This window comes from Anser brachyrhynchus (assembly GCF_964034855.1).
Source record: "Anser brachyrhynchus genome assembly, chromosome: 1".
NCBI lineage: Eukaryota > Metazoa > Chordata > Aves > Anseriformes > Anatidae > Anser > Anser brachyrhynchus.
Window position 1 is genome coordinate 140,971,679 of NC_137694.1, and position 72,089 is coordinate 141,043,767.

Genomic DNA, 72,089 nt, shown 5'->3' on the forward strand with positions numbered 1-72,089 from the left:
CCTACTGTCAGTTGCATGCTGAAATGCAAATATTCATTATGCTTGATTTGGAGTTCTGTATGTGGGAGATGCTATGAATTTGTGAAATGATGGGACAATAGAAGTATATTTTGGGGATTTAATTTGTCCATAAATGTTAAATAGGCTGAGTTACAAGGTATTTTTAATAAAATACTAATAAAAGCAAGGCATACAGAGATGTGTTTCTTCTCGGAGTTGCAATGGGTAATGTACCACTGAATATTTTGTATTACACCATTGCAAAGAAATGAAATACAGTCTTATTCAGAGCTTTCTGTTCATTTGTTTACTGGAATTACAGTAAAAATGGATTTAAGAAGTTTTACAAGCATTTGGAAACTATTCAGATTTTGTAGATGAATAAGCCAAATGACATCTTCTAGTAGCCACATGGATAGGCCCACCTGGAGCTTTGCACATCTGAGCCAAGACATGTCATATGATTCTTCCTGCACAGGGAACATCACATCACATGAGCAATGGAGACAGATTTGTTGCATATGGGGTTCCTGCAATGTCTAGCTGCTCAGTGCAGGCCGGCACTGAGTCTGGATCTACCAAAAAGGAGGTGTGGTAACTCATATGTTGGAAGCTGTCTGGAGTTCACCAGGAGCTACCTGACCCTGATCCCCTTTGCATGCATCCTCCTGCCTTTGTGTGTGCCATTCCCTGTATGACAAGAAGCTAAGGAGTTTGCGGAGCATGGTGATGTGCCTCAACCTTGGCACAAGGTATGTGTGGGTGCATTGGAAGAAGTGGAAATGTGGTAGGATCAGGTTATTAATGTCTCAGTGTGGAGTGAATGAGTCTGACTCAGCATCTTGCTAGTGCAGCAGGCATTACAAGTCCTCAGTAGTTTCTTGTTTTGTAGTCAAACCAGTCTGTTTTGAAGGAAACTGATATGGGAAGGCAAATCTGATTGCTTCCAAGATCCGTTTCTGGTGGCTTCCAAGACCCAAAATTTCCTCCCAATTTAAACTAGACATTAGGAAGAAACTCTTCACTGTAAGGGTAGTGAGGCACAGGAACAGGTTGCCCAGAGAAGCTGTGGAAGCCCCATCCCTGCAGGTGTTCAAGGACAGGCTGGATGGGACCTTGGCCAACCTGATCTATTGGGTGGCATCCTTGCCCATGGCAGGTGGGTTGGAGTTAGATGATCTTTAAGGTGCCTTAAAACCCAAACCTTTCAATGATTCTATAATCCAGCAGACTTCTCATCCTATTTCCTGTTTGCTGTTGTTGAGCGGGTTCTTCAAAGACACTAATACACACACACACACACACACACACACACTGCCAACAAAGGCCAGTCAAAAAGACCAATAGAAAGTGAAGGAGCACTCCTTAACCAGCACATGAGCTTTGAATGGTGGAAAGGCTCTAATAGCATGTGAACTGTGCTTTATCACACTTGAGCTTTCGTACCACTCACATACACAGACACAGACTCCGGCTGTGGAGGCCCCTTTTATGTCCACTTCCTTCCATTTTCTTACACTTCTCCCTGCCTTTGGCCCTTCTCCTAAGCATCCTATAAAGAGTTTTGCGTGTTCCCAAGATTTCTTTAAACAACCCTTAGTAATCCTGGTCTTCCCCTGTAATACCCATGATTATCTTCTTTGCCCCATTCTAACTTACCAAGATCTGTCTGAAACTCTTCAAGGCTACCAGATTGTCTTAAAAATTGTTCCCTTGACCTGAGATAAAGGTAGATGCACCTTAGCTACCTAACACTTAATTAAATTTTGGAAAAACAGCCTGGATAAATTCTCCCTTTTATGAATTCTCTTATGAGAATAAATGGAAAGAAGATTTTTAACGTAAGCTTTTTTTTCTTAATCCCTTATTTTAAAATTCATTATCTGAGGTTATGAAGTCATTTAATAAACAGGATATCTTGTAAGAATAAAAGTTGCAAAAGTGGGTCCCTTGGGCTTGAAACATGCTACCTAACTACTTCTGGGATGTCTCTTCTTGCACTGTCTAGAGAGTGTGAGTTCCTAAACTTGGAATTTAGGTTTTTCTGAGCAAATGGGAGGGTCAAAATTTTGCTTATTCAGCTCTCACCCTCTTATGAGCTCTTCTGTGGATGTAGCTCTTTATATTGTAATGCTGTTATTCATATTATTCATATTAACACAATACATGTGGAAACTTAGAAAAAAAGAACTTGTGAGTCATTACATCTGTTTTCTGATTTTTATATTCATTTTATGAACTTTCACAGTCTATAAATTGGAAATAATCCCAGAAAATGAATAAATGGATTACTCTGATTACATTTTCAATTAAAAAAAAAAAAAAAAGATGGAGAGAGAATGCATAGTGTATTCAATCAGGAAATATTATGCTAATTACTGTAAAGATAACAGATGTTCATACTCTTCAGATTATTAACACCTTCTACACTCCAGCAGTGAAGCATCCCATGCAATGCTAATCTTCCAAGTGCAAAAAACTGCTGTTCCTTCACAGTGAAGTGGGTAATGCATTCTTCTCTCTGACAGAACAATAGGTGAGCAACAGCAGCCAGAACAGAAGTTTTATGACTTTCAAGATTTTGTTAATGTCATTGGTGCTACAAACTGTACAATACATATGCTACTAGTAGAAAACAAATGTGGTTCTTATAAAGAAAAAATTACATCCAGACTTTTATATATAAATAAATTAATAGATTATGCCAGCTGTTTTTTTTTTTTGACTTTTCCTTCCTTTTTTTTTTTTTTTAATAGATTTAAAAATGGTGAATACCCAACATTAGCTCTCAACTATTTTTCTTAAAAGGTATGTTTTTGACTTTGTAAATCAGATCTATAGCCAGATTACTATGCTGCTCACTGTTCATTTTTTGGATTATTGAAGCAACTTCCAGCATATTGGTACCCTACATGTTCAGTTCATGCTACATAGCAGCTAAAAAATAAAAATAAAAATAAAAAATATCTCTTGAAAAATCATTTCCTATAAGGAATATTTGCTGTGATCTAGGAAGTGATGGAACAACATTTTATCTACAAAATACACAACTTGAACAACAAAAATCTCCACTCTACATCTCTGCAGCATAGGCTTTGAAAATGAAGTGATACATCCAACAGAAAAAACACAAGCAAGTTGTGGAATTAGCCAGTATGAGGGCTCTCTGAGCTGTTAGGCCTTATGAGAGTTAAATTAAAATTAACTGAGAAATTTAAAAGTTGTAAAGACTATGACAAGAAAGAGGGGGGAAAAGTCATCTAACCCTCGAGCAAATGAGATAATTGCATAATAACACTAGCATTATGTGTGGATTTTGTTCTGTGAATGAACCACTTATCAATGCAGGTGCTCTGTGTGCTAGCCTTTGCAAAAGTGTAGGCAGGTTCCTGTGTTGAGGCTGAAAATCAGCAAAATTAGAAGTTTGTCACACTCAGCATCCTCAACTGCTCTTCACCACTCCCACTAGATAGAAAGTAGAAAATTGAGATTTCCTATTCTGATGCATAGGCAGTTCCCTCTAGTGTGGTCCTGTCAAAGTGCTCTACATCTGCTGTTCTTCCTCCCTGCCCCTCTTGGAGCACTGTTCAGGTGCATGAACTATTTTGAGTCATTTTGACAGCAGTGGGACATCCTGAGAGCAGCTGTGTCAGCAGAACTGAGGGTTTGTAACTCTTGACAAAATTACTAATTTATAAGTTCTGAAGAGTTCAGTTTTCATGTATCTGCATTGCTCACAAACATTCATGTTTTGCTGTTACTTCTGGTCAGCCTACAGCTAAGGAACATCATTAACAGGGTGAGTCACTCTGGGTGAATCAGTTCTGCAGAACATTGAAGTGTTGAAATGGGTTATACTTCCTCACCTAGGCTGGGGCTGAGCTCAAGAAAAAAGCCAAATTACCTCCGCTCTTCATTCATAATCCACGTACAGAAGGACAGCAGTGACGTACACTTAACCTTTTTCCTCTTTAGTTTGTCCACAGGCTTTGTTATCTCATAGATGTTTAGTGCATCAGGCTGCTTATTTGTGTGGATGATGAGCTATTCCACAGCACATCTCAAATAAGAGGCCACTTTACTTCAGCATTCATGGGACACTAGAAAATGCAAAATGCTTTATTATTAACAGAGTATCTAGAAAAATAAAAAAGATTTACACTGTCAGGGGTGTGACACAGATATCAGATGTAGACAAGCTGGTAGCAGACCGACTTTAGCAAACTGATGATTTTTCAGGACATCTAAATAAATGTTAATATTTCACAGCTGATCTGATTGAGATTCTCTCCACCAAACCTTAGATGTTTTAAGCATAGACATCTGAGCTAGCACCTTGTGGACTTCTTGACAGGCAGTGGTTACTTTTAGGGCAAAAGTTTTGAAAAAAACAAAAATTTGAGCAAATGGTAGTGCTAAATTTAGGATGAGGTCAAGTGAATAACTGAAATGCTTCCATAGACTAAAAAGGGAGGATACAGATATTCACTGGCATGCATTGTCTCTATTCAATTAGATTAATACCATCTTTTGTATTAAATTTACAGTAAACTTTGTTCTAATTTAGTTGAACATTAAAATACAGTATATGCATCAGTGTATAATTCTACTTTAGAAACATACCATGCAATAACAACATTTTTAATGGAGAAAAACTTTCACAGAAGGTGACTTGTTAAGTATTGTCTTAAAATCTCCAGACGTTTTTTAAAATTTGAAGCAAAACAAGCAACCCTGCCCCCTCCCAATTTTAATAAAGGACAGTGCCATATTAAAAGCTTCTGCAAGGTTTGTTCTCTTAGACATCTGCAGCTCTGTTAGAAAGAGTTTGAAATGAATTCAATTTTAAGAGTTTGTTTGGATATTTCAAATCTCCAAAGAGTGACTTCCTAGCTTCTGTGCCAGGGATTATGTGGTGCTTGATTTTTGAGTCCAACTCTTTCTAAGTAATTACAGTTTTAACTGGAGTGTAAAATTACGCATCTGAAAATGTGTATCTATTGATTATAGTAGTGAAGAGGAAAAGGAACAGATACTCTTTAAGAAGCTCTTATCTGTAAATATGATGGAAACATGTGACATGTTAATGAAATATTTATAGTCCCCCAGAATGTAGTGCTACTCATGTTTCACTGTTAGGATGGGATGTACAGGAAGAATTTAAAATAGAAAGTATTTCTCTTGTGTACTAGGAAAGTCTTTAACATATGCTAAAGTTAGAAGTATATGAAAATGATCTTTTCTACATTTTTGACAGAAAAATACACTAGATACACCATGATCAAAGTCATTCAAGTCATGAAGTTAAAGATTTCTCTGATATTTAATCTGTTGGGTTTTTGTTTGTTTGTTTCTTGTGAGTATAATGACACTTTCTAATGAATATACATACACTTTTTGAAATTTTAATGTGGAAAAATTGGAACATTTCAGGGAAAAAAATCACTTGTTAAATTTAGGGAAAAGTTATTGTGTGATGTACAACTTCCTTTTTATTTTTATTTAAATTTTTTTTGGTACCACTTCCTGTAAGAAAATGAACGTCTCTCCTTATCCATGTGTTCCCATGATCCCTCCCCAAAACAAATTAAACACCCCATCCTTCCATCCTTTTTGGTGGAGTTGTGTTCTCAGGAAAACATTTCGTATACTGTGTTCTGTGTTTCAGACTGTGGCTATACTAGATTTTCTCTGAGATAAAACCTTGACATGAAAGCTTGGGGAATAAAGAGTTTGGGGAACTCCGTGTGCATCAACATTTTGTCTGGTTCCTTCTATCAGCAGGAGTTGGAAAAAAGCTTCCTACATTCATGAAAGTGTTTGTGTTCTGTTTGTAAGTATATGTTTTCTTACTTTGGGTCATCTTGGGTTTCCAATTCATGTGTCTGAAGCCTATTTTTATGATATATGTGCTAGCATTCTGTTATTCCATGTGAAGTTGGCTGAATGTTTTGGGAAGCCTGGGATGATTTCCAATAGTTGTTTATAATTAGGAGCATCTCAAGTGGTGGTATTTTTTCACGTCAGTGAAAAGTAGGAAAAATATTTACTTTTAGTACTCATTTAATCATAAGCATTGCTAAACTGTATTTTTTGTATAGTCTTTTTCATTCCGTGTATTATGCATTGTTCTTTTTCTTCTGTATTATTATTTTATCCCTCCTGCACAAGGACATTCTGTAATTTTGAAACAGGAGCTGCCACAACCTAGATTGAAAGTATCTCTCATAAAACTCACTTAAATTTTCACCATGTGATTCCATGGGCTTTGAATCAATCCCAGAGAAACTGGTCATTGAGTTGGAGGTGGTTATTACTTCCACAACACAATTGCTAATTAATGCTGTACTTGCTTTGCTGATTCATGGGAAGGTGCTGAATTAACCAGAGCAAGTGATTCATGGCATACAGCTGAGCAAAGCCATAGTCCTCTGTGGGAATCTCAGTTGTCAAGTTTGTAGCTTTCTTTCCTGTATTTAAAACCTACAGGAGGAACTGATACCTCCCTGCAAACTAGCAGGATCCTGGAGGATACTGTGTAATAACTGTAAAGGTTGGTTCCTGTGCTCAACCTCCTGCTTCCCAGTTCTTCTGACACACCAAAATTAAATTTTATCATACTCCCCTGACAAGGAGAAGTAAGTATACAGACAGTTATCAGTTCTGGGACAAGGCTTGACCTCTCAATTTCTCAGTCTAACAATATCCCCTCTGCTTTCTCAGGGCATGGGTCACATGAGATCAAGAACAAGAAAGCCTCTTATCTTCACTGAAGCCAACTGTAGACTGAAGTGACATTTATTAACAGGTTATTGTATCTGTATTCCACTTTCCAGGATAATTTATAGAGGTGAAAAACCTGCAAAGGATTTTTCCAGACTTGTCCAAAGACAAGTCTTGATCCTGGAAAGTGCTGAAGCTCTCTGCAAACCTGGAGGGGAGTCCCTGGCTGTGAAGTGCAGCTTTGGAACCAAAAGTATGTAGGTTTGCTAAAAGCTCTTTTCCTCCCTCTGTCATCACCTCTTTTATACAGAGCAGTCAATTACGCTGTCCTCACCAGGTAAAGGTCCCATACTACCCTCACATCTTTTGGGGTGAGAGTACTGAGGAAATGGTTCTAATGACAGAATTATTATCCAGAAGACTTTGGGATGAGGCTATTTCTTGTCCAGTCAATAAGATGTTCTGTAGCTAAGAACATGAAGGACCAATTGCACACTTATCCAGGTTATGACTTAGTGGTCTGGCTGGCTTGACAACTATGTGGACAAAAAGCTGGTTGGATTATCAGCGGTTAACAGGTCGTGCCCTACATGGATGTCTGTGATATGTACTGCAGAGGTGTGCCATGGGACCTGTCCTGTTTAACATCTTTGTCAATGACTAAGCTTAGTGGAGGGCCCAAAAGGTGGTAGGGCTAGGTACTAGGGCCCCATGAGGAGAGACAGAGGGAGCTGGCCTTATTCAGCCTGGAGAAGGGATGCTACTGGGGAACCTAGCAGTCCCCCCGTCCAATACCTACATTGAGGAAATGGAACTAGGCTTGTTATGATGGTGGGAAGGTTACAGACAATGGGCACAAATTGAAATAACAGAGGAGAAACTTTTCCCCATGAGCAACTTGATCGAATCTCATAGCTGACCCTACTTTGGGCAGGTTTTTAGACTACCTGACTTCCTGAGGTTCCTTCCAACCTGCGTTTTCCTATAATTCCTATGATCCTCTTTCAGCATCTTCTCCTAGACATTTTTTTTTTTACCAGGATTTCCATTGTTACAGCCTTTTCAGATCCTTTTGCAGCAATTTTGACTTTTTCTATTTTATCTATCTATCTATCTATCTATCTATCTATCTATCTATTTCTATTTTATCTATCTGACTGTTAATTATTTCTGTCTATGATTCTCTGTAAAGTGTCTCTTGTCATTGGATGAAGAAGGAAATGCAAAAGTCAAATCACCTGACTGTTAGGATGTACCAGCATAGGTCCTTACATTTGGACTACTTGTCTAGAGGCCCACTGTAACTCATAGAGAGAAAGAGACATTTTTGGAATTACATTCATCTTATCAGAAGGTGGACATTAAAATAGCTTGTCTGGATAATGTGTAAGAATACTTTTCTGCACTGGCTATTCAGGAAGTTTAGATGAATAGCTCAGATGTAGCTGCCTGTAATACAGTTGCCCACAGAGTTAAATGAGATCATTCGTATCTGAAATGCCTGCAATTACCCACTACCCTTTCTCCCTTCTCTTTACACTGAGAGCTGTATGACAGACTGAAACCAACTAGCTCCTGAGATCTTTTGCCTTTGCTGGTGGTGGCGTGTGAAACCCTGTGGGAATAATTCAAGAGTAACATGAATCTGTGAGTAAAAGTGGCTTTGCCCATTGTACAGAAACCGTAACTGGCTGACAGGTCTTCAGAAAAAAATTGATCTTGATAACGCTAATGGCAATTTTCTCATACTAGTAATCATAGCATGAATTGGCCAGAAATATTTTCTCCTTTCCCCTACTTTGTATTTAGTAGATGATAACTCAATTTTCAAGGCTTAATATTTCTATGGGTGGAGGAAAGGAGAAAAAATACCAGGAAAATGATGTTGCAACTATATATCTTAAACCTACTAGCTGAATGATAATCCCAAATTATTCCTTCTGTTCACAGGAAAATCAGGAACTGATACTGCATCATGTTCCTATTCATTCGGTCTGTGAACAGATCCTCTGAGCCTATTAGGTTTATGAAGGAATTGTATACCGGAGAGTCTGGCTGTCATTGCAAAATTTCAGGAGGAGGAGAGGAATACAATTTTAAGATTGAAGTCTGAGTGATCTTTTAAATCTCTTATATGGGGATATACAAACAAGTCTGCAGAATACCTAGGTTATGGGAAATTAATCATGCTATCTCCATTGACAGTTACAGTGATTAATGTGCAGACACCTTTCATATCTCAAAGCACCAGCATATTAATATCATAAATTTAGGAAAGTGACATCAGTTATACGCAGTCATATCGTAGCAGAAGTCTCAAATTTGCAATGATAGGGCTGTGTTAATTTACTGCATAAGTACTGCATTGGCTTAGAAGAAAACTCATTTTTGACTGTTGAAAAACACAGAAGTTCCATTTCTAGGTAGGAGCTTTTCATAACTAGATTCAATCCTGTAAATCAGATTGAAAAATTTAATACTTTTGGTCCTGTTCCCATTAATTCAATGGCAAAAACACAATTTTGCTCTTTATGTTCCTTTCAGCAAGTAATTTGTGACTCATAAATTTACTTGTTATTACCTGACAATATTTTTCTGTCATCTTCTCCCTTCTCCCTACTGTGTGATTTTCTGTGAATGGTTTGTAGCAGATAATGAAGAAACAGCATTTGAAATCAGATTTATTCTGGCCCAAGCTGTTGGGAATTTTTCTTCTTTCTTATCGAATGAACATGTGACAGTCAGTATGAAGTGTACCTGAGAGAAAAGAGCATTGAAGATGTCACCAGGTAAGCAAGGAACATGCCTAGAGCAGGTGGAAGTTTAGACATGATAAGGAGGACTTGGAAGAATTTTTGCAATTTAAAATTTTTGCTTTTCTCCATCTAAACTATGCCAGTGAAGGAAAATAACCTAATGTCTATGTTTCTGGCTCATTATTGGTAGAATTCAAAGGTAATTTTTCATTGCATTCGACCAAGGTAATTGTACAAACACATAATAGAAATGGGAGGCATATTTCTCCATTAAATTCACACAAAGTAATTGTACCTAAGCATATAAAAATAGGAGGTGTATTTTTGGTTCTGATCGTGTTGATTAAGAAGATAGTTGTCATTGATTTCAATGAAATGATTTCACACAAGTTCTTTAAAATTTTCCAATCAAGGTAGAGCATAAACAGCACACATAGGAGACAAAAATGGCCTATGGGTTTGAACTCCTTTCTTTGTGAGTGTGTACAAATAAGTGTGCTAAGTCTTGCAAATGTAAATTACTTTTGCACTTTTTTATTTTTATTTTTTTTCAGGTAGAAATGGATAATGAAAGAATATTTGAATCCGTGGTTTATGAAGTTACGTTTATGGAGCACTGAACAGAACTGTTTTTGACACTTCTAATGAAAGAGAAAAACTTTAATGAATTTGTGGAGTAGAATGGAAAGAATGTCAGCAACTGAAAGGTAATTAAACCTGAAGAAGAAAAAAATGTAAAATGCAGTTATTGTGTAGCTGCACACAACTGGCAAGTGTGTGCAGATCCCTGAAGTCCAAACATCATAGTAAAGTATTGACCAAATGATTACAGTGGTGAGGGTCAGAGAAAGACACTTATGCCTCTGTTTATATTGAAGGATACTGAAAAACTTTAAAAAATTACTTCTACCTACTGAAACAAGATGGTATGGATTTTCTGGCTTAAGAATATCTGAAAGGGAAAGAAAGAGAAAGGTTTATTTGCTCAAGTTTCATAGGAATCCCTATAGAAAGAAGAAAAAAAAACCAAAAGAGCAAGAGAGAGAGAAAAGTTTGGGGATCTGAGTGGCATAGAATTATACAGTATATAATGACAACTACCTTAGCTCAAAATCATATGATTGCAAACTACTTATTTGGTACAGAGGGATAGAAAGGTATTTTTATGGATGTATGTAAAAGTTTGTCTTGGTATTGGCTGGTATAATTAGTTTTCTTCATAGAGGCTCATATGGTGCTGTGTTTTGAATTTGTAGTGAAGGTAGTGGTGATAACACACTGATGTTTTAGTTGTTGTCAAGCAGTGCTTGCACAGATTCAAAGACTTTTCTGCTTATTGTGCTGCCCTCCCAGCAAGGAGGCTGGGGGTGCACAAGCAGCTGGGAGGGGACACAGACAGGACAGCTGACCCAAACTGACCAAAGGGATAACCCATACCGTATGGTGTCATGGTCATCAGTAAAAGATGGTGTAAAGAAGGAGTAAGTGGAGGATATTGAAGTGATGGCATGTGTCTTCCCAAGAAAAGGTTACACTCAGGCTTCTGCTTTCCAGGAAATGGCTAAACGCCTGTCTGCTGATGGGAAGTAATGAATTCCGTGTTCTGCTTTGCTTGTGCATGCCATTTTGCTAGACCTAGTGAACTGTCTTTATCTCAGGCCATGAGCTCTTGCACTTTTACTTTTCCAGTTCTCTTCCCTCATCCCACGTGGGAAGAGGGAGTGGCTCTGTAGTGCTGAGCTGCTTACTGGGATTAAACTACGACAAAGCTAGTGTTTATCACTATGTAGTACTTCTCTGTTCTGTTCAAACAGAGAAGAGCTATTGATCTTCTTGGATAATAGACTGGCACTGGGGGATATCACTGGATGGGATGGCAGTTTCAGCATTTTGTCCTCCCATTACAACAACCACTCTTGAATAATGAAATAATTGTCTCTGCTTGCACCAAGCTTTGACTGCTGGAAGTAACAATAATATTGTCATACTGAATTAAAAATTGTTTTCCATTTAAATTTGAGAACAAGTTAAACCAAGAATCTTCTTCAGCAAAAGACCTGGAATCTCAGTTTTCATCCCTTCTCTTTTTTAAAGGAGTCTCTGTTGTATTTATCCTGTAGAATGATGCATCCCTCAAAGACTTTGCCTGATCTCTAGTTCTGCTGAAATCAAATACCTCTGTAGAGACCAACAATGTCATCATAAAATACTAATATGTACTTTATAACACAGGGAATAGCATTGTTCCCTGCAAGATAGAGAAAATTAGATTCATCATAGGCAGGTGTAAGCATGAAGGATCATAGAATGTCTTGTGCTTTGACACTATATATTGTCTTCTGAACAATTCACTCTAATGTTCGCTTTTCTTGTAGCTGATGAAGAGGAACAGGCACCTTTAGGGCATGATTAAGCTATTGTTTTAGATAACTATTCAGGATGAGTTCAGCTGCACATTTTTTTTTCTTTTTACTGTAGGAGAAGCTTGAGGTCACTAACACCCATGTAGGTGCTGTAATGTGTTTAGATGAATACTCACTTGAGAGTCTAATTCTCTCTGCAGAAAATATTTCTGTCTTTTCTACCTGTGACCAAACAAGCAGAACTGCCTGGCTACTTTGGGAAAACTAGACGGCTTTATGAAATTATGAAACAGACAAATGCAAATATCGAAAAGCATCATCTTGTCACCATCTCTAAACAAAACCATGGCAGTAGAGGAACAGGCAAGTCCTTATATTAAAGAGCATTATGTCCATGTTGGCAATGTTGGCCAACATGGTAATTCTATCTACCAAAACCTGCAATAGTAGCCAGGTAAATTTGATCAAATATTGATGTTTATGGAAGCTATATCAATCTGTTTGAGGTAAATGATATTTTTTAATTAACAGTTGTGTGCATTACTTTATTTGTTTTTCCCTAGTGACATAGATTTGTTTTTTAAACAAAATTTTTATTTTCAAATAATCAAACTGTTGTGTTATCATCTCAATGCAGTACTGTATGTGCACAGGAAAATACAGAAATTGTTAGAAGTCTTCCTTCCAGGGTAAATAGAAAGATTAATACAGATATGAAACCCATTAATATGTTGATTTAGACAATAACAATAACAACAACAAACACTCCCCATAGTCTCCTGATTAATTTAGTCCATAATGCTCTGGACCTACTAAAGTAAGAAACAAGGGATCAATGAGTACTGGGAGTATGAGTCTCTTCCATGCATTTGGTTTTATTACTTCTCAAATTCATCCTTTGAAATGTACTGTCTATCAAATATAACAGTCTATTTTCACAAGTAGTACTCCAGCAGTGCCAGGCTCCCTCCTGCCACCCCAAAACCCCCAGGCCAGAGCTCTCTGTGCAGTATGTCTAGAAGCTGCCATACAAAAATCCTGCCATACACAAATCCTGCCATACACATTGACAGCTACCCATGTTGATAGATAAGAAGAAATGAAATTGCCTCTGGATAAACACCTATTTAATGGAAGCTGCAAACAATAGACTTAATTAGTATTGTGCACTTAAAGGACTCATTGTTCCACCTGGAGTAAACACTCTTTGAACATAATCTCCCTGGCAACCGTGGCACCGAATGCCACAGCTCCCCCTGAAAGGTCCCAGGGTGCACCCCTGTTTTGTCCAGTCCTTTTAATTACTAATCCTGCCAGCAGCTTGGCAAAGAGCAGGTTCAACATCCTTTTCAAAATAGACCACTGCTATGCTAAAATTAACTATTGAAGCTGCCTCTGCCAAGTGTAAGGAGTTGAAAGACTGTGGGGAGCAAGAAGAGATGGAGCTGAAGCTTTGATCTTCTTTATGCATTCAATATCAATTGCAAGAGGACTGAGAACACTACAATAACTGCACTGACATATCCTGCTTGCTTACTGTAGTGTGCAAGATACTTTGTACAGTCTGCCTTTTCTGAAAGCGGGTCTGGCAAAAGACACCCAAGTGTTGTGGTACAGCAGTCCCTGAAAGTTTGACTCAGAGGAATATGCTAGAAGAGAAACAGTACCAATAGTCCTGTCTCCATCATGACACATACAGCTTGAGAAACCCTCAGTACTGTGTACAGCCGCAGGCAAATACATGCTTCCTTACAGTGTCAAATAAAGTAAATGATTCTGATGCCTGCAGTGTGTTTATTTCTCTCCAATGCTTCCTACCTGCTATGAAGATGTGGGACCGTTGCTCTATGCCATTAAAAGCTCACCCCACCGAAGTATGTACTGCACATCAATCTGATTTACCATAAGAAGATGGCTTTATCATAACTTTTGGCAGCAGATGACTTTTCGGAAGCAGAATGAGTAATCATTTGTGCTTTCAAAACTCCTCACCTAGTTATTCAGCTGGCTTGCTCTGCATCCTCCCAAGCAGCTGTTACTTTCTCCATCTGGCTTTCTTTGTCACCACCCCTTGCTGCTGCTTTTGGCTTTGTTGCTTCTCTCCTAAGTTGCCTGCCTACTCCTGAGCTTGTTGCACTTATCAAACCCTTTCAGCTGGTGCTGTGATCTCTGGTTGTCCTGCAGTAAGTACTGCTAGAGCTGACTGTTTCACTTGGAGGAATGATCTCCAAACAATATTTCAGTCCCTCAGGAAGTGGCATAAATCAGTAGAGCAGTTAGTAATCTTCACAGGCATTAATATTAATCCAGACCTTGGCATCATGACAACAAGCTGTGCTGCTTGGAAGCTTTGTCTTGCTGAGGTGATGTACAGCTAAATGATTGACTATTCTTGGCTATTAGTGACATATTTCGTTGTGGGTCAAATGAAAATTGAAATGTTTCAAATGTATTTTGATTCAAGCTTCATTTTTTTTCATCTACAGTGTGATCATTAAACAGAAAAATAAATTATTCACACATCCCTATTGAAGATGATATTTTTTACTCTCTCTCTGTTATCACCTGACACAAGCAACATTTAGTCACAATTCTAGACAGGTATTATTTTTGCACAGCTAGGAGAAAAATCACCTTCTTAATCCTAAATCTCTGCAAATTGTAAGGGAAAATTGGAAGACAATAACTAAAAGACCAAACAAGAATGACCACTGAGAATGGAAGTGCTGGTTCTTTTGCTACTAGACAAAGACCTTGTTTTGTGACTAATACATGATGAACCTGTATTTACATGAAAGCATATTTTCCTCCAGAAGGTCCCATAGAAATTCCTGTAATTATTCAACTGAAATATGCAAAGGGTTGATAATATGAGGCACAGAAAATGAGAAGATGAAGGCAGAGCCCAATTCACAACCCTTGCAGAGCCAAACACAGGGCAGTCACAGCCACTCATCAGCATGATAAAGGTTAAGGGATCCACTGAAGGGCTAAGCTCTGCTGTGGAAATCTCCTCTCCAGCTGTAGGCAATTTTCCCATTTGTGTTCTTTCCTTGAACCCTTAGTTTTGAGACTGGACAAAGATGTTTCTTTTTCTCTCCAATCCAAGTGGGACTAACTCAGAAAAGGAACAGTAAAAGGAGTCAAAAAGGGTAGTAAAGAGTACTCATCTGGAGAATGCTTGTTAGGAGTTCCTGCTGTCTATATGTTAAACACATACACAGAGACAAACACACAAATCATCTGCAGAGACAGATTTGTATAGTTGCAACTATTCTGTAAGCTGATAAAAACAAAGAAGAAAATAACTTATTTGGAAACAGCAGAAAATTTGCCCCCTTACAATACTCAGACATCTGAAATCTGAAGTCCTTTGCATGGACAAAGCTAAATTACACAATCTTTAATCATTTTATGATGATCTTATATATTCTGTTCCAGTTATTACAGAGGTGTAATTAATGTGTGCATTAAACTTTTTTTTCTAATTTATATATGTGAAAAATATTTTTAATAATTTGCTTTTAAAAGCAAAAACTTGTAAATTATTACTATCACTGAGAATACAGAAATGAAATTTGCTATTTTAACTGGTTTATGCATTTGCCAGTACTTAGTTTTCATTGTTGTGTTTGCAGAAATAGGTCTGAAATCAATTTTCTTTGACAGTTTTACATTTTACACAGCAATAGTTTAGAAAAAGATATTTCCAAACTAGGAAAATATCACACCACAGAAATGGGCACAGAGAAACAAAGGCAAGAAAACACATGAAATTATTTTCACAGTATTTTTGTACAAAAGGACTAGAATTTACACCTTGAAACAGCAAATTATATTAATGTATTTTCATTCTCTAAATAAAATATCTGAAGTATCTTATAGCATTGCATGAATGAGAGAAGTCAGTAATCTTTTGATAGAAAGTCCTATGTGTCCTTTAACAATTTCACTAGATGAATGTGGGGTTGTGGAGGGTGGGATTCTTCACTGCCTTTCTCTGTGAATATGTACTTTGAGGATATGATACAAACTGGACAATAACTGAACTAGGAGTTCATGTAAACCTGAAATCGTGAAGGATGACTCAGGTACTACAGTATGGACAAATCAACTGCTAAAAGCAAACAGGGACAGATTTGTTCTGCTAACTTAAAATCTGACTAAGTTAATTAACACTGATTTATTACTGACTCCTACTCACCTTGTGATCCCCATCATCATCAACAGATTCTCCTCTGCAGACTTGCTGCTTACCCAGTCATTCAGACTTCATTCCAGAAGTCCCTTTCCCTTTCCCTTTCCCTTTCCCTTTCCCTTTCCCTTTCCCTTTCCCTTTCCCTTTCCCTTTCCCTTTCCCTTTCCCCTTCCCTTTCCCCTTCCCCTTCCCCTTCCTTTATTTGAAATTTAACTAAACTCAAAATCATAGAATAAAATATCCCAAGTTGGAAGGGACCCATAAGGATCATCGAGTCCATCTCCTGGCACCACACAGGTCTACCCAAAAATTCAGACCATGTGACTAAGTGCACAGTCCAAACTCTTCTTAAACTCCAACAGGCTTGGTGCTGTGACTACGTCCCAGGGGAGCCTGTTCCAGTGCCGACCACCCTCTCAGTGAAGAACCTCTTCCTGATATCCAGCCTGAACCTCCCCTGTCACCGCTTGACACCATTCCCTCGGGTACTATCGCTGGTCACTAAAGAGAATAGATTGGCGCCTGCCCCTCTGTTCCCCCTCCTGATGAAGCTGTAGGCCACAAGGAGGTCTCCCCTCAGTCTCCTCTTTTCCAGGCTGAACAGGCCAAGTGACCTCAGCCACTCCTCATACGTCTTCCCCTCTAGGCCCTTCACCATCTTCGTGGCCCTCCTCTGGACACTCTCCAACAGTTTTACATCCTTTTTGTACTGTGGTGCCCAGAACTGCACACAATACTCGAGATGAGGCCACACCAGCGCAGAGTACAGCGGGTCAAACACTTCCCTCAACTGACTAGCAATGCCGTGCTTGATTCCTCCTGTGATTTCTAACTCATTTTTGTGTCAAGTACTATTGTTCATTATTTCAGATCTACTACTCTGGTTTATATCTTGCATTAAATGTGCCAAGTACTAAAGCTTCCACTGCTCCTAATTTACATTTTTATTTTTTTTTCCACTGCCTTTTCTTCACATATGACAGGTGCCCCTGAGGAAACAGGAACTCTTCTCTTGTGCAGACCACTTGGGGAAATTTTTAAAAAATCCTTGTTTAAAAGAAAAAAAAAAGGGGTACAAAAGTTCAGAAAAGAGTAAAATAAGTAAAATCACAATACAGGCATGCTCACATTCATGGAGATCAATCCACTGTATACAGATCCTTCATTCACATCTTTCCTTCATGGAAGATTTGTCTTAATCAGTTAATACCATGTAAGACTCAAAGCACACATACATCTTCTTCCTTTGAAGTCAGAGGGATCTCTTTTTCTCATCTCTTTTTGTGTGATGACTGATGTCTAGATAAGAGTAGGACACAGTAGGTCCAGGGACTTTTTCTTCCAGGAAAATTATTTTTAGGTGCAGAGGAAAGACAACCAGGACTCTGCAAGTAACTGTGTTTCTATTTATAATCAGCATCCCTTTCTCCAGCTAAGCACTCCAGCTTAAAGGTCAAGTGATGCTTGACACAGCTTTCCTGACAACGTCATTAAAACCCTAACCGTCTACAGAATTTGTTTTTAGACAAATGATGTACTCTCCTTAATATCCTTCTCCATCCCAAAATAGATTAGGTGAATTCTAAAATAACCTATTTACAACAAGAGGACATTAATGCTTTATAAGAAATTGACTGTTGTGCGTACATTTTACACTTTTTTTTTTTTCTACCCCCCCACCCCCCACCCCCCCAGAAAATTCTTCCAGATACAAATGGTTAAAGGGGAAGCATATTCATACTTGGAGGGGGGAAAATCCCTTACTCCACCCATTTATAATTATATTAATTACATGCATATACAAATAGGCTGTTCCTTTAACATTAATTACTTATAGTAAAGAGCTTTGTGAAATATTCAGTGCTGCACACACAAAAGTGGCTAAGAAACAAATGGTCACAAATATAGTGGGAACTCAAGTAAGGATCATAGAAAATTTTCCTATTAGCAGCTGAGAAAGAAACATAAAAATACATAGATAAATAAGCTGTAGGTTTGTTTACAAAATGTAATGCAAACTGTCTTTTCAGATCAAATCTTTGATCTTTGTAGTAATTTTCCACCAGAATAGGTAGTCTGTAATATACTTTTTTTTTTTTTAAACCCTAATAAGGTTTCATTTTGTTCAAATTTTGCTTAAGTTTCTCCCCAAGTCTTAAGTATTTTTCTTTATATTTCCATTTCTGAACAAAGGAGAAAATTTCACAGAATCACAGAACAGTTGAGGTGGGAAGGGACCTCTGAAGATCATCTGGTACAACCCCCTGCCAAGCAGGATCACCTAAAGCATATCGCGCAGGATGGCATCCAGGTGAGTTTTGAATATCTCCAGAGAAGGAGACTCCACAACCTTTCTGGGCAAACTGTGCTAGTGCTCTTTCACCCTTACAGTAAAGAAATGTTTTCTCACAAATTTACCGCTGAAGGGAACAATGGCAGCATTGTTGCTTTTCTCCTTGCAAGAAATGTGTGTGTGACTAAGTTTATGCAGGGGGGAAAATCCAATTAGAGTTAACCAAAGTCCCAGTAGTGAATGAAGTAGGGCTTAGAGGTACTAGTAGGGTATTACATGGAAATTCCCTCAAAGGAAAAAATAAATTCTATTATGTCATGACTGCCAGATTACCTACTGGTAGAGAAATTATGTCATTCCTCTCTCAAATTCCAGCCTGACATACATACATGACATGTCTAACACAGATGTGTGTACTAAGCTGTTTCAACCACTGGTTCCAAATATTGTCATAACTTCTGTACAGTTGATTTAATTTGAAGTTCTGTAAGCACTGTCACCTAAAATATGAAGTCAAAACAACGATTCCTGTATAATAATTGAACACATCCTCAAAACTTCTGCACTTTTAAAGCAAAAAAAAATTAGGTGTATTTGAAATTAGGTGTATTAGGGAAGTACTCTGATTGTATAGCTTTGGTACAGAGGAAAAGTCACAAGCAAAATAGAACTCTGATTTCTGAATCTCACACAGATGGATGACCGACCTCACAACAAAGCCGCTTATTCCCTTTAGTCATATGGAGAAGTACAGTGGCTTAGCTATAAGGACATGGGCATGTATATTGAATTCCAGAGGCCTGTGTAGTATAGTTGCCACTGGCTATGGACATCAGTCTTTTCATCACTAAAGCCTTAAAACTCTGTGGACTTCTTTCAAGCAGTAGCTCACCACATCACAACCTTCCTTAAGGCTCCTATGAGAGACTTCACTGCCTGTATCCTCCTGCTTAACTACTACGTACTTTCGCACATCATAGTTAATTGTTTATATTTCTGCTGTTCTTCCTCCTTTTGCGTGACTCATTCTGTAATTGATAGATGTTTTGCAGATAAAGTGTTCAGGAAAATCATGCTTGAACTTAAATATTGTTAGGTTGAATTTTATGGCTTTGTTTAGCTCTATTTGTTTAGCTGTATAGGTCAAGTGCACCAGTGTGATCACTGAAAGTACAAATGAGTCACTGCTTGCTATCCTATTGCTCATCATTAATTCTAGAATAACACTGGTTCTCTGTTGTGGAAAGGAAATGAAACCTTTGAAATAGCTTGTATGCAAATGCAACTCTGATCCCAATAATATAAGTGTTGTAACAGGGGTTATTGTTAATTATGTGTGGAAGGGTTTGCATGATCAGGCCTCACATCTTTCCTCAGAGCAGAAAACTACTTTTACCTAATGAGTAGAGGTGTATTTAGTCCAAGCTTTCTAAAATGCTGGGTACCTCAATCAGTGAAAGATAATTTGAGCTATTTCGAAGGAACTTATTTTACATACGTAGTGCAAGAAATACCTCTTTGAATATATTAATCAGGCTTAATTTAGATATTTCACACTAGGTACTTAGAACACTTCTGAATCTTTTAAAAATGTATAGACATGTTCTTTTATTTTTCCAGAATTTAAGAAGAAATGGAAAATTATATGCAATTTTAGAAAGGGAAACAAGACATACAAGTTTTTTGCTATACTTTCGTTTCTTCCCTAGATTGAGAGTGATTATAGAGGTAAAGAATTTTCCCAAACTGAACTAAAATCTTCATGTAGTCTATTTAAAAATTCCATTTTCAGAAAGAAAACTGTCACTTTGACAGAACTTGCTTCTCCCAGGGTGTCAGTAATGGCTATCTGGAAAAAAACATCACACCTAGCACATTAATCTGCAAAACCATCAGGGTATAAAAAGAACTGACTGTATGAAAGACATTGCAATGAATGCAGTCATTATCTTTACAGGTTTACTCAACTCATTTAAAATTCAAACTCTACAGCCTAGAAAAATGCATTATGACAACTTCTCTGTGTAGTGATTTCTCTGTTATACATCGAAACAAAGAAGACAGTGTAGGAAACTGACTCCCGTAACTATGTTTCAAGTGTCACTTTAGTCATTATAGAATGAGAATATTAAGACTGTATCTTCTTTAGAAGATAATTCATTTTATTTGGTATCTTGCACTGAAGAATTATTCCTTAAGTGCCAGGAATAAATAAATGAATAAAATAATTTGGTGCTTCACAAAATATGTAATGCTTATGTTCCACACCTGCAAGAGAAAATGGAAGGGCTTGATCTTTGAGTCAAGTCATATCCTTACCTCAACAGTAGCATTAGGTAGAAAAGAGCATATTCTTAACCTCTAGAATTTTGGCATAGTTTAGGCATTCTTGATTTTCTTTCTGAACTCCACCTTGAGCTGAACTAAGATTTATGTCATCCTGGGTATGTTTTGTTAACAAATAATGTAGTTAAGGAATAATAAGAACCTTCAGAATATATTTTTTGGGAAGATAATAACTTACCTGGGTGTTTCGTCTCAGAGAATTTTATATGTTACATGATTTTATAGCTAGCTATTTAATAATTGTCCCGTGTGAAATAAAATGGACATGGTGACTTAAAATCTATGGCCAGCAGAAGAGTACCATAGTACAGAAGGCCAGCAGAGAGTACCATAACTGAGATCTATTTATTTATTTATTTATCCTGGATTTAAAGCCACAGAGGATTCCGGGTTCACTTCTGACCTGTAGTATATCACAGGAGGTGTACCATGTACAGATTGGCCTTCCAGACACCATTATTTTAATAGTGTGGGTAATTCACATGTATAAGAAGTGTTTATGTGCACCATTACAGAATGCATGAGAATTTACTTTGCAGGTGCTTTTTTCCAGGTCAGCCCAGAATCTGTAAGAGGATGTCTATCTCAACATGAAAAAGTAGGTAAGTGCATATTATGTTGGCAGTGCAGGTACAGATAGAAGAAGGGTGAGGGTGACAAGACACTGTGCAACTAGAAGATGTTTCGTGATTTTTCTTAGGTCACTACACACAAATGTCTGACCCCCTTTTGTGAGAAGCCTTAAACCGCTTGTAGTTAACTCTCCTGAAGCCATTATGATGCTATTGAAGACTTAAAATAAATTTTATGTACTAGTACTGTAAAAAAGAGTGATGGGAAGGAAATTTCTGAGAATAAAATAAGCCTGAAGCTTATCTGGTATACCCAGTATACCCTTCTCTACCAACTATTAATTCAGCAATGAAGGGGGTGAAAATTATATGCTGTGATCTACTTATTTTTTCCAGTTATTTTCTTATTGTGTTAATTCAAAATAACTAAATAGCTGTATAAGGCCACAGAACTGTGTCTTTATGCTCAAATAAACAAATAGAAGCAACAATTGTTTAACTTGGCAACTATTGTGTGGCAATGATGAATGTGAAAGCAAAGATGCAAGAAACAAACATCAAAATGGAAGCTCTCTTTCCATCTGTTTGCTTCTGTTTAAAAGAGGTTGATATGAGGGCATGACATCAATAGAAGTTAAAGATATTATCATGTCTGCACCCTTGTTATTTGTGCAATATGAAGAATATTGCAAACCCACCCTTGCAGAGTGGGATTCCAGGATGCTGTGATTTTTGCCATGTGCAGATGTGTGAGGCTTGTTTAACTGTGCAAGGTTCCCCATACACCTAAGGCAGGGATCAGTCACAAAGAGCTCCTGCACTATTTCAAAAGACAACCCTTAGCCTCCACATACAGTGGGACAATCACTCTAGGTTGAGGATGACTATCTCTTGACACTCTCTGAACTATTGAGGAGCCAGCTAGCTCCAATCTATCTGTTTTTAGCCTAACCCAATGAGTCTTGCTGGCATAGATCTTGCATAACACCATATGCAGCAGCTCTTACTTCTGTGTCAGAGCTAACTTGTGTCTGGCCAGCTCAGAGTGGACATAGGCAGAGAAGCATGTGTCTGTCTACCCCATCCACATGAACATATTTCCATCCCTCTATAAATACAAAAAAAGCACACAGCAACATAGAGCTATCACAGTAAAACACACTGCTAGAAATCATGATTAAATGGGAATGATGTACTGAGTATGATTCACTCCACAGAAGTCTCTCTCAAGGCCAGGTGCTTCTTAGCTATTTTCATTAATGCCTTTGCAAAGCATTTGACAAGTAAGGAGTGGGAATATGCTAGGGTTCACTGCCCAATATCGCTTGTTAGCTATCCTTTTATCTGTCTTTGTTCATTAGTTTTATTCTTAGCTTGCAGATAGCTTTGCACTTCATCCACCTGAGAGTTGGTGTCCGTAAACAGTCAAAACAAAAATACTCTCAAGTATAGACTAATTTTGAAAATCTGCCTGGTTTGTAGCTTTAAAGGCAAAATTGCAATCATTGCAGAGAGGAACAACCTCTTTTGTTCTCATCAGTGATACTCCAAGAATGCTCTGCTCTCTTCATGGGCATACACAGGAGTCCTACAAGTCTTGTGGGGACCTAGCTCCTGGTTTGGTTGCAAAAGAAGAATTTCGGAATGAATTTTGCAATAGGTATTGAGCAGTTCATGTTCAAGCACAATTTTTACTTTTGTATGTTTTAAGGCTTTAATAACATCTTTTATAGTTTCTATGTGCAAAAATTCAGCAAGCATTTGTTGTTGTTGTTGTTTTTTTCCAAACCACATTTTAGAAGCTTGTAGACCGTTTGGATGGGATTCCTCTCACTGGGTTTTAGAGGTGGGATTTGTTTGCTCAACCACAGGCATATAGTGCAACTTTACACATCTGTTGATATCTCAGGCATGTAGGCTGACTGCCCACTTCAGAAGTCACTTGTGCTGTTTTGTAATGACATTGCTTCCTTGTACCTACTGTTTGTTATTCCTCTGTGTCACTTTATCACATTGAAAATCTCAGTGCAGTTTTTGGCTGCATGCTCAGTATGTTGAAGAGTTGTGTTTTTGTCTAGATAAGTAACAAAAATATTCAGTTAAAGTTACACAACAGTGGCAACATTAGCCCATTGTTGTTTTGTACATATAAACCAAAATCAAAACAAGTATGTCACTGGGCAGTTTAGTCCAATGCAAAGACTGGAAGTGTTGTAAGAGAAAAGCCTGACTAAATTATTAGTTATTCACGGACCACAGGGACAGGAAAAAGTGTGTACCTTTCCTCCCTCCACTATCCCCTCACTTGCCAAACAAAAGAAACTTACTCAAAGTGAGAATAGATGTACGTAAGATAAAGGGGAGAATTGCAAAACATTAACAAAGAATAACATGAAAGAATTTCTGAAGGTGAATTAGCTGAGGAGAAAAAAATACAAGGAAAACATCAGACTATTGTTCAATAGAAATGGAAAGTTCTATAGCAGATGACTAGTAAAACAATTAGTAAGAAGGTCAGTCTTTGCTGTCTTTTTGCCACACTTCACTAAACAGGTCAATTGTAATTGGGTGGGTAGCTTGAAAAAAACATGTTAGAGAATATCAAAATCTGTCCTACATTATCTGAGTGACTGAAGAACTTTCAAAACTGGAAGTAGTTACTTTTGAAAATGTGAAGGAGATAGCATTGAATTAAATATCCACAAGACTGGAAAAAGACAATGAAAATGCCTGTCTCCTTAAAATGAGAAGCCAAAAGAAAAAGAAAAAAATAGAAAAAGAAAAAAGAAGGAAAAAGATGACAAATGACATGCGTAGATACTTTAAATTTCTGGAAAATAAATTAATTATAAATTCAAATATAGTAAAGCAAAAGTTGTTTAAACAACCATAAAATACGAAAATTATTAGCAAATATAGTTTTTCAAATGTATCACCAATCTAATGCACTGCACTAAGAAGCCCTACGTTACAAAGGTTCTTATATCTCACTTTATCTTTTGGAATGCAAGCTAGGAAAATATTCAACAGGAAGGGTAGACTGAGGAAGGTAACATCAGACCTCCAGATATTCAAAGCCAGTTGAAGAAATGGTGCAACTCAGGATTCACTTCCATGAGAACGAGAACCAAGTGAGACCTGCAGGCAGGAACTGTGGGTTTTGTACAAAACAGGCTAGAGAACATCTGTCGAGACAGCAGCTCGGTGAATGAAGGTGTGTCCCTGGATGTATAAATACCTCTATCGTGTGTTTGGGACTTGAAGCAATTCTTCCTCTTTGATCCTAGTAATATGTGAGCAGAACTCTGAGCAGTGTTTATTACATAATGTAATTTCAACAAATAGATAAATAAATAAATGCATACCTGGAGAAAATCAGATGGCAAGCATGGTTTAGAAAATATTAGGAATGAAGAAAAGTTAAAGGTTTGGAGTTCTTTGGTTCAGAAAAGAAATAGCTTAATACAGAGATGAGATGACATTTCAAAAAGTTAGCTATAAAGACAAAAAGAATAAAGTCTTTACATTTTCTGTGAAAAGGACAAAAAGTCACTGAAAGTCTTTAAGTATTTGACAGGACTGACATAAGTATAGCTGAACCTGCCTTGGGGAGGGACAGGGGATGGATGATCTAAGTGTTTTCCAGTCCTGTGGTTTGTGAACTGTAGCCCAATGTCTATATTAAGTAAAGCCAAGATATTAATTTATTATTGATGGTGCAATATTTAAGTGGTTTTATTTAAAAGCAGGATTTTCAAGATAAATAATCTGTAACATTCATACCTTTTTTGAGCTGACTTGGAGAATAACTATATAAATTGAGTAAGTCATCATTTCCCTGTGTGATTTCAGCTGGACATGACCAGAATCAATGCAATAACCTGAGTCAGATCTTCAGAAAGGCTTCAATTGTTTTGGATTGATTTCATTTTAAGGTGTTGCAGTCACACTGTGATTAATGACTCTAGTAATGGTACAGTTTTTCAGTGGAGCTGTCACAGGCAGTCCATTTTTAAAGAGACCCTTTGGGCTTTATTCCAAAGAACAAATGGGCAGCACTGACCCACCAAGAAAACAATTTGTTATAACTGTTAACATTTCCACATGTATTTGCCCACCAAAGCTTCCCACTGACACACATCAGTGTCACCAGCCACTTCAGGTTTTCGTGCCCAGATTCTTACCCTTATACGCCACATCGTGCTTTGCTGGAGTGTCCCAGCTTGAGTTTTCAAAATCTCTGTGTTTTCTGAGTCAAAGCATGAACTTGAATCCATGGTGCTTCTATGTTTGGATATTGAATATTAGGAGTAGAGCTTTTTCAGGTTCTTCTGCTTCAGGAGCATCATGTTTTGCATTACGAATGCAATATTCACTTTGCCATGAAGAACAAGAGGTACCTGTAATCCCATAACTCCATCTACTCACAGGAATGCAAATTCTCTTCACCAAATCACAAAGCTTTTGATTGGAGCTGAACTAAATTTGAAGGCTTCCAGGACTTAGAGGAGGGAAATGTTTATTTTATCTACCTGCTAGATACTCATTTTGTTTTTCAGCTGCTTGTTTGCATGGACATGATGTGTCTTGTGGGTGGACTATCCCTGACTGAAGCATGCTCTGGCCATTCCCCCAGAAAGTTCAGTCCTGTGTCAGCACAGGCTGGGGAAGGCTTAAAAATATTTGCAAAAAGTCCAGGAGCTGTGACTGTGCTTGGCTCTCAAAAACCTTGTGTATTAAGCTGTTGGCCAGCATCTGCCTTCTGGCAGCTCTGTACACACCAAATAGCGGTAACTGAAGAATTTGCTGCATAAGACAACTGCCAAGTGATGGTCTGAGATGATTAGTGATGCTTTAAACACTTAATGGCTTGTTCCACTGGTGAAGCAGGGAATTTGAATCCTTGAGCATTCCTGCTGTCTCTCTAAAATCGGCTGTGCATAACCACGGCAGGAGACAGGGTGCTCTGCAGCCCCTGGAGGTCTCAGCCTTGGTTTGTTCATTTGTTGTGTTACTGGTGTCTGCTCTACCTAAGCCTGCCATGCCCGCCCACTCAGCTCACAGGTTTGTGGGAGAAGCAGAGAGCAACAGAGCAGTACATGTTATTTGCGCATGGCTTCTAAACATTCAAGAAAGCCTATGTTAGGAAAGGGATTTGACCTACATCTTTGTTCTTTCTATATTGAGATAGCATGAGTGGGGTTTCATCTGCTGAACTATTGACTTCTGAAAACGTAACTAGTTGTCTAGACTTGCTTATTGTAAAAAGAGAGAAAAAGAGTATCTCAAGAGGGCATTTGTTCTTACTTATTTTGGATGCCTGCTCTGAGGTTGCAGTGATTCTCTCTGTAAAGGTTAATATTGTGGGACGTCCAAAGACTGGCTTTGTTGGCTAAAATGCTTGAGGTGTATATGCAGCACCTATTCATTTACATCTTTTTACTTTTTGTCTTTTTTTTTTTTTTTTTTTAATCACAGACTTCACCTTCACAGGTGACTTTTTCTACCTTTTTTCTTTCTTTCCTCTGGTTCTTTAATATGTCTCCTTTTCTAAGAATGCCAACTGCATCCCAGGCTGCATCAACAGAGGAGCGGTCAGCAGGTTGAGGGAGGTGATTGTGCCCCTCTGCTCTGCCCTTGTGAGGTCCCACTTGGAGTACCATGTACAGGTTTGGGGCCCCCAGCACAAGAAGGGTGTGGAGCTGTTAGAACAGGTCCAGAGGAGGTCTATGAAGATTATCAAGGGGCTGGAGCACCTCTCCTCTGAAGAAAGGCTGAGAGAGCTGGGGCTGTTCACCCTGGAGAAGAGAAGGCTCTGGGGTGACCTCATTGAAGCTTTTCAGTACTTAAAGGGGGCTTATAAAAAAGATGGAGGGAGACTCTTTGCTCAGTCATATGATGACAGGACCAGGGGGAATGGTTTCAAACTAAAAGAGGGAAGATTTAGATTAGAGATTAAGAGGAAATTCTTCACTCAGAGGGTGGTGAGGCCCTGGCACAGGCTGCCCAGAGAAGCTGTGGATGCCCCATCCCTGGAGGTGTTCAAGACCAGGCTGGATGAGGCTCTGGGCAACCTGATCTAGTGGGTGGCATCCATGCCTATGGTGGGGGATTTGAACTAGATGGTCTTTAATGTGGCTTCCAACCCGAGCCATTCTATGATTCTAGGGATCTTCCCAAGATCTGCATTATCCTGAAATATCAGCTTGGTAAATGCTGTGTGACAGCAGAAGTGGCATCCCAGATGAATCATATTTGACATACATTAAAATTATGCAGAAACATGTAACTAAATTATGACTAATACAGGAACGACACACTGTCTGACAAGTTAGGCAAACATAAGTCACTACCCTTAAATGGAGATGCCAGAATCAGCTGAAAAGCAGTTAACTCTTTCAACCTGGAATAACACAACCTGTGTTTATTGATCTCTGTCTTTGTGCACATAAGAAGAAAGATTGATCTGAGATGTCTAAACTCCTCTGTGAATGGTCTCTATTTAAAACTTTTCAAGGCACCAAAATCCATCTCGGTGTTTTACATCAAAGTGGATATAACACAAAGTGGGTGTGACTGGCCTGGGATGGATTCATGTGAAGTGAGTAGTGCAGGTGCCATCTGCAGCACAGGCTCCACTGCCTCTAGGTGCCCAGGGTCCTACTGGCCCCTGTGAGGCAGGGAGAAAGCCTCAAGCTTTAATATATAAGGCTGGACCAATATAAACTTATGGGCGCTGCAATAGCATGGCCATAGTGGTGTGGTGCTGTTCTAATTAGCCTCATCTGAGTTAATTAACAAACTTGTAAACTGAACTCAGTCAGGTGGTGTTTTTGCCTCCAGTCCTGGAAGAAGCTCAGTCAGAGCCTGCTCGGGGGTCTTTGCACTGAGCACCACCGCACCTTCTAGCAACACCTTTCAAAAGACAGTAACCTGATGCCACTCTCTGGCTTCCTTTGATGCCACCAGAGGCTCAGAGAGCCATCAGGACTCAGAGGGCATGGTCCGGCAAAGAGGCAAGGTCACAGGCAGTGGTGCTATGAAGGTCATCCATGCGTTGGTGCAGGTCAGGGAGAGTGGCAGGGTCAGAGAACTGGCACTGTCATGGTGACAACACTGGCATCAGAGCAGGGACTGGGGAGCTGCCTGCAGCACTGGCTGCCTCCAGCATTGGGTTTGCAAGCAGCAGGCTTCTCCAGAGACAAAAGCTGTGCCTTCACCACAGATACATGCTGCAGCTCTGCTGTCCCCTCTTATGCCATGTGTTGACCTTGCTTGTCTCCAAAGGAGGTAGGAATAACAGCAGCAACAGGAGCCCTGCTCTGTCTCGACTATTTTTTCCCCTTGAAAGAAAGGAATTAGTCTTTTCAATACAGTATAAAATATAGTCATACAGGAGCTTTTCTTATAAAACTACTCATTGAAAAATAAAAGGATTGAGGACATCATTAAAGTAAAAGCTTCCTTAATACCTTATATCAACATGGCCTTTACTGCTTTAATTTTCTTCCTTTCCTGCATTATTAATAGGTCTTCTCAAGATTTTTAATATTAACCATTACTGTGGAACAAAGTAACCCAAAATCACTGTTCAAATCCGTGAACTTTTTAACCCGTTTGCTGCTGTATCTAGTTGTCATGCTAAATCTGTTGTGACGCTGGTCCCACTGGTTCTGATAAAAATAAAACACTGTAACACAAACAATTCCAGATCCCAGATCTGAATCTGCACCTGCAGCTCTCATGGGGCTCTGTGGCCATGCACAACATTGCTCGCTGTAGCTGAGGACTGACCAGAACCAGCACAGGAGGAGGATTTTCCCGGTGTTACTTGATGTATAGGTTACAGAAACAAAGACAGATTTCCATGCTTCTCTTAAGCTAGTTCAGAGTCTTAATTCCATAGCATGATGCCTCCTACATATGTGTTGTTTTCAGATGTTCTGAGGAATGTTAAAATGAGTACATACATTAATATGTATTTAACAAATTTCCAGAACTTTTGTTTCTTTTCCTGAGTTTTTCAAATTTTGGATTTGAAAGCCTTTCTGACTTTAAAATTTGTGTAGCTTTTTGAATCAGTGCTAAAAGATAGTTTCACTAGCAGGTGACATTTGATGTGCTCTGGACCAAATATTTTTGAGGTGACTGAATTGTTTCTGGTCAAAACATGAGGGAAGACAACTTTGGGTCCAATTTTATGAGATCAGAGAGCATTTATTTAGCCATTTGAATGGTTATCAGCTGGGATACTTCAGTTATCACCAAATTTGCAATGTGATAGCTGAAGCATCACAAGGGTGACCTTTTTATTTTTTTTTTTCCTAACATAGGACAAAATATGAAGTCTCTCTGGTCAGTAAATTTCATCTTTATTTTCTGAAAATCAATGTTCATACCACCCCCCCAGGGGGCATGTTTTCACAGGGCAAGGACAGAAGATATTTTTAATGGGATCTGTGCAGCAAGTGTGGCAGAGCTTATTATTATTCTCTCATAGGGTGCATTGAAAAGTAACACTTAATAAAAAGGACCACAGGAAGCCAACATCAAGTGGCACCTTTTATTAAATACAAAGCATCTGTGGCTTACACAATTTGGGAAAAGTGAAGCTTAGTCTTATCTTTTGTCTATTCTTTTAAACGCATCAGGAAAGAAATTAGAAAGCTACTTAGGGCCCTAAAAACAGGCAGGTGCTCAGATCCACCATAAGCACTGGATCATTGCTGTGCAGTCCTTAGCAGAACCTAACATTGAGGTACCAGATTTTCTAGAAGCAGCCACATCCAACTAGGGTATCCCAGACACCCCCCCCCCCCCCCCATAAGAGGGGGACAGTGTGTGACTTAATAAAGCAGCCCTATTAGGGACTCTAGGATTTTTATTTTATTTTTCTAAATTGGAATCCACAGTCCTGCTGCCATCTAACATGTAAACCAAGATTATTTTTATTTTAATAAAAAATTACTGTGTCATAGTCTGTTCCAGCTCCAGACAACTAAAAACATAGGTGAACTTACAATGTCCACACTCTGCGTAAGGTGTTTCATCTCTGAAAATAGTACATACAGAGAGCTGTTCAGTTTAGCAAATGTAACGTCAACTTTAGAGTGGTTTGAACAGTTCTCTGTACTTCAGTGAAGTGTGATTTACTTCCCAGAGCAAATCAAGTGCTTACTTGTGGGTATCCAGCACCTTGTCAGCTGCTCTGAGGCATCTGGCTTGTTTTCCAGATGCCATATCATGGGTTCTGCCCATGTCTTGCAGGTGTCTCAGGTACTCACTCCATAGTACTTCTGATGGCACCAAATGTGGGCAAATGACTCAAACTCTTCATTGTCTGTCATGAGAACTTAAACAGTCAGGGTGTAAGCCAGTTGACTAACTCTAGCCAGTCATAGAACATCTTTTGAGGAGCTATGGGAAATCTCACTGGGCCTCCAAAAGTTGTCACAAAGGCACCAGTCCTCTGTCACATCCATGCATACAGATCATAGAATCATAGAAGGGGACTTTAAAGAGAAATTGGAAGGGACTTTAAATATCATCTAATTCCAAACCCCCACCATAGGCAGGGATGCCACACACTAGAGCATCTGTTGGCTGCAAAAGAGACCAGAAGGTTAACTTCAGCTCTCAGAGCTCTAGCTGTAGTTTCATTGTCCTCACAGGCTTGGCTGGGGAAAAAAAAAAAAAAAAAAAAAAGGTTACTGAAAGCATCCGGGGAACGTTTTGATACTTCATTTTCAAAACGAAGGCTACGCTGCAATGCAGTCAGGTCATTCCAGGGGTGAGATATGCAACTGAGAGTTACTACAAGCCGTGTTGTTTCCATTGATTGCAAGACAAATCAGGACATTTTAGTAACTCACAACTGTTCTCAGGAGTTTCAGAAATTTTGTGAAGAATAAAACTTCTGCTTGGGACCACTAGCTCCATGACCCTGAAATACTTCATTCAAAGCATCTTGGAGTCAGCACAGTTTCTCTCGAGCCAAAATAGGTTTGTGCCTATCACTGAGCTACAGATTCTGTGAGCACCAGGTCAGAGTCTTGGCATCACACCAACTGATCTGCTGTGGACAGGAGAAAGAATAGTGAACCCCCTGCAACTGCTCTTATAAATCAATGTTACAGCTATTTTTAGTTGAACTGTCAAGGATGTCGTTTTCGCAGAACAGTTGCTGGCTCTGGGGAATTTCTGCTTCATAGTAAATTTTTATAAAAGTGGGTTTTAATCTGTTTAGAATTAAGATCGTATGTCAAAAACTTCCTTTTACACTGAAGCTTCTGTTTTATTGGCTACACTGAGACAGGAAATCATACTGGAAAAGGGTGGTCAGAGTATAGCTGAAATTAAGGATGTCTCTGCTTTTACCATGCCACGTCTGCAATTGTCAAGCACTTAGAACCAGTACACATTCCTTCATCTATACTGGATTAAACCCTCCTGTTCATTTTATTAAATTACCCAGAATCAGCCTAAGGTATATGAAAGTAATTGGTTCCGTCTCAATGGCTCATCTAAATACACATATTGAAGGAAAAAGGCTAAATATGCTTTTCATGAATTTCATTAGAAGTAATAAATAAGCAGGAGTCAATTCAACAAGGACACAATAGTTAGCTAATCCTACTACTAATTCTTCCAAATCAGTTAGGAGTAAATCTGTGCAAATATCAAATTATGGTCAAAATAATATTGTAACAATTTATCAGTATCACTAGCAGTAAATCCTCAGATTAGTCAAAACCATCAAATGAATACTGCAAATAATCACTCCTAAATCCTAAAGCAAGAAGGTCAAGGAGGCAACCATTCATTTAGTTCCAAAACAAAATTGACATAAAGCCATGGCATAAATCCTTTTCTGGGTAAATATTTTAGCATAAAAAGCAAATGAGCATAAATCCACATTACAATCTCAGAAGCCAATTAATATTTTATTCTTGGAAGTTCACCATCAAGTACAGATGTTAATCAGCATGCTCTTTCTCCCCTCTCTCCCAGGGAATATAAATATTACAAAGGTATATTGATGAGCAAGTATATCAGCAGTTCTCTCACTGGTCTACCACTGACAAAAACCTAGGAAAATCACAGTGTTTCACTGGAAAGGAATACATTCTACTTTACTGCAGATATATTCTCTGATGCCTCCCTGTGCAGCTATAATTCAGTCTTAGACAAGGCTACAAGGATTCCAAAGACTGCACCCCCCCCCCCACACACACACCCTGCCACCCCCCAGTGGAGTTCAATGGAGTTAAATGGGTAACATAAAAGATATTCAAACATTTCAGCTCCTGTAGTCTGTAGACCTACTTGGAATGGGGAACTGCCACTGCAGTTAGATGTATTTCTGATGTTTGTTTTCTGCACTGCAAGGTGTCTCTTTTTCAGACAGAAGAATGAGTGTTGTCATTTATCTTGGGGATTTTGGAAGGGAAGGTTTAAAGTGATGGTGCCTGGACACATACGACAGGCCCCAGAGGGGCTTGTGGTGGATGGATCATCCTTACCCTATCTTACAATAACTTCCTTGGTCCTCAGTCAAACATGGTTGTCATATAATAGACTGCAGGATCTGATGTCAATATAGTGACCACATGCAATCTGTGGCTAATTACAAAGTCGCTTTTGAAACCATCCATCTTTCACATCTCCTAATTTTGACTTTTATCCACAATTGAAGAAAAAGCATCAGGTGAATCTTTGAGAAATGAATCTAAGATCTGGATTCAAAGTTTCACTTCTTCAGCTTCTGGGACTGGTGACAAAACAGCACTTCACCTGGTTGTCCAAAACAGCACTTAAACAGCCACTCCAGAGAGCAGTCCAATAAACACATTTGTTCCCTTCACCTCTGTCAAACTTCTGTGCACACCTCAGAGTAAATCTGAATATATTTAATGGCAGCTGTCAAATCAGTTCCTTCATAAGGGAGAATTAGGTAGTCTGGCTTCTTGTTTGAAGGCTAAGAAAACACCTCTTTTGTTGAAGGTCACAACATTTTCTGCATTTTAGAATCACAGCAAAATTTTTAAATGGTAATTAAACTAAAGCCATTAACATTTATGTAAGTCTGAATTTGTATAAGGACCATATTTTTCATTTATTCTGAATAGTTTATTACACATTATATTTCTTTCTTTTACATCTTTCTTTACCTCTTTCACTCTCTTTTTTTTTTCTTTTTTTTTTCTTTCTACTTTTTTTTGTAGTGTCTTAAAGGGAGAAATTTTTGGTATTCAGATTAATTCGGTTTTAATGTTTAACCTTTAGATGCCTAGATCCTGCTTCATGAAATCCACAGCCCTGAAGTTGGGCTACTGAGGCCTGCAGAAAAATTACAGTTTTATAGATAAGTGCTGCTAACAGAGGTGAAGTGAAATGAATTACACAAAAAGAGTGCTTAGTAGAAACAATTCTCATATTTAAGCTCAGAAGAGGAGCTAAGATTTCTGATCTATTCTGGGCTTTAGAACTTACCACTAGGTATTTCCCTGCTTACCACAAAAAACTTGAAGCACCTCTAATTTACAGTGCTCTCCGTGCACTCACTAGGGTCTCTAGGTGCTTTGAATTACAGCTCAGACTCAGGTACCTGAAAATGTAAACTTGGTAACTTAAAGGAATCAAAATCTTCTACCAGATCTGGCCCAAGGTGACTATCAGTTGGAATTAAAAGTTTACCACAACATCAACATTGAGAAGAACATAGAAAGCAACGTAAACAATTCTGTTGTGTTCAAACACTTGTATGTGCATATATTTTAAATAAGAAAGAATTTTAAAGAAACTTAGTCAAAATTAAAGTGATTTTTTCTCTCTGTAGCATTACAGACAAGATTTCCCTCATCAAGACTTCAGCTGAAAGTGCCAAGACTCACAGTTCTTGACAGAAATTACTCTAACTGAAAACTGAATGAATGGCTTTGGGTGCAAAATTGATACTGCAGTGCAGTCAAGACAGGAGAGAACTATAAGTTCAATGGGTTCCATCTTTGTGAATAATACAGGCAAGGAAAAAAAATAGTCTTGTCACATCAACTTAGATGAATGACAGAATATTAGGTCACACTGTCCAGATGTTCATTTAAACACATCTGATTGTTCCTGACTTTTTGAAAAGAACCAATAGGCAAAGAAATACATATATCATTTATCTGAAAGGTTAAGATGTATCTTAACTATGAACTGCAGTACTTATCTAGAAAAGATTTCTGGTGGAAAATGACAAGAAAAATAAACAGTCCAAGTGGTATTAGGCAGACCTTTCAGACTCTAAACAGTTTTCAGTCTAGATGGACCTTCATTTGAGGCCTCACTTTTAGTACTTATCCAGTCACAACTATCACTCCTCAATGCCAGAGTATTATTCTCAAATTACAGTGATCTGAAACAGAATACAGAAGGACAGATACCTCTGCAAAATTGACAGGCAAAGTGGGAAAGCTTTGCTGAAAGTCATACTCTTCCTTGTCATGTGAGCTGGAGCACGTACTAGCACAGATGGACAGAGAGGTAACCGCAACGCCTCCAGCTTCCCCAGCAAATGATCTTCAGCTATTAAGTGTTGCATAATAGTTCATAGTCTTTGGCTGAGAGAGTGGTGCATCAGGACCTGACAAAAAACTATACTAGAGTTTCTTCAGATTACGTCTCCACTATACTCACAGTGCCATGATCTGTCACCAAAGCGAAGTCCCAGCTCAGTGGGATCCCCACTTTTATGGATCTCCAGGGGAGCTGCAGTGTCCAGTGGCAGATAGAGTGGCTGAGGAGCTGCAGTGTCCAGTGGCAGATATAGCGGCTGAGGTACTATTCCTCACTCTTCAGCCAAACTGGGCCACATCCAGATGTTCCAGCTGTTTGGATTGCTCTAGTTGGTATATATCATTCTGGGTGATATTTAATGCTTGGGAGGAAAGTGTCCCAAAGGCTAACATCCGTCTAATCTCTCCCTTGCCGTAGTGCAACAGAGATTAAGTAGTGATGCAGCTACCAGCTGAGCCTGGTAATCTGAACTCAGATTACCATGCACTCTAAAATAAACATTTTTTTTCCAACTATATGGCAAAACATTTTACATTTGTCAGATCTAACTGGGAGACTGGTGAAACCTGTTAGCACAACATGATCCCAGGTATGGTCTGAACAGAAAGCATGAATTCTGAGCAATTTTACTGCAAAGGTTAATGAACAGATTGTCCTAGGATTTAAAATGTTATTAATTAAGGACCACAATTGCCCGTAAGTACCGATTGTCTTGTTATTATAACCAATGCCTGTAAATGGTATCATTGCTAAGTGTCATGTTCTGTGTCATACTGAGTCATAATATTTAGGAGTATAAATAAAACTAAATAGTGTAACCTTTTTCCTGGGTTAGGAAGAAAAAACAATTATTACATCAATGACAGCAAAAAGAAAGGATTGCCAGTTAAGGTGGTTTTGAAACTGTTGTTGCTACAAGACAAGATATTATAATATGGAGTCATGAATAGCTACTGGAAGCTTCCATCAAGATTCCAATCAACTTTATAGAAACCCTTAGACACAGTTTTCTGCAGAAAGATAGGTAGAAAATATTCAGTTGGTATTGCTCAGTCATTTTAAGCCACAGTTCTCTTACAACAGTGTTTAGCTCTCAGCTACACAATATAAGGAAGCCTCTAGCCTTTAAATTGTCTTTAAGTGAGTTTCCTGTGGAGATAAAACAGAAAAGAAGCTATAAAATCCAATCTTGGTAATGGATTGCTAGACTAGTGGTTCCCCAATGAGTTTTGCAGCCACCGTGATGCTGGCTATCATTTGGACAGTTACTGTCTGATTGCTATTTAGGGTTATATATTTTTTGTTACACCAGGAAGTTGTTGCAGAAATTATTAACAAAACTAGATTAACATTTAACCTTTGTATTGAGTTGGGAAACTATTTTAAAATTTAAGAACATACCCTGAGTTGATATATGTCCCTCTATATCTGTCAAAGACAAGAAAAGATTTTACTATAGTTGAGGAAACAGGTTTTAGCTAATATGTAAACTGAAGTATTTATATTTTACCTGTGCTGTACGGGGATTCACATTAAAAAACAAGTGGCCAGGAAAAACACATAAATTACTACTGGTCTGCAGACTTGTCTTCATGCAGTTCCCATATCTCATACCTGTAATAGTTGCTGTGTGTTCCTCGTACACTTATAAAATAGTGACCATAATAATCAGAAGCCATTATATGATCAAATTATTTCACTGGTCTAGGTGAAAAAACAGACGAAAAACTAATATATTTTTTTCTACATTTGCCTTGATTGGTACCCACACCAGAACTATTTGGGAGACACAGTGGAAGCTCTAACACTGAAAGAAGTGTCAGTAGAAGAGATAAGGAAACAAATCACAAAATTATTCTTTATAAATTGCACTGTCTTTTCTTGCAATTCACCCAACAGCCCTCTAAGTGAAGAATATCTGAACTGGTGCACAACATTAAGCTTACAATTACTTCATGTTACAGTACCAGGCTATTGTGGCACATTTTTTGGTAAAGGATTCCAGGTTAGGTACAATGAAATACTGAGCAGTAAGACTTTCTGAGGAACAAAATTACATGGATAACTACTAATTACTGGGGAAGACTGAACACTGGTTTTGTAAATAGAAGTTCCATCTCACAGAATTACTACATTATGGTGAAGGCATTACTGTGAACAATACAAGATCTGATTGCCAGATGTATTTGGTGTTCCGAAAGCAATTTGCCCAGGTTCCTCACCAGTGGTACATTCTTTAAGAGCATAACAGGGGATATGTCTGCATATGAATAAACAGAAAGGGGAAATAAATGCCTAATACCTAAAAGGATTCAAGCTGAAGGAAATAACCAGTGAAGTTATTCAAGATAATAAAAATAAGGATAAAGGTAACGTGTTAAAAGAGTAAAGAACTACAGAAGGCCCTAGTGACACAGAGTAGATGATAAAACAGCAGATGAAACTAAATAAACTTAAACCACAGTCAAAGTTTTGGGACAGTTTCTGTGCAAGGAATAACTTAGATACAGACTCTTCAGCCTTGAAAATAGACAACTGACAGGATACAAATGATGCAGGTCTAAAAAGTCTTCACTGTCATGGGTAAGGAGTGCAGGAAAAAAATTCAGTGTAAGAACTAAATAGCCTCCAAACAGGCTAGCAGGAAGAAAATTCAAAACATTGAAAAAGAGGTGACTTCGGCTAATATATGGTTAAACTAAAGATTACAGCAAAGTGTTGTAGGTACTAGCTTACAGGTCTTCAAAGAGTTACTAGATGAACCTATGGGAGATGATCCCACAGAAAGGTTTGAAATGTAAAGAGACCGCTTCTGCTTTGGACGGTCTCTGGGTCAAAGTTTTCTGCTGGGTGCAGAGTCTCACGGCGTGAGATGCCTTGTGGTATACTCAGCCAAGGTGTATTAACTCAGCCACCTTTTTTTTTTTTTTTCTTTTAATTTATTTATCATTATTATTTTAAAGTAAAAAAGCAGGAGTGGGAGGAGGGAGTGAAGGGGCAGTAAGCAGGTCTAGAGTGGGAGCTCGGCTCTTTGCCCAGTCTGGCAATGGCCTCCTCTTGGGCAAGGTAATGAGGAGGCAGGGAGCTGCAGTAAATACCAGGGGTCCCCAGGGACCGACTGTTTCAGGAAAGAGATGACCAGGCTGCATCACACCATGGAGTGTGGAGCAGTGATGAATGATTTGGAGATGTACGTAATACTGACAAATCAAGATGCAGATAAGTAGCGACAGTGACATATTAATATGTTAAAATAATTTCAGAATTGCAAGCTATTATACTGTTGCAACAACATTTGGTGTATTAGCATTTCGTTAAGCTATGAATTTGTTTCCTATAAATCCAATATGTTTTAAATCCTTGTGTTTCTCAAACTGTTTTGCAATTAAGAACATGGTGCTGTTTCTTGTCTAATCAGCAATGTAAACTGAAATGAATAGACATTTTCATCTGAAATTAACAGAAATTGAGATCCTTTAATGAATAAAATATAAACTGCAGCCCCTTCACAGATAACAATCACCTTCAAAAAGCCCTTTGTAAAGGTATGGCAAAGGTTAAAGATGTTTACTACAGAATATTGCTGTTTTATTATATTTTCCCAAATAGTTCTAGTCTTCTAGCAGAGACAAGATATATAATGTCTTGGTTGCCTCTCTTTCTAAAAAAAATGACTGATCTGGAAAGTATATACTCGAGATCCCTTTTCACCTATTTCTATCTGGAGGATAGTGGACAGAAAAACTTTTCTGGATTATCTGTTAAACTCTTTTCTGGTCTCTTCCTTCAAGTCTGGTAGAAATACTCAGTGGCTGTTTTAAACATATCTCCTTGCTTTAGCATACAGTCTTTTTTGGTGTTTAAATCTGGTATATTTAATCTGCCTTACACTAATTCTCTCTCCTCATCACCAAAGAAGAGGTGCATCATTATGTCCTTACCTAACAGCCTCCTCTACCTGTTGAAATACACATAATATACTTTTGTGGTTTATCATCTGCTCCTTTTGCCTCACTATTCTCTGATCCTTTTGACCCAGTAATATTTAGATTTTTAAAAATCTGTCTTCCTCAGTCAGTGCTTTGACTGTAAATTCAACTAAAATTAGGACTTCAATCCTAATATGAAATGATGGCTCAACAAGAAGTAGAGGAAGTGCTAGAGTTACAAATAAACACAGCAGTATTTAATTCATCTACTAATCAGTTTCTTAGGATTTTGAAAGATCTAAAACAGCCTGGTACTGAGTGACAGATGTTCAACCACTGTATCCGGGCTCTGAAGACATTGCAGCTGCACTATGAAAAAAATAGTATGTGGGCTCTCCCCAGATGCAAATATGATGTAAATGCAAATTTATACAGTCAGAGGCTATGTGCAAAATTTCATGTGCAATCTTATTTGCTGCAATTCCAATCAATGTGATTCTGTTGGATGAAAATCATGAACAGTGGGGTCATTAATCAAATAGAAGAAAGGGTCACCAGCACATCTGACCTCCATAGTGCCAACGAATATGAAATGTGAAAGCAGTAATTCTGAATGCTGTAGGATTGCTGATTGCAGAGTCTTCATGCCTCGTAGCAATCCTGAGATATAGCATTTATTCTGTCATCTAGTAAGTCCTCTGACACTTGTTTTTGAATTCCCTCCCTTCCCCCTTCTGACTTCTATCTTACCAGATCTCTTAGCAGAGAGTCTCATAACAAACAGTGATTAAATTTTACATCTATAAAAAATCTGATTTCCCAGACACCTACTGATTAAGACAGCTGGTGGCTTTTGTCAACTACATTGTATAGATATGTGATCTGTGTCACTGCAATGAACTTTGTAACAGGACATGAAATATCTCTCAAGATGTGCAGATAAACTCTAGATTGGAAAGTACTTGAATTCAAACAGAATTAATAAAATGGGACTGAACTATTTGCTATTGACTGTTTTATTGATCATTTCTGCTCCGGTGATTTAACTATACAGTGCATTAGAAGCTAATTATTTTCTTGTAGCACTTAAAATGCTAATGAAATATGGAGTGCTTGCAAGCAAATTGCTTTCACACACTGAAGAAATAGCACAACTGACAGACGTCAGTCTGTCTAACCATCAACTCCACAGAACATCAGGTGAATTTCAGTAAAACCTCATGTGAATATCTGTTTCCACCCTATAAAATGTTTTATGTTAAGAAAATATTCTAGGTATGACTGATGTGCTCAAGACTGTCATGATGAGTACCAATGACTTTCAAGTTGACCCCAATTTTGATTTTTGCCTTGATGTTCTTGTCTTTTCTGTTTTGTATCCTTTTAACATTGATGTTTCTGGGAGGCTTCCTAGAGAAGTACTCTTAAAAACAAAACAAAACAAACAAACAAACACCTTCAAATACATCTGAAACTGAACAGTATTATCAATTGTCATTTAACAAAAAATAGGTGAAACAGTGTATGCTCTTCTAGGTTAGGTATGTTGTTTGTCTACATAATGCTCCAGTGCTTGGACTTTTCACAGATTTTAAGGAACTGTCCAGGAGATTGTTTGCAGAAAATGAAATTTGCAGTAAAAAGGCCAGTCAAAATTGCTAACTGGGTAATGCTTGGTCTTTTTCCTTCCAATAGCACTTGCTGTAACTATTAACCAAAACTGAGAAATGCGTTGTATGTTACTGCAGGTATATGTAATAAAGTGAACACTTACGGCCAGATCTTGTGGTTACCTTATCTTCTCAGAAGGCTTCAGGAATAATAATGAAATAACCTCAGCATAAAAAAGGAAGTATATTGTTTCCCAAAGGATTCATTAATTTCATTTTCAAAATATGAGATTTCTTAAAATGAAAATCTGACAGTCCTTCTGACCCTGACAAAGTGACGAGCATTCCTCTTCAGAAAGCAATATTTCATTGATGTTTCTGTTTGGGCTAAGATTTTTGGCAATCAATACCTGCTGGGAAAAAACTTATTCTGGATAGGAACCAACAGAAAGGATGTCTGCTTTGTTGTTGTTTGTTTGTTTGTTTGTTTTTTTTGTTGTCTCCTAAATAGAAGATGTAGATTTGTGCATAGACCTCCTTAACATGTCCAGTCAGCTGTGGCAGAAGTAGTGTTAATATTGCAAGTAAGCTCCCCCCCCCGAAAAAAAAGAAAGTAAATTAACTGAGAAAAAAACATTAACTTTATAATAACAGAAACATTGTTTTGAGCCTTTGGGGCTACGAAGTGTCTGTTCTTAATCATTTAACCAAGAAACATCAAAAGAGAGGGCATAATATGTATTTAAAGAGAATAAAAATATCAGGGGACTGTTTTGGATCATCTGGGCCATCTTAAATTCCACAGAGCACCTGTGGCACTTCATGCAGTCTTCCTCTACATGTGAGGGAGGTTGTACAATATTACATAATTTCAGAAACAAATTATCTCTTGCTAGGAGAAAACAAAAAAAATATAAGATTCCTGCAGTTGGTAAAATCAGGGGATAGCAAGTAGGTCTCATACAGTGACATTAGATACTTCAGGCAGCTTCAAACAACACAGAGTCAAAATGGCAAAAACGTATTATTCTACTCCAATATCCATTTGACTGCCACAGCATCCTGAAAGTTATGTCAGTCATGGCAATGGGCTCTTCAGTCTACAGTTTTCCTCATAGGGATTCTTTGATTAATTGAGAGGGACCTCATACTTCGAATTCATCTTTGTAGATAACACAGGTGCTTATTAGTGCAAGGTGTATGGTTCTGTATCTACCACACCTGCACAAAGCAGGCCTGATGCAGGGAAGGTGGGTCACAGGTGGGAACTGTACACACCTGGGCATTTCACAGAGCAAGTGAATGAAGTGGGCTTACTGTTCTGTCTTTCTTGATGTGTGCTGAGGAAGTTACCTCTTTGGATCTGTGGTTTCCAACCAAGTAAACCTTTTTTTTTTTTTTTTTTTTTTTTTTTTTTTGTGGCACAGAACATTCATACTGGAAGGAGGGGAGACATCATGCACTGCCTACCATATGCATGGCTAAAATGAGGCAAGGGAAGCTGGAATATTGGGTGAGAGAGATACTTGATTTAGGTAAATTATTTAATTAGAAAGTAGAGAGATCCTGGAGACTTGTTTGTTTGTTTGTTTCCTGATTTCACCATTAGGAATGTTTTATTGTTGTATTACAGAAAATGGCTTTCCTCTCTGATTCCTTAGCCCCAGAAAATGCTAAGATATTATTCAAGATTGTGTATGATGGATGCCTTAAACAGAGCAGGAAAAATATCCTACAAACTGAGCTGTATAAGAACTCAGAGAATCCCTCTATGGCATTTCCAGCTGTGAAAGACAACATATGTCTCCTGTCCTATTCATCTCTGGGAAACACAGACTTCCTCCATTACCCATTTATGTTTAGATCACTCATGTTGTACATGTGGGTATTCACATGAAGGTTAACACCTTCTAAGGCTATTAAAAGTTAAAGAACAGATACCTTCTTTATAAATCCCTGTAAGATTGTTTTATATTAAACAATGGAGGAAAAATTGTTTGTAGCTTGCAGCATCTATTTTGTTGGCAAAGGGATAAATGTTGTAATCAATATTGCAGATTTTTCCCAAGAAGATATTCATTTCCATCATTAATGAGCTAGAAAGCTGAACTACCTCAAGTCATTTGACTGGCAGCTTCAGTGACTTAGTCAAAAGCAAAGCGATGTAAGAAATTCTGGGGAAACAAAAAAAAAAAAGAAAAGAAAAAGGATTCCTTTTCCTTTTCCTTTTCCTTTTCCTTTTCCTTTTCCTTTTCCTTTTCCTTTTCCTTTTCCTTTTCCTTTTCCTTTTCCTTTTCCTTTTCCTTTTCCTTTTCCTTTTCCTTTTCCTTTTCCTTTTCCTTTTCCTTTTCCTTTTCCTTTTCCTTTTCCTTTTCCTTTTCCTTTTCCTTTTCCTTTTCCTTTTCCTTTTCCTTTGAATGTTCTAAATTTGCTGATTCTTTGAAGCCAAACTTACTTGCAGGAAAGGCTTGTTCTTTTCAGGAGTTTGTGCTAATCTTAAGCACAACTGAACTGGGGATTTCTACAACTGCACAGGCTTTGGCAACAATCACAGAATAAAGTACACATGCTTTTTGATAGGTTCAGAGCTGAGTCAAAAAGGGACTGAGAAGAACTGTATAAATTTAATTTGGCTCCAGCCAGAGCTTGCTTGGTACCAGCTTGGTCCCCAGCCCAGGAATACCTATCAGGCTCTAGTGACTCCATGCTTTTGGGCAGGGAAATTCTCTTCTTTTGAGAAAAAGCTTTTCATATTTGGTTTTTTAATGCCCAATGCTCATTATTGAAAAATGTTTTGTAAACAATAACAATGACAGCAACTACAATAATAGCAAGAAACAGGAAAAATGCAACTAGTCTGTTGTTACCACTGATTTTATCAGCCCTTGGTTTTCTCTTCAGTCATACTCACGGACACAGCGTGCATGCACTATTTTAACAGTTAATTAATTAACTCATTAATACCTCAGAGGGTTCCTGCCATTGTCATTGTATTTGTAGGAGCTCTCTGTTCATACCCTTTTTGGAATAAATGAGTTGCCTGTAGAAGTCAAACTGTGCTTTATAGTATGCCTTTTATTTGTTCTTAAATAAATGTCAAGAGAGGCTTTCTTGGAAGCTTTATTGTGTTCCTCCAGCCCCTGGCGAAAAAGATAGACTGCTATAAGCGTAGACTGTTATCATTGAAGTTGATTACACTGTGGAAATTTCAGCATCTGACCACACGCTAGTTATCAATATTTTGCACCACTTCAGTGTTACACACTTAGATAGTGACTTTCAGCAAAAAATAAACTTCTCATGCATGTTCCAGGTAAGCAGAATCTACACTAAAAAACAACTTAGAATAGAGAATTTTGCTGAATACTACAACTACTTACAACAGGAGAAGCTCTGTCTTTCTACTCCTGATTTCTAAACACCTTTATTTGCATTTCCATGTTTGGAATTAAGAACTTGAACAAGGATGTACTTATGTATTGTAGCACTAAATGATACACTAAATGATACACTAAATGATACACTAAATGATACACTAAATGATTCGTTCCTGTTGTATGATTTGTTTGGATTATAATTCCTCATAATATTCATTTGGTGATTGCTAACTATATGGCGTTGTCCCCTGCTTCACTGCCAAGATTGACAAAAGGCCAACATTTTAATGCATCTGGATGTCACCAATATCAGCCTTGAAATGGACAGGGTATGCCAACCTGGGTTCAGATCTTAAGCTCCTAAAAGTGTAATGCTGTTCAGAATTGTTTCTTGGTTGCAGTTCTCACTTCTCAAGGCAGATGAATGTATGACTCAAAAAAACCCCACACCAACAACCAGCACCACCACCAAAAAAACAAAAAACAAAAAACCAAAAACAACAAAAAAAACCTTCTTTAAAGACTTTTTGAATTGCAAAGGGAAAACAAATGTTCTCTTTACTATTTTTCACTTTCTTTTGTCTTGTTATTTTGAGATCTCAGGCAGCAAACTGTTGGGCAAACTGTTTTTGATCCCTCCCCCAAAATGGCCATTTATAGTCATTTAAATATTGTTCCACACTGATTTTCAAGATACAGTCTAGACAGGAGAAAAGTATGCATGCCTCATAATACAGACTGTATACAAACTGGAAGAAGCTGGAAGAAGATTGTACCCTTCATGAAGCACATGACATATTGCCAGTTCAGAATTGTCTCAGTTCCACAGTTGTTCTTCCATTCATTAACTCATGGAAATCAGATCTGTCAAATCACTAAATTGCCATTATGGAAATGTTATAGGTATTAAATTCATGATTTGTTCCCAGATTTCCGCTTTACAGTTTCCTCATCATTCCAGGAGATACATATGACAATCAGGTTTGTGGGTTCAGCTATTATCAGTTTGGACAAATTACCGAGGAAAAAGGGACATAAATGTACAGATGTTAAAAGCAGCTTTTATTCTGTTTATTCTCTCAGTTCTCATTGTTTCTCCATTGGACCCTTCACCTCCTCCTGTGTCTCCTCTTTGCATGCAGCTCTGCTCTTGTTTGGGTGACTTGGCTGCTCTGTCCCTTTACCTCCCTTGGTGTTTCTCTTGTGTTTCCTTCATGTCCCTTTTGCTCTGGCATCTCTCTCCTGCTCTGTTGTCCTGCTCTGCTGTCTCACCTAACATCTTTCTCTGCTTCTCCTTCTCTATAGTGCTAACTGACCTTCCATAAAAATGTTTTCATGGAGGTACCATAAACTCACTCCATTGGTTCATTGTGGGTTGCTGCGTGTCCAGTGCAGGGCAGTCACTGCCCTCCTTCTCTAATGCAAGCCACCCCTCCAGCCTGCCCTGTGCTGGGACACCCCTGGGCCATGTCTTCCACAGGGCAGAGGTAAGGACAGTGTTGACCCACCAGGAGAAGTGGCAGGACCCCGACTACTCCTCGATTCAGCAAGGACCTGGCAAAAAAAGGTTATTTGGTCGCTGCTCATATAGCTCACATGATGGAAAAGAAAGATTTGTCAACAGAGGCAAACAAGAAAAAATGTGTAGTGACCTGGAGTTGAAACATGTGCTTTCTGCATATGTGCAAAAAGTGTAAAAAAGTGTAAAAAACTTCCAAAGCAATTTAACCTCAGACTCAAATGATAATAGCTCTGTTGAACTGGCTAATTCATGATATTTCAAATACATATTTGGCATTAATCCACTACATAGTAATGGTGTGCTCAGAATCTATCATTTCATACATGAAGCCAGTATTCATTTGTCCCAGATACATTATTGTGAATTTATCTAGACTTGATTTTTTTTCCCCTCCAGTACTTGGTCTCCAGGTTTTCCAGCAACTTCTTATAATCAGACCTTGACTTTACTACCCTGTATACATTAGTGCCATCAGTAAATCCTGTAACCCAAGCACACACCTCTGTGGAAAGCTCATAGACCAAGTTACTCTTGCATTTTGGGGAAATTAAGTATGCTATTTCTTTCTCTGTAGAAAAATCAGTGTAGGCTTCATTCACTCATTTAAATAAGAACTTTCTTCCCTTCCTGATGGGAGTTTAATCTTTGTTTAAGGGTAGAGGAAGGTCTGTTCTGTGTCTGACTTTGCAAGGAGGGATCTCTGTTCTTCACAGATATTTGTGACCAGCTTCTAATGCCTATCCTCATCTCAGTCCCAGTTGCAAAAGACACTTCCCTGGTAAAAGCCTACAAGACTTTGGACATTTGCATTTAACTCACTTCAGTATGTCAAATTGCGGAGGATAGTGCGCTCACTGTCATAGGATCCTTCACAGCATGTCTGCTGACTAACTAAATTTGCAGTCATTTTCGGCTTGACTGATGATGTGGTAATACGCTTGCCAAGTCCATCTTGAGTTATACTCAAGAACTGCATTTCAGTTAAGGAGCACTAGCAATTGTGATATAACTGCCTTTCAGCTATAGTTTGCTGTTTGAGTGTTCCCAAACAGACAGGTACATTTAACATACCTACACCAGTTAGATGCTTATGAAAAGAAAACAGGCACGCAGGCACATCAATAAGCACCTGAAACTTACTTTATTCCAAGGAAGTCTGGACTGTGGTGATGGACAGGTCTTCTACTAGTGGTGATTTATTTATTTTTTTCCCTACCTAAGAGTGACATACCTATTTCGGGTATTTATCCTCAGCACTTAACAAAAGAGAACATTGAAATATTGATTTAATATTGAACTTTTTTTTTTCAAACATGCAGCTTAATAAATACTATTGACTCTTTAGATTCAGATAAAATGTTCCTTTGAAACATCTTGTGAAGATAAATTGACAATTTTTTTTGTAGATGGGGTGACTATGAGGACAGGGATTAGAAGCCATGTACTATCATACCTCTGCTGGGAGAAGTCAATAAAACTGGAGGAGAACTATTGATCTAGAAAACCTGTGTTCATGTGAATTATTTTTAGCTAACCCAGTGGTAAAAATCATACTTGGTTTCCTAGAGTTCTTACTACATTTCTTTCTGCTGTCCATGTCATTTATCAGGACTATCTCTGTAAAAAAGGCTGCTCAGGCTAGGCCATACACTAACGTGGCAGATGGAGCTCCACAGCTGTCTCAGCATCTCTCCACCCGACATTGGGCAATTTGTTTGTGCATCAATTTTCTATCCAGCATGTAAACAACCCATGCTTCCTTTCCACACTTTTCTGTTTTGCCTTTTTGGACTCAGACTGCAACTGGGAGCTAGGAGTATCCAGTTCTATACAGTCCTTGGAAATAGAGAATAAATTTTGTGCTACAAATCTGATATAATTAAGTGTTCGGGAGCTCCTGTAATACAAATAATTACATTGAAAAAGTCATTTAAAAGAAATATTCACACTGACAAATCAAGCCTCCAAACTTAGAATATATAAAAACTGAGCTGAAGGCTTCAAGGGAATCTCTCTTTTGCATCAGATACAAGACCTGCTCAGAGAACAAAGAACAAAGTGGTAGAGGATTAATCATAAGATGCATGGACAGGACACAACAATTGTTCAGTGTCTCTTGCAGCATAAGAAATAAGTGACACACAGCAGATGTAAAACACACACACCAAAAGGTGTTTCATCATGCTTTCTAAGCTGTGAAAATTCTTGGCACAAGATGTTAAAAGTTTATGTGAATTCCAAAAAACAGTTGGAAAAAAATCATACAAGAGAAAACAGTGAGTGGAGTGGTTCTTTCACTGTTCCCTAGGTATCCCCTATTGGCTACTGTGGGATTTTTGTGAAATCTGTGGGAATTTGTGAAATCTTGTGGGAATTTTGTGAAATGATGTGAATCTCCTGCCCAACCACACTTCTTGTGCTTTGGTTTGCATTGTGGATTTGTGTCAGAAAACGTGAAGAGGATTCCTGCTATATTGGACTAAACAAGAAAGTGTGCTCTGTGATCATGCATAATGCACCACAACTACACTGAGTCACTCAGTCTGTGACCTACAGCTAGTCTGAAGTATGAAAAGAACATTGACGACAAACCAGTCTTCCTAACCATACATGCTACCACACCCAAGAAAAAAAAATCTTTTTAGTTTCAAGATATCTGTCACACTGAGGTGGATAATAATCCTAGACGGTTAAAAGTTGATGAGTAAAAGTGAAACCTTAAAATGGCAAGTGTCCAGCTCCTTAACTCTACTGGTCACAGCTGGTGTTCCCTCCAATAATGTAAGGTTTAAACAATCCTCTGTATAAAGATAGATACTAATTTTTTATTGATGAGATATTAGATAGTAATTGAGATATGAGATATTAGATACTAATTTTTTATTGGGCTTGAGATCATCTAAAATGTGTCAGAATTTTTCTTTCTCCATTAGTAAGAAGCCAACTTGATAAACAAGACAGGTACAAGATTATATAAATCTGTGTTTTAATTTTTAATTTCAATTACATATTTACTTGTGAATCTTATCATGCCCTTTTCTCTCTCACCTTTTTGCCAGCATACCATTTATCCAAGCCCATAGGGCTCAGCTGGAGTCCTGCAGGAATCAAAGGAATTACATGGTATCAGAGCAGGGGCCCATTTTCCTGAGAACCATCCCACCCCTGACAAACTCATACAGTTTTATTCAGTTTACAGTGAGACCTGAAGGAGAAGAAAATGAAGGACCTTTCCCTGTACCTTGGAAGTAGCAGTGTTGTAAGGATAAGTGAGCCTCCGCTGAGCATCATATTTAGCCCTGAGGAAGGCTGACTGAGTTCTTTGCTGGCAGAAGCAAACACAATTTACTCAATGGCAACAAGTTTTAGGGTGGGAATGGTGAATATAAGACTAATATTTCATATCAGGATAAATTTCACATGAAATTTCCTTTATAATTTTTAAGTATAATTGAATGCTGGTATGTACCTGGGTGTAATTAGGTACAGAAGGAAGAACTGGAAAAATTTGACCAAAATAAATATATGGCTGTCCAGAATGAGAGAGCAGTTGATGAATTTCCTTTAAACCACAGTAAAGTAGGTAGGGTAATACTAATAAGCATTGCAGAGGACTCCCTACTGGCTTAACTTATTAACAGATAATTTATTTGCAATCAGTGGAGAAGTCCAAAATAGAGTAAATGATTATTCATTTTCAACTTGTATGCACACATCTGCTGGATTTTTTTTTCCCTGTGAGTCTTTCCCATCTCAAGTAAGAATTTATTTTCTTTCTGTCTCAAAAGAGGGGAAAAAGTCTCCTTAAGCGTAAGAAAAAAAAACCACCTATAGATGGAAGCAGTGAGCAGGAACTGTAGCTTAGTTGCCTGACAGAATTGTGACAGTGAGGGAAGGCCCGGAAAGTAGTGTGCTGCGGAGATGTTATTAACTGGGCTTTCTTTTATGTACTTTAAATGAAACTAGAGGAACAGGGAAATAATACAACTCACTTGTCATCACTGCAAATCTCAGTTGTACTTCTTCAGGTATCAGAGCAGATCAGACAAAGGCATTTGTCAGGTGGCTTATAGGAACAGATGTGTCATGCCAGCTTCTCTTTGCTTCCTGGTAACATAAAGACAGTAATGTCCCAAAGCAATTCTTTGCAGAAATCACAGAGGACATAACATCTGGATAGCACATCTTTCCATCAGTTCTGGAAATATTTAACACATGCTAGCAAGACTTCCACCACTTCAAGCCCAGACCATTTAACAAAGCATAAGACTTCCAAGGCAGCCTTCTGGTACCACTGTCACTCACATCTGGATTCATCCCAGACAGTCCATTCTCCCAGTCCTGACTGCTGGTATGAAACTTCCTGTATGGCATGGCATTAAAAATTGTACTCCTCAGAGATAATAATAAAGATGTGGGACAACGTGGGATTTCCACTAGGATTATTTCATCATTCTAGTATTTTTCTGAAAAAAAAAAAGGCATTATCAGGTCATGTTGCAAGGGGACAAAATATACAAAATATATTTTCATTTTGTAGCCTTAGGCTAAATAAAAAATATTGAAGACTTCCTATAATAACTCACTCTGCCATTGAACTTTAATGTCTATACTGGGGGATTGTGTGGAAATATGTGGTCATATGAAAGACAGAAACATGGAAGTAATTAATTTTTATTTCTACAGATTATGAAAGGCAGGAGACAAGCCAAATAGTATATATATCACAAATTCTCAGATCACATGGTTATGTTTTCTCCAGTTACACTAATTGTCACCAGTTTCTAGAGTTCTCCACCTCTAGATGTAGTGGCACTCAAAAACAAAGGCAAGTATTTTAGAAAATTGGATAGGAGAGAAGCTAAGAACAAGGACTTGAAACAATGCAACATTTACGTAATGTATGCCAGAAACTTTCTTTATTAAAAAATGCTTTCCAGATAAATAACAGGCACTCAAGACAGCCATTATTTTCCTCTGCAATCATCCTTTCATGTAATCTATACAAGTATTCTCACAGGAATAATTACAAAGTATTTTGATGACTACTATTAACAATCAACTGAATTGCATTTCAGAATAGTTCCTCTCAGATTGTGACCATTTAAAAAGTATTGTCAACATATGCCCAGAAGTTTGGAGAGAAAATAGACTGAGTCTGCAAGGGAGGCGGAGAAAAGAAAAGATTGAGCCAGATAATTAAAGACACAGATGCAGAAGCTACATGTATGAAAAGAGGATGAATATAATTATAGAATTCAGGCTCATCAGGAAGAATTTAATTTTCCAAGCTTCACAAGAATAATCCTTATGAAAGCTTCTTAGAAAGTAAAAAATAGGGTGCCCTTACTTCCAAATTGTAGAAAAAAATAAGATTAAACAATAATTCAAATGACCACATCTGAGGTTAACTGCAGCACTTACTTCAGTTAACATTGTGAAGTATATAGTACCAGGTAGTTTTGATGGCCCCTGTCCTAGACTGTGAAGGGAGTTGGCACAAGAAGTTGCAATGCAACATTATTTTTATTTTATTTTTTTCTTTTTGCCCTTGAATCTGTTATTTCAGGACTACTTTGATACTTGGAGAATAGTAGCAAGTAGAAGTAAAAGTGTGGGAGTGAAGTACCTGATTCAAGGAAGTAGATGTTACTGTGTTACTTGACATTAATATTTTACAAAATCCCAGAAAAGATTGCAAAGAAAAGCAGCACAGGTGCAGACATGGTGTCTAATGAGAAGTTGAATACCAAAGGTAGAGCTGCTAGTCTGTTCAAAATCTTTGTTACTGCTAAAAAAATTTTCAGAGGTGGGTAATGCAGTGAGTTAATCTGTTTATACTTAAATATTTTACCTAGTGCTCAAAGGAAATTGTTGGAGGTAATAGAAGTGAATGCAAGGTTGACTAAAGCAGAATTATCAGGATTGAAAAAGATGACCAGTGTATTCATTAGGGATCAGACTTGAAATTGTCCATGCTGCAGATAGTAATTTTTGACATCTAAGGTAGAACTAGGCAAAAGCTGATGATGAAAAACTCGAACTTAGAGGTATTATTGAAGCTGAAGAGGAAATGGCCATAACACAAGAGGAGTTGGATATTTTCATCAGCTGTTCTGACAGAGGCAGGATGAAATCTAAAATGAGAAAAAGCAGAGCTCTATATTGGGAGGCCAATGATAAGAAGACTGGGAGCTTGGGAACTACAGGAGCCTTCAGTCACACAGCACTGAACCGGACACAGGAGTAGACAGTGAGACCATGCTGGTGGGCCATGGCCCATGGTCACAGACAGGACACAGCCTGGGGAGTGAGGTCACTGTCATCCATCACCCCAGACTGGGGTGAAGCTGAAGGGAGATTGGCTTGTTGCTAATATTGGAACACATCATACGCACATCAGCTCAGAGCACAATGATTGCCCAGTTCCTTTTTACCAGGAATTAATCACAGTCATATATGTATATATGATGTCTATCTGTATATACAGGTATATATACATAAGCAATGCACAAATATGTGTAAATATATATTTCATTTATTTCTAAACAGATATCCTTTACAGATATATCTTTATGTATATGTACAAATCTATATAAGTATATATATACATATTCACATGTGTACACATGAATATGGTAAATATATAGACACATATAAAGATCATAGAATCATAGAATCATTTAGGTTGGAAAAGACCTTCAAGATCATATAAGTTATATAATATCACATACACATATATAAATATACACATCATATAAGATATGTAAGTTAAATATCCCTTAAAGTATATATATAAAATTCAGGAAAAAATCTTTAACAAGAGCTAGTCAAATGAACGATTGAAGTTTAAATGTGAATAGAAAGTAAATAAACACAAATAAAAGGCAGGGTCAAATCGCCTCACTTGACAAGGCTGCTCAACAAGCACTAGCATGTTGGGGTGTGTGGGGGAATGTGCCAAAAGGTTTTGTGTGGTGGGGTGGCACCAATATGCTGGAACATACCCAAGGCCCATGGCCCTGTCTTAGGAGGTCAGCAAGGGCTTCTGCACAACTTCACCAGGTGCCAAGCAGAGTTCAGTCCTGCAAGCCACACCAAGAGGCCCTGCAGGAGACACCAGTCCAATGGGATAGCCCTGGACTTTTACTGGAGCTGCCTCTGAGCTTGACACGGGACTGCAATGGACAGGCAACACTGTCTGAAAAAATGTAAAAGCTGAACAAAATACTAGGTTCAGAAAAAGTGTGCATGGGACCAGTAAGGAAAAGCCCCAGAGTGGTTCCCAGGAAAGACCACATGAACAGGAAGAACTGTCTGATGGGCCCATGAGTCAAGTGAGTGGGGAACTGCAGGTGGGTACTGGGTGTGCTGAATGGGTCTGGGAAGGACCTCTTCTTGAATGCAGCCCTGTGGAGCCAGGCATGCCAGCACATGGGGAACACCATTGTGTGAAAGAATGTTTTTTTCCTCCAAGGGCTCCAGGAAAACAACACACGAGTTTTCTCTGTCCTGAGCTCTCCACACTGTCTAATCCAGGCAATGCTCCCAGAAGAAGGACCTGGGGTGAAGATGGAAGCACTGGGCAAGGTCATGAAGTTCTGAGTCCTTCTACCATTCTGGACAAGGCAAAGGGTGTAGAGGCAGACTGCTCCACAGGCAGTGTGTGAGGCCCTCCTATCACCTCATGGAGCTCCCACCCAAGGACTCTGGCTGAGGTCTGACCATTGTCCCTTCTGATGGATCTTGGTGCCCTCATGCCCAGCTGGGGGCCACTTTTGCAGGGAGGAAGCCTGATGAATATAGGTGTTTTCCTGCCCTGATCCAGGAACGCATCCCGAAAACCTCAGGGGTTAAAAATATGGGATTCCAAGGGGCTTTCTGTGGGAAGAGCCTCCGACTTCTCTCCAGTACTCACAAAACGGAAAAGGGAGCATAAATGAGCCCTACTTGTCCTGGTTCTGGAAGGACACTTGGAAGGGTTGTGGGAGGGCAGAGAAATCAGGTTCCTCATCTGCTTGAAAAGTGATGGCAAAAGGAGGACTTGGAAGAAGCACATCAGCTCCCCCCTTCCAGAGGCATGCTCAGGGTCCCCAAGGCCTGCACCACACCTTCAGGAAGGGGGCAGCCATCTGGGCACTGCTAGTCCAGATCCTTCAGATCTACCTCAGCGGCTGAGGTAACTGCTTATGCTGGAGCCTCTCTGGAACCGCTGAGGCTAGAGTGAGTGTTGCCTAGAGCTGACTGAAAAACATGTAATTTTCTTCCCATTTTGGTCCATGAACATATGGATTTGTGTCTGTCTGTCTTGGGCAAGGAAGTAAATGCCACAACTATTCAGCACCTCCTTAGGGCCTTGGAAAGTGTTCCCCCAAAGAGTTTGCTCTGTCTCTGCCTTGTTGGGAGACAGACAGGGCTGAAGCTGAGCAGCACACACTAATCTCCCTACCCACACAGCTGTCTCCTCATTTCTTGTTGGAAAGTTAAGTAGACTCATGTCTATTGCTCACCTAGTGAAACTTAGATATCTGTGAAACTGTTGTCTACAAGTGACCTGCCTATGTAGGATTCCTTTAAGGCAAGTCTCACCCTGGCACCCTAAAGCATATTTCAATTTTTTGGCCAATTTCATGCAATTTATTTATTTATTTAGCCATTTTTTCATGCTTTATCTTCAATTGTGAATAACTGAATTTCATACAGATTTTTTTCAGAACATATTTTTGAGTGGTCTTAAGTGAATTTGGAGTGGTTACTGCAAGAAAATATCCAGTTAGAGATATCCTGGAAACACCTTCAGTATAGAGGAGAAAATACCTAATTTTAAGATGAATCGTGGCTGAATTCTGAGATGGATGCAGAAGACATGATTGGGAATAATAAATTTGATCAGGATCAAGAAGGTCACTCCCTATCCTGTGACTTATTCCAGTAAAAACCGTCCTCTGACACATGTAACATTGCTATAGCTTCTCTACCCATTGCTCCGCTGCTGAGACATCCCAAGATTTCATTAGCCTACATTACAGTAGGTAAGTAGGTAATTTTGATCCCTGGGCCAGCAACCAGAATGGTTGCAGCATCATTATGGACAATTAAAGAGAAAGTATGAAAGAAGAAATGCATAAATAGATGACTGTTCATTAAACAAATTTTGTACATTAAGGATGACATTTCTCAGAACAACTACTTACAATGGTAATCAAATTTACATCACAATAAAGGTTCAGAATTCATCTTGTCTGAGAAACTAGGTTGATATTTCTGTAGGCATTTCTCTGGTATTAATCTCCACAGTATTCAAGCACTTCAGAGGAAGAATTGCTGTGAGATAGTTTGAAGTGTGTTTCAGGATACTTAGAGTACATTTATTCATTTTCACACCATACAGCATAGGACATTTTTTTTTGTTTGTTTAAATGAATGACATTGCAAAACCCACGCGGCTCCAGTCTGAAATTCATTATGTCTAAATAGCTGTCTACGAATTCCCCCATATAATTTTTTTTTTCAAATAAACTTTATTATGTTCACAGGTTCCTTAGGACTAAAGAAACAATGCTACATTTAAGTTCTTATTTAAGAGGAAAGACTAAGCAAGCTGGGCCTCCTTTGCCTAGAGAAGAGGAGATTGAGAGGGGATCTTATCAACCTCCATAAATACCTGAGGGGACAATGTAACGAGGATGGGGTCAAACTCTTCTCAGTGGTGGCTGGTGATAGGACAAGGGGTAATTGGTATACATGGAACCAGAGGAGGTTTCATCACCATATGAGGAAGAGCTTCTTTATGGTTCAGGTGACAGAGCACTGGAACAGGCTGCCTAGAGAGGTTGTGGAGTCTCCTTTTCTGGAGATACTCAAAACCTGCCTGGATGCCATCCTGTGTAACATGCTCTAGGTGACCCTGATTGAGAAGGGGGCTTGGACTAGATGATCTTTGGATGTCCCTTCCAACCTCAACCATTCTGTGACTCTATTAAGACCCCCCCACACACACAATTTTTTTTTTTCCTCCAGTCTGTGGACAACTTAATGAAAGAAATGGGGTTTGATGGTATTGATTTCTTTAGCACCCAGAAGGAGAAAATCAGGTTTAATCTGTGCTATTTAGAAGAATCTTTTTACTGTATTTTCTCACACTTTTTATTGTAGTTTTTAACAGTGCTTCTGAGTTAAGGAAATGGCACTGTTTTTGTTTTGCAGACAATGAGCTAATGCAGTTTGCTAAATACACAGGTTTGCAACCTGATGGCCACATCATTTTCAGACTGGAATTCTGCAACTGGAACCCTTTCCTGTGTCCAAGTGCCCAAATCACTATTTTCTCTTGCTGGTCTCAGTCAAGATGCCTAAACAGATCTTTCCTGAGACAAAGGAGATGCCACAGAATAGCATGGCTTGCTGCAGCTTTCACTTCAGTGAATACATGTATGTGTCATGTGTCATGTCTGTTATCCAAGTTTATGATCTGGGTACTGAATCCAGCTCTAGCTGTCTTGATTCCATTTACATGAGGTCAGAGTAGGTATTTCTGGGGAATTTCATTCAAAGGTGAAAATCTAGGATGTGATTCCATTGCTTTTATATACATATCTTTTATCATACAAGACTTCTGGAGGCTAGGCTGGACAACCCACTGGGCACAAACTGGCATGAGATGCTTAAGTCTGAACAAAGAATTCATACGTTATGTCTGAGCAAAATGGTAAAAAAAAAAAAAAAAAAAAGAGTCCTATTCTTATCTACTTATCTTTGTTAATTGTAAAGGGACTAGATGTCTAGATTAGTTTCAGCCGTCTGAAACTGAGATCAATCCCTACCCCGGGTATGAGTGTTTTTATTGTAGAGTTAGGTTAACAGTATACACACATATATATTTTAATTATCATAGATCATAGAATGGTTTGGGTTGGAGGGGATCTTAAAGACCATCTAATTCCAGCCACTCTGCTATGGAAAGAGATACCTTCCACTAGACCAGGTTGCTCAAAGTGCCGTCCAACCTGGCCTTGAAAGTCCTCCTGAAAATGTTTCCTGTGCCAAGAATACCAAAGCCCATGTATACTTTAAGTATTTAGTGCTATGAAAAACAAATGTTTAAAATGAACAAAACTTGTAGAAACCATATATGTATTATTACTGCCATTAGATGTGATGTGCAATTGGGTATAATATACATCTTTGTTACACATGTTGTTATTTCTCTGTTTATATATTAAAGCAACATGATTAAGAAGTATATGACTAAATCTGTAATAACATATGTAGCATAAAAAACCCTTCTTTAATACTTATTAATATGCAAAATACTTAGTTTAAATGTTCTGGGGGATTAATAAGAGGGATATAACATTTTTTTCTAGCTGGAATGCGTCAGCTAAAAACTCCATAATCTCAGAACAAGGATGTTACAATGGGAAGCAAACCTCCTTACAGTATAGCACTTCACATGAAAACTGGTCCAATAATTTACAGAATGATGAAATTACACTATTGACTGACAAATATGAAATTATCAAAGAGCATGGAGAAGTGCTCTCAACATGCTTACAAAGCTTAACTTCCAGGAACATTCTCACTGGAATGTATGTGTGCTGTTTTGCAAAATGCTCCTAAGTGCTGAAGTACTTAGTGTTTTGTAAGGTTTGTGTGGAAAGTACCTACTGTGTCTTTAAGTATATTTTTTTTCAAATGAATTTTGATATTACTAGAAATGTTGGACTATTTACTTAACCATTAATAGGGTATGAGCTACAGAACATCAGAGAAAATACTCCATATGGCTTTAACCATGTGCTTCAAGTTTGACTTGAAGAACCTAAGCTGAAGGGTAGGAACCCTGAGTATCTCTGCTGACTCAGTCAAGAAGCATGCAGTGCTGCTACCTATCCGTCAGCTTGCAGAAACAAGTACTTATGCCCTCTTGCCTTTGTCTGTCAGGTTAATTTCCTGTGGAGACTGAGAAAATAATGATGAGAAGAAAGAGTTCATTTTATCCAGGGAAATGCATGAAAACTTGTTTTTACTAATCCTCAAGGAACCCTGCTTAAACAAGCAGTGTTACTGTTTTCCAAAGGAGAGGGATGTAACTCCTGTTCTACAGGGGATTCTCAAACTAAGTGCTGTGATCTCCACAGATTATGAAAAGGTGTGGGGGGGGGAACAGAAGTAGAAAACAGCCCTGCTGCAGCTGGATGGCAATAGAGTGAATGGGAGCAGTTACACTAGAGCTGGAGGACAGGCTCAGCAGGGGCACCCTTTTGGCAGGCAAGCTTTAGTGGGTTAAATTAAAACAGATGGTTGGTTGCCTGTGGTGAGTCACACCAAACCAGCATTCAGACAGCAATGGCCATTGTCTGTCTCATACAATTTTTGTAGCAATTATGGCCAGACAGAGGTGCAGCCCTACTCCCTGTTATGCTGATAACAATGGCCACATCCCTGTTTGTGAATGGAGGCCAGTCTCTGTCAAAAGACTGTTGGATGATATAAGAGAAAAGCATGAAAAACCATTCCAGCTAGGATTCACATTCATGTGGCTCTGCCAGCTCCGAGTTATTCTTTGCATTGTGCCAAGTACAGGATGAAATACAAGTCAGAAAGGGAGGATTGCTTACCTCCTGCAACAAACCATATGGATGTGAGAATCTGCATGCTCCATAGTTGTGCATGCTGATCACTTTACCTCCATACTTCATTGGTAAGAGTTTTTTCATATATGATGGTATGTATACTCAAAGCAGACAGGTATACTCTGCTATCCACTGGGTGTGTCCCTGTAGAGTGTGATGGTTAATTATTCAACTAACAGGAAGGGAGTCTGTGTGTGGGGTTTGAGAAACTCACACAACTGAAAAACACAGGGACAGTAGGTCACTGACAATAACATAAAGTCTTCTGCTTCCAGTATCACTGCTGAAAAAAGCAAGATTTCAGTGGTATGAGTGAAGAGCAGAGGCAAGAGGGATGCTGCTGCATAGCCATACTCAAGGTTCTCAGTATGTTTCTGCTAGTGTTTGTGTGATACACAAATAATATATTAGTGGAATATTTAAAATACTGTGTCATGGACTACTGTGTTTATATTCTCAGCAGTAATTTTAGCACAAACAGGTGCTTGGCAGGAACAGTTTGGTATGACTGGATGGCTCAGGGTAGTTTTGATGGAAGAAGGAATGGTTATGACAACATTTAGCACAGACAATATGAAATGATTGATGATGAGCCTCCAAAATGACAGTAGAAAAATGACAGACACTGGGGAGCTGTTCACCTGAAGTCTTTTGCATACCGAGGGGAGCAATGTAATGTGCAGCGTATCACCCTACTTGAGTCTTCCTCATGTAGAAGAGGTCATTGCAAGTCCGGTAGCAGTTACATTAAAATCACAAGGCTGTACATATTCTCCAGAATGCAGTTATTTCCTGTTTCATATCATTCTGTTTTCGTAGTTGTTACTGTCTTTTGATCCTTACCCTGTTTAGAAAAGGTTGAGATCATTCAGAACCTAACTGGAAAGATATTTAGGAGACTTGGTGTCTGTTGCAGAGAACCAACCACGACTTTTTGAGACTACTGTGCCATATATTTTCTTTATATAGATACCTTCGGATATGAAATTGCTGCATGCTATGGTGAAATATAGAAATGTTTGAGCTGATTTTCTTCAAATGTCTTGATGTGGAGAGGTAGCCCAGCCTCTTTAGCCCAGAGCTCCCTGTGCAACAGTGAGTGATCTCATGTACCACTCCGTGTTGTCACAGTGAAAACACTCCTCGTACTTCTGCTAGTGTAAGCGGTCTACACTTTGAAACTGAAGGCACACAATATGCAAAATATAATATAGCAGGTACTGTAGACATATTCATGTTGGTATTTTCTTTTAATCCTAGAAAGAACATGGAAATCCCTACATGTTCCTCATGACTGTGCTATTGCTTATGGATCTTCCTTACAATATTATTGTTCTACATTCCTCAGTGTAGAATCCCTGCTACTACTGTTTAAGAGATAATGTGAGTGGGATTCATCCTCCACAACTGTAAATGTTTATGGCAGGATTAGGCTTCCTTTAGGCTCCCTTTATAGTAGCTGAAAAATGAATGAATTCTTTTAGAGTGTGGTTTATGTGACTCCAATTTCAGATGCCTACTTTAAGATGAGTTGTTTTCTAGAAGGAAGTGTCTATGTGTCTCCATCAGCTGTAAAGGGAATTTAGATGATTAACTCCAGTTACAGCGTTTACAAGACTTCTGTCTATATTTCTCCAGAAGAACTTTGTTTTGTGTATATTGCTCTTTATTTATTTATTTATTTATTTAAATTGAATTTTGGTTTGACTGGACTTTTGCAATATAGTAATAGACATTTATTTTTGCCTGATAACCACCTTCAGTAACTCATACAATAGCATGCTTGGAAAGGTCCTTTCTTTTCCTGCTCTCATGGGTCTGTTGCTCATAGAAAACACAGTTTTGAGGAATTCTCACAGCATGGAATGTTAATGAGGTTTCAATTTGGGGTGATGGGGAGGGCAAAAGTGCTGGTGGTACCTGTGGTCCTATAGCATAGGGAGTAAAGCCTGTGAATATTCAGATTACCTGTCGGGATTATCAATGTCCTGAATAATCATTCTTTGAAACTGAAGGCCCCCTTTTCTATCTCAAGTACATTGCTTTCTGCTGCCTGGCACCTTGGGTCATGGGAAAATTACACTCCCAGTTGCTTTTGTAGAGCTGTAATGGGCAACTCTCTCCTGTCCTGCGTGCTGACATGAACAAGCACTTCATAAACTACCTAAATGCCTAAGAGTTTAAGCTCTTCCTGGCTTTTGCATTTCTGGGGGTGTCATCTGTGTGCAAGTGCTCGAATCTGCTCTGTGACTTTATGCTACATTTTAGTAGCTTTCAGAGATGCATTGTAAATGAGCTCATACTGTGAATTCAACTCACCTTAGGATATATCCTGCACCAGCTAACTTATGTAGATGCCACCCATCACTGTGTCATCTAAGACTTAGTGCCGTGTCATAAGGGCATTGCCAAAAGCCCCCCACCCTGATATTTCTAATACTTCTTCCCTGGAATGAGCTCTTAAACCCTTCCCAGAACCAGCTGCACAGCAGATGCTACTTGATTTGATTTGCTTGCACAAAGCTTAGATGTTCTGTTTTGGTAGGCTCCTCCTTAGGTGTATGAAATCAATTCCTGTACTGGAAATATCTTCATGTGGTCACCAGTTTCAGTCTAGCTTTGTTTCACACATGCAGAACTAATGAGTTCAATGGCCCTATTAAACAAATAGGCATAGACACATGACACAGGTACAGTAGCAACATTTGGGCCAAAGCTACTAGATAGAAATAAGCTCACTAACTCAGTCTCTTAACCTTTCTCTAAGCTTTCCATGTTCACCTATTCATATAGTCTCCCCTTGTGAATTGGCTTTGTACATGGCTACAGAGGAATGAACTTAAAAGAAGAACCTTGTAGGGAATCCATTATTTTCACCCTTTTGGATACAGCTGTCCGCTGCAGATTAGTTACAAAACACAAACAGAGTTTATTTTATTTGTATATGTAATACATAAGAAGAGTAAAACAAAAAAAACAAACAACCCCCCAACAAAACAAAACAAAAACAAACAAACAAATAAAAAACCCCGCCAAAGTTGCTATCTACCTGTTACTGTAATGACTGTGGTTAGGTCTTTGGAAGATCTAGTACACATTACATTACAGCAAAGGCTAGAGATGTAATTATTATTAGTTTTTGTTGTTGTTGTTGTTTGTTTGTTTTGTTGTGTTTGTTCACTTATTTGTGTGTTTTCATATACATAAAATTTCTTCCTATATGTTCACACACAGATGAACCACATCATAAATCCTCTGTAACAGTGAACCTGTTACCCAGTCACACACTTCATTATTCAAAATTAATACTGCCTATTGCAGTCCGGATTTATGTAGAAATGTAATATGTATGTTATCCACTATAGCAGCTAGGGATTTTCCTTCACGTAACATAATATGCAAATGCTATAAGTTACAAACTTGCAAAGAGAAAATAAGATTGGGATGGTGTCAGATGCTTCTTTTAAGAAGTTATATGATAAATAAATGTGTTTTATTTGACAAAACCGGGACAGCAATATACATTATAAAAATCATAGACATAAATTACATATTCAAACTGGGACTTTGAATAGTCATTAAAAAAAAAAATCAATTTCTCCAGATAGCACTGAGAGATCTCACTAGGAACACATAATGTGATTCTTGACATGGTTTAAGTGCTATATAAAGATAAATTGTTCAGAGACTGAACAACAGTGGCTTGTATGTTGGTTTTAGTTATGTCATTTTTCACTGCCTATCTAGTTGAATATTATGGAAGAGATAACTGATCAAAGAATTCCTTTTATTGAATCATAGAAATGTTTATTAGAAGAAGGTGGAAAGGTTTTTTTATTGGTTGGTTGTCTTTGTTTGTTTGTTTGTTTGTTTTTGAAGTTCTGTAGTTCAACTTCATGCTAGAAGTGGGAACATCACCACCATTAGATCAGGTTCTGTCCAGCCAGATCTTGAAAGCCTCGGTGGAGAGAGCTCCCACAGCACTTCTGGGCAGCCCTTTCCTGTGCTATACTGCACTGTGGAAAAGCCATTCCTCATGTACAGCCTGAGCCTCCCAAGGTGAAATCTGTGCTCCTTGCTACATCATAGCAGTACTGAGAAGAGACTGAAATTCTGGCTGTAATGTTTTTGTAACTCCCTTCAAGTATTTGTAGTTTGTGACTGGAACATCCCTTAGGGTGCTGTTTATCAGCCCAAATGAACAGTTCCTCAGCTTGGAATCATAGAAACACAAGGTTGGAAAGGACCTACAAGATCATCTAGTCCAATCATCCTCCTATCACCAGTACTACTCACTAAGCTACTAAATCATATCTCATAGCACCTTGTCCAGGCGCTTCTTGAACACTGTGAGGGATGGTGACTCCACCACCTCCCTGGGCAGGCTGTTCCAGTGCCTGACCACTCTTTGAGAGAAAAAGTTTTTCCTGATATCTAATCTAAATCTCCCCTGGCACAACTTGTGGCCATTTCCTTGAGTCCTCATTTGTTATCTGGGAGAAGAGGCCGACCTCCTCCTCATCACAACCTCTCTCCAGGAAGTTGTAGAGTGCAATGGGGTCTCCCACTTCTCACATTTCATCTGCTCTCAGTCCCTGACTATCTTAGTAGCTACCTTACCAGTCCCCTCTAGTTTCTCAGTATCCCTCCTAATCATGTGATTGGGGAGGACATGCCATAACAGGCATATTATTTCATGTGTGGCCTCACCAGTGCTGAATACAGGGTGATAATTAATTCCTCTGATATGCTGGACATAGTCATAGTCATAGCTCAGCCCATTTCAGAGTCGTATGAGCTGTATTGAGAGCACATTGTTACCTTACATTCAACCTGCCAATCACAGTAATATTCACCAACTTTTCATGCTACTCAGGTAGCTGGTTACAAGCCGTTATTGATGCATAGGTTTGGTCGTCCCCTGATACATAATACTACACCTTTCCTTGCTGAACTCCATGAGGTTTCTGTTTGCTTACTCCACAGATTAAGGTCCAGGAACGAACCATATAATGGTTCAGTGGATTTGAAAGAAGGCAGTATTCAGAGATGTGTTGTCAGTTGCAATATCAATTTGTAATAATGACAGCATATGTGTAGTATGAATCCTAGGAGGTCTGGGGGGATTCTTTTACTCGTCTGGGCAGCTGAACTCCGCCACAACCACCCTCTCACACCCTTTCCTCAGAAGAAGAGGGGGAGAAGAAAGTATGCTGGAAAGGAAAAAAACAGGCTCAGGGGTTGAGATAAAGATAATTTAATTAAAGGGAAAAGGAAGAGGGGAAAAAAAACCAACAAAACAAAACAAAAGAAAACAAAACAAAAAAAAACAAAACAAAAACAAACAAACAAACAAAAAACAACAAAAAGGCTGTGTGAAAGGACAGAGAGAAAAAAAATATATTCTCTACTTCTCATCAATGAGCAATGTTTGGCCACATCCTGGGAAGCAGGGCCTCAATACAAGCAGCAGATGTTTGGGACATTTTCATAATGAAAGTCCCCCCCTCTTCTCCTTCTCCTTTTGCACCTTTTATTGCTAAGTATGACACCACAAGGTAAGGAATATCCCTTCGGTCAGTTTGGGTCAGCTGCCCTGGCGATGTCCCCTCCCCACCTCTTGCCCACCCCCAGCCTGCTGGCTCTGGGGGCAGTTGGAGAGAGTCCTGATGCTGTGCCAACACTGATCAGCAATAGACACAACACTGGTGTGATACCAGGGCTGCTCTAGATACACGTGCAGAGCACAGTGCTGTATGGGCTGCTGCAGGGAAAGGGAACTCCATCCCAGCCAGACCCAGTACAGAAGCATTAAAACTTTTTTTTTTTTATATATATATATATATATATATTTCAACTAGTATGAACACTAGAAAGTAAAGGAGCCAATGGGAATTTTGTATTTAACTTTTATGGGTGTCATTGCTTTGAGTGGAGAATTCTATCAAAAAACATTGGTCAAAACACTTGACCTGACATTTGACAAGTTTCAATGTAGAAAATGCATGAGTATCTTTAAAGCAAGACTGTTTCATAGTCAGACATACAGAAACAGAATGTATCAGGGCTTGGGAGAGGTAAGGTTTGGGCTGAGTACAAACACTGTCAATTCAGTTTCTACTTGAAAGTAGAAAGGATCCTGTAGTGCCCTGACCAACCCTTGGATGTATCAGATGCAATATTTTCTGATAAAGTCTATCTTTTCATTAATATGAAAAGTTCATTAATATTTTCATTAATGTGTCTGCAGGAACTGAGGATGCCTTATGGATGTGCAGTCCCAGCCTCCGTTCCTGTGTGCCTTAGAGTCTATTCCTTCATTCATTTCAGGTGACCATCACACTAAGCTCTATAGGACCCAGTGCTGTTTTCCCTGGTCATTATGCATCCAGGACTCCAGAATTGTGGTATTTGGTCTAGTACAGGCTGCACTGCCCTCACTGCTCTGGAGATGCTCAGCACTGTACTGCTGTGAAGATATTCTGCCCTATCTGACTCAGCAGGGCTTCTGAGGTGTGGAGGGAAAAAAAAAAAAAAAAAAAAAAAAAAGGATGCTAGAGGTGGAAGACCACACAAGATAGCAAGGACTCTCTCATTTACTAAAGGGTGAGAGGTCTATTTATTTATTTATTTATTTATTGGTCTTATTTCTTTACTATTTGTGGACCTTTGGCTGATGATTACAAGAATCAAGAAAATCTAGCTGCACCTTAGCAAAGGATACCTTTCCAGCTCCATATTCTGGGATGTTGTTACACTAAGATTTGCCCTGTGAAAAATAATACAACTTCAGAAGGCAACCTAAAAACAAAAGGTGATGAAGAATCTCTCTCTGTATGGGAAAATGTGTGTCTATGATGTGCATTAGTTGTATAATACTTGGGGATAGGCTAATGAAATGCCTCTTAGCCCAAATGTCACCCAAATGAAAAACTGCTTATTTTAAGGCCAGTTCTATTGCAGTTTGGAGGAATATATAATAAATTATAATAAAAATAAATAAGCATGCAAATTAATAAATAAAAGACCTCACTGGCACAAGTTGTTGCGTATGAAACTTTAGCATACCTTACTTATTTTGCTAATGCAAATTACTTCCATTTGTAAACCAACTTTTAAAATGTGAGTTATTTTACCGTGGCTATTAACTGACAGTTGTCTTCTAAACACCAATCAATAGGAAAACATTTATTCTATTTGTTCCTTAATTTCTGAACAGCTCCCTGATATTCAGCTTTGCTCGTTTTCCATTTCACAGCCTGAGCTTACTTAACTGAAACTGCCAAACAGTAATTCAGCTCTTAACTAGATTTGCAGTGGTGAGACAGAGGGTAACATAGAAGGCAGAACTTATTGGCACAATTCATCATACTAGTTTATTGCACACTCGAGCCTACTGGGCAGGAAATGCTATTAAATTGGAAGACATATCTGATCCTTCTGAATTTGGCAGGATGAGCACCTTAAATCTCTGGAAGGTCTGATGTGCTCAACTCACATTTTGTCAGTCCCCCAACTGACTGCAAGAATGCAGGTGGTCCAAGTTATTCTCTGCTAGGGACTACAGCTGGCATTATGCTCACACTAGCAATGGTACGCTTTAAGGGCTAATGTGTAGAAGGCAAACAGTCATGACAAAAATTATGCCTACCTGTTATTCTGGGGGTTGGGGCACAACAACAGCTATTTGGTTATTGCATGTCAAACACTGTTGGAATAAGTGCCAGCCATTGTTAGAAAAGTGAAGTGCAGAATCTATGTTTATTTCTGAGCAGGTAGATCAGAACTAGTAACCAGACATATTGAAAGACAAATGGAGATAAAACGTGAACTGCATAGCAAACCAGTAATTGAAAACTGTGGAGTTACTGAAGGGAAGTAAGATGTCCTACTGCAAGTTTATGAAAAACTATGGAAGAATTAAGTAGAATTAAGTATACTTCTTGTTTGTGAAATAAAATGTCTTTCGGGAAAAAAAAAAAAAAAAAAAAGCCTTAGTGGTAAGACCATAAAGAAGGTGTAACAAGTTTTGACAGGGAAATCTGTAGTGCACTTCCAGAGAAATCTGGGAAGTTTCTGCTATATCTGTGGCCCAGCTATCAACTCTAGTATTACTATGGACTGGAATCCTGAAAAGGAGCAGGGATTTCACTTCTGAGTTGGCTGAGACCTGGCAATTCTGTGGTAATAAATGTACAAAGGAAGGAATTAAGTTGCATTCCAAGAAGACACTCTTACTTAATAAGAAGTGACTGCCAAAGAAATTATATTTGTAAAAATACAGAGAATAATTTTATCAAGAAATTTCATTGTGTAAGCAAATCCAAAGAACTAGCATTCTAATAAAAAAAATAGATTAGAAGAGTTTTGAAGACAAATTTGATCACAGGTTTTAAATTATGAAGTGTTTATATTTAAGCAGTTTTTGCTACAGACACAGCTTATTTCTGGATTTATTTTTAAATTGTATAGGATATTCTTTTCACTTTGTATGAGCCCCATGAGTAAGCCTCAGTTTCAAATCTTTTAGCTTACTGGCTGCTTATACTCACATAAAAAATACATTTAAAGAATTTTCTGAAATTCTTTTCAAAAACACACTGTCAGAAGGGTACCACACTATGTATCTACTCTTAGGTGGATTTTCAGCTATTTGTTTCTATTGTTCTAAGTTTTCATCTTTCATAAGAAAATACAATCACCAACATATGCACACAATACTTGCATTTTCTGTTAATGTGTATTTATTTGTATCCAGAAATACAAATGTTGGGATCAAAATACGAATATAAATAGTATTCTAGACGCACAGCCCTACTCCTTAACACAAAGTAAAGTGGAATAGATGTGGTCAATAGGGCAAAGTCATTTTCTGAGAACTTGAGGAGATGAAGCACACAGGTGTTTGACTTTTCTGGTTAGGTCATTCTGGGGGATCACTAGGATGGCTATCTAACTTAGAATGACAAACTGGTACTAGTGCTACCTGTATTATTCAAGGCACATTGGGCACATAATTGTACTTTCATTTCACTATGACATCACAAGCTGCACTGCTAGCAAAGAAATCTCACACTCCTAAGGAAAACTTAGTAAGGAAGGATAATTAGAAATCTAAAGTTGTATTTGTGTTCAATAAGAAAATTCAATTTGGCACATAGTTGGCAGAGTTTATGTGATTACTAAAATTGCACTCACCTGAAAATAAATTTAAAAAAAATCCATATGTTGTCAAGTATTGGAAGAAAAAAATGTTTTGAAAAGAGCATACTGACAGTTTAAAACAGGATTGTATGAGATAGTTGGTGACTGCCTATGATAGTCACAGACTGGACTCAGATTCATTACTGCCTGATGTTCCTACCTGTGACAACCACCTGTTGGCTCATGATTTAGGGTTACTATTGCACACGACCATGAATGACGATAAAGTCACAGGACTCATTAAAAACTATAAAAGAGAATATGGAGGCTGATACTGTAATCTCTCTGCACAAGATTTGCCACTTTTGTTCAGGGGAGCATTGCTTTGTGGAAAGTTATTCTGAAATGTTGTCCCTTTTTGGAGCACTCTGGTAGTGTTGTACTTCACCATTCTGCCTGTGTAATTCTATTGTATGCAAATATTTTACCAACTTTCTATGAATTCAAAAGGAGCTCACACTGTAATGATCCCATATTGTCTTTATGTATAGAATAGATTGTAACATGCTCTTTGCCGCATTCCTTTCTCAGCGATATTTTTCAGATATGGTGTCAATATCAGTATCTCCATTTTCTTTGAAGGTGCAACTTAGAAATTTTGGCATTTACCTGTTCTAGGCCTCTCACTTTACATACATAAATTGCAAACCTCTCTCTGTGCTTTTAGGCCAGTCAATGAGTAGTCAACCCATCCAGAACAAAGCTCTTCCCTTTTGCTTGTAAGAATATTTTAACCTAACTCCCTCTTCTGGTCAACAGCATTGGTTGATGAAGTTTTTGACTCAGATAGACCTGGAGACCTTCTCTTTTAAAACTAGTAATCATAACACAGTCTCAATAACAATCAGTCACCAGCTTCACTGTGGATATTTCATCCTTTGTATTTTATAATATATTGTGTCTGTAGAACTTCACCTATCTCAAGCATTGCCAAAGGCTGCAAGAAGGTAAAGAAACATTAAGAGAATATTGATTGCCTTGAAGAAGATGTTGGAATTACTAATAGGGGCACTTGGGTTCCCCCACAGGAAGCTCTGCAGCCTGGCTTAGGCTTCCAAGAAAAGCTGAATTCTGTGAGTGCTTTGATGGCATCAAATAGGCTGTTGTGGCTTCTCTGGCTAGTGTCATTCATTACCTAGATAAAAGAATACCTGCATTACTGCCTGGTTTGTCTGTCTCAGTCCTTGAGAAATCCTGTTGAAGGCATATGAATAAACATAAGCACAGGTCTTCCACTCTTTTACTTTGTCCTTCATAAACAGCAAAGGATTAGAAGATCAGAACACATGCTTTGACAGAAAGTAGAGTATTCTCAAGTGTCTAGCTCTGAAGCACAGAACTTCAGGATGAATTTTATTGTCTAATTTCATATATATTCTGGGAAAACCCTTGAGGAATCTAGATACATACAGACATTGACTTGAGGACCCACAACAGAAGAGGAAAACTAACTACTAGAAAGTAAAGTTTGTAGAAAGGAATACATAATAACAGAACTTGGATATATCTCTTGAGGAATGATATCGGAAACTAGCAAAGTGCTGGAAGTCAATCATAATCCAAAACCATTTAAAGAAACAGCTACTAGGTAAATTGGATTATTAGAACCCATATTTAGGACTTATTGTTAAGCCCTAATTTAGAACTTAGTCCTAGACTGTGTTACAGGGCATCATATCTCTTCCAGTAAGCCACCACAGGTACACTGTATAAAATTTCACTAACTTGTCAAAGCAATAATTCTTTTTTTTTTTTTTCTGTTAAAACATGATTTCATTATAGATACAAAACATTCCTTTATTTTTAACATCCAAAACAATTGCCTAAATTAAGAGAAAAGTAGATTCTCTGTTTATTCTTTCCAGACAAACCATGAATCCCTAGGGAAAAGGCAAGAGTATTAAGGCCACTGAGTCTTGAAGGAAGGCCTTTATTTTTCACTTATGTACAGGTGTCCCTGAAGAAGACAACAGGCTGAAAATCTTATATACATATAAATAGGCTATAAGACTAATGACACTATGCTTTTTCCAGTATGGAAGTGAAAGTTTCAAACCTTGCTACTGAATAGGTTAGAAATCTGAATATTTCTGCTGTGATGTGATACAGCCTGCTACTGGATCAGTGGCACTTTTAAACACTGTTTCCAGCAGACCCTATATGAAAATAAATGACATATGCTCTCCCCAGATTGTTTTCTCCTGTGTTCCCCTGTGTTTTCTCTTGCCTTGTGTCACCACAACCAAGTGGTAAGTCATTAGTGAAGGACCATTGCAGGATGGCCACTGTGCATGAGTCAATGTTTCAATCTGTTGGCTCCTCCTCAAATATCTTCTAGAAATACACAGTAAATATTTTGTAAAAGTTGGCAATGAATGTCTTACTAAAAGAACACCCTGTTCTTTGTGCTCTGCCCTGAGCAATTAGATGGTAACACTGTTAGCAGCACTTGCTACTAGTGGTGGAACGAAGTAAGAGGTAGAAATTAAAAGAAAATAAAAGAGGATTAGAAAGTGTTGGCATTAGTCATATTTTTACAGTGTTGTCCTTGAAATTTGCTCAATGTATTAGTACAATAACATCAGAATAAGCTTCTAATCTAGCACAGTCTCAGACTTCTGGGAAGTGGTGATTGAATTAGCAATTAAATGTTAACTGGAGAGCTGGAGCATGTCAGTATCACAAGTTAGGGCAATACAGTCTACCCCAATAAAGTAGAGTGAGAGTTTAACCAATGCCATAGAGCGTGACTATAGCTCTCTGAAACACTCCAGTTTCATGTTCATTTTCTTTTAGTAAGATTAAGCCTGTCAATACTTAATAATTATTTCATTCATTGGCAGAAATGAACAATGGAGTCTACAAAGACAAGGTTGGTGGGGGAGTAATGCTGAGCTCTCCCACATCTATAGATGACAAGTATCGCTACATTTGCCCAGCATTAGCTAGGAGAAGGTTTGTGTCTTGAGCAGCTGGTTCTCTCTGCACATCACCCATGGCCTCCATTACAAGGACAGTTAAGGCAAAGCATGGAGATGCCTGAAGCAATAGCTTGCAGTTGCAGTACCCAACAGCAAAGGGATTGAGCTGATTTTGTGCTTGCCAATGACGAAGGCAAGGAGAGAGGGAAAGAAGGAAAGGAGGAAGAAAAGATCTAAACTGAACCAATGGAAGAAAAAAAAACCTCACCTTTCAACCATGAAATGCCTTTCCAGTGAATGGTCTGTTTTTTGCCTGCTTTAAACAGTCTTTTAGAAAATGACCTGGATGAGGTAAACATCAGCATTGAGCTGATGCTCAGCACTTGTCAAGTGGAATGAAGTTGCTGAGTGAAGAAGGAAGGATTTTGCTAAACTGCTGAAATTCCACTGCAGTTTTCTTGCTAGTTAAGAATTAAGGAACCTACAGACTGCTTAAGAAATACAGAAAAATCAGTCAAGTCTTGGTATGTAAGTTGATGAAATCTAGAACAACGGTGTTCAGGAAGAACTCCAGTAAGGTCACTGGCCCTCTTTCTGACTCAAAGGCCAGGAATAGTATATCTTTCAATATCAAGAAATGCTAAAGGCACTGATGTAAGAGGCACAAAGATTTCACTGCAACCTTGAAAAAAAATCATTTACTTGAGTAAGCATCTAAGATCATTGGACATGGCTTGCCTTTTCTCTGTGCTTTATGGAAATCCAGAAAAAGCAGCCAATGGGAAAAGTACAGTGAATTATAGACAGCACAAGCTGCAGTGAATGCTTGGTTGGCAGTTTAGTAGGTAACACCAACTGTCCAGATGGTGAGGCTGATGAAATCTGTCTTAAAACATTTACAATCTTCCTTCCCACAAAATAACCAGTATGGCAACTATGATTTTTCCAGAGTTGTCTTGCACTTGTTCACTTCAAGCATGGGCAAGCCAGTCATTTTTCTAGACGTACGGTGAAATTTGGTGCAAAAACGAGGTAAGCATCCTTCCATAGGTCACAAAAAGATTGGGGAAGGTGAGTTGTAATAAATTCATGCAGCAACATGAGGCTTTAGGCTCATAGACAGATTAGAGATGTAAAAGTGTTAGAGATAGTTATCTGAGTTATTTGGCAGGATGCTTCCAGTTCCCGAAATATCATTTCCTATCAGCGAAAGGCTCATATGTCACTGCTGTTCCAGCTGATGAATATGTAAACCACCAGGTGGATGATTTGGAATTAGCTGTCAGTAGATGCTGGGAAAAACAGAATAAGAGGAGTGGGACAACAATAAAAACAATGTCCTCCTCCTGTTTTTTTTCACATTACTTGTCACTGTCTCTGTGAAGACAGTTCTGGATTTTTGGATTCCTCCTGCTGTAATTGTAATCATTTTTATTGACCCAATATACAAGTGAGAGTTGATGAGGGAGGAAAGAAGAATCTGAAAGAGAAAAAAAAAGTTAAAAAATGCCTAAAGAGATTTAATCTGCAGCCTTTCTTGATTAGAAAGTTACATTAAAATTGTGTAGAGTACTTCAGTTCCACAGTACTGCTAGACATGGAGACAGCATAAACTGGCTGCAAGTTGTTATATACTTATTCTTGGCAGAATGTCTGTAAAAGAAGGCGGCATCAAGGCCAGAAGAATTGAGAAGACTGAATTAAGCTTAACACTAATTTTATACATTCTTAATTGCCTTGAAAATGCTGCTTTTAATACAGGAAAACACTGTCAATCAACTTTTAAGTGAAGGGAGGGAAATAAGAGGTTTTATTTTATGTCTACTCATCTTCTTGGAAAAGTTGGTTGTCTCACAGTGAAGAAAAAAAAGATAAAAAAACTCACAATCTTTCTGTAACTCCAGAATGGAAAGAATGCAATGTGAAGTTACTTGATTTTGTGTTTTTACATACTTATCCAAATGCGAATGAGTTGATTTTACCATTTTTTCCTTTTTTTTTTTTTTTCTTCTTCTTCTTCCATTCCCTTTCCTGCCTTGGAAAAGTATAAAATAAGTACTCAATAACAAAAATAAGTAGC